General features: G+C 38.9%; 1 protein-coding gene across 1 annotated transcript; it reads right to left on the bottom strand.

The window, feature by feature from the left end:
• Positions 1 to 13,935: 13,935 nt before the first annotated feature.
• Positions 13,936 to 37,288, bottom strand: LOC107825715 (conserved oligomeric Golgi complex subunit 1). Its single transcript, XM_016652610.2, has 6 exons — positions 34,394 to 37,288; positions 33,111 to 33,305; positions 30,682 to 30,962; positions 29,814 to 29,993; positions 29,351 to 29,528; positions 13,936 to 14,322 (listed from the first exon to the last, which is right to left on the bottom strand). Exons 1-6 carry the CDS (start codon positions 36,617 to 36,619, stop codon positions 14,185 to 14,187), a joined length of 3,198 nt encoding a protein of 1,065 aa, XP_016508096.1. The 5' UTR covers positions 36,620 to 37,288; the 3' UTR covers positions 13,936 to 14,184.
• Positions 37,289 to 72,089: the final 34,801 nt, after the last annotated feature.

Genomic DNA, 72,089 nt, shown 5'->3' on the forward strand with positions numbered 1-72,089 from the left:
ATTCTTCTCATGGATTATCAACATGAGGCTTATAAAAGAGGGCCCTTTTATTTTATCGACACTTAATGAAGAAGACGTCTCAACTTCATAATGGTGTTATAATACGATGAAAGAAATAGGAAAACACACGTTTTGTATGAAACAACTTTGGTAAGTTTTTATTCATAAACTTTAACAAGTGTTTGACTGTTACATGTATTGCAATACATCTACAACTTTCTCGTAACTGTTTTTCTTGTAACAGATTTGTACATAACATAGAATAAACAAGGTTTTTCTTCATAACCTGTTTCAGTACATAGTCATGACTCTATCTTTATATATTAAGAAGGGTTTGAGAGATGACTTTGCTTATGAGTTTTGAGAGATGACTCTATTATTCTCATAACCACTGAAGACTTCGTAACTTTTACTCAACACTTGACTCTGTTGTTCGATATTCGTATCTGCATTTCTACACGTATCTGTGTACAGTATTGTAGTCCCCCAAGTGTTTGAGCGGTGAAGTATGAAGCCTCGAGCACTTGTTTATTTCTTTTACTTTGGCCCTTTTTCCTGAAACAAAAAGATATACGGGACTCGAAGGTGCGATTATAGATGAATACTGCCTAACTCGTGTGTATTTCCATCAGATTAATTGTAACCCTGGGCTAGAAATTTAAGAATACTTCATTTTGCCTTGCAGGTTGTGACTCATCATTTGGCACGAGTTAGGGTATTTTGCCTAGCATCTAAAATCGTTAGTAAAATATTAATAATCCAAGAGAGAAATTTTAACATGATGATACCTGACCGTAGGTACTTTCTCAAAAGTAATATCTTTTAAAGTGGACGGCATTCCAATGTGAGGGTAAAACTTTACCGTCCATTGTCTCCAACTGGTATGCTCCTTTTCTCGCAATGCCACGGACTTTGTACGGTCCTTCCCATGTTGGACTTAGCTTTCCTGAGTTAGCAGCCTTTGCAGATTGGAACACCTTTTTAAGCACGAAGTCCCCAATTTTGAAAAATCTGAGGCGTGCTTTCCTATTGTAATATCGTTCTATTACTTGCTTTTGTGCTGCCATCCTTATTAATGCAGCTTCTCTTCTCCCTTCAAGTAAATCTAGGCTAACCCGCATCTCTTCATCATTAGATTCCTCCGTTGCCTGATCGTACCGTGTGCTTGGCTCACCTATTTCAACTGGAATTAAGGCTTCCGCACCATAAACCATTGAAAATGGTGTTTCTCCAGTGCCTGTTTTGATGCCCCTGCTTCTACCCATTTAGTGAAATAATCTGTAAGTACAAGTAGAAACTTTACCTGACCTTTTGCTTGTGGAAGTGGACCTACGATATCCATTCCCCATTTCATAAAGGGCCATGGGGCTATAACAGGATGTAGTAACTCAGCTGGTCTGTGCATATTATTGTCGTACCTTTGACATTTATCACATTTGGACACGAAACTGGTTGCCTCTTCTTCCATCTTAGGCCAATAATATCCTGTGCGAATTAATGTTCTTACCAGTGACCGTCCCAATGCGTGATTCCCACAATGTCCTTCGTGTACTTCTCTCATCACATATTCTGTTTGAGAGGGTCCGAGACACCTTGCTAGTGGTCCACCGAACATCTTTCGATAAAGATTTCCTTGATATAAACAATATTGTGCAGCTTTTTGCGAAGCGCGTGAGCCTTTCCTTTGTCATTAGGCACGGTACCGTGCTGTAAAAAGGCAACAATTTCGTTTCTCCAATCCCATGTTAGATGATTAAAATTTACCTCGTTTTTATCAGATTCGAGAATGGAATGAAATAGATGTATGACTGAAGCATTTGTATTGTTAACTACGTCTGCTGCAAATGCGAGATTTGCTAAAGCATCTGCCTCTACATTCTCATCTCTTGGGATATGCACTACTTTCCAAGTTTGGAATTACTTTATTAACTCCCGTACCTTTGCAAGGTATTCTTTCATTCGTGTCTCTCTGGCTGTATAAGCCCCCAGTATATGATTAACCACGAGTTGAGAATCATTCTTGATTATAATCTGTGTTATGCCGAGTTCTCGTGCCAATTCTAAACCTGCAATTACAGCCTCATACTCTGCTTCATTGTTAGTTATAGAATGACATTTTATAGCCTGTCTAATAGTCTCACCCGCAGGTGGTACGAGGACTATTCCTAGGCCTGCCCCTTTTACATTAGATGAATCGTCAGTGAATAAAACCCAAGTCCCCGGGTTCGCACCATTAAAAACTAGTAATTCTTTTTCTGCTTCTAAATGCATCCCCTGGCTAAATCAGCCACGAAATCAGCTAGTACTTGAGACTTTATAGCGGTTCTGGGTTGATAAACAACTTCATATTCACTTAGTTCTATAGCCCATTTTGCTAATCTTCCTGAAAGTTCGTGTTTATGCAAAATATTTCGAAGCGGAAAAGCAGTAACTACATTGATGGGATAACATTGAAAATAAGGTCTTAATTTTCTAGATGCCATGATCAAAGCTAATGCTAATTTTTCTAGCTGTAGATATCGTGTCTCATCTTCCAATAAGGACTTACTTACATAATAAATAGGAGATTGTTTACCTTGGTCCTCGCGGACTAAAACAGCACTCACTGCGACTTCAGATACGGCCAGATAAATGAGAAGTTTTTCCCCCACCTTTGGTTTTGCCAACAACGGTGGTTTTGACAAATAAGCTTTCAAATTTTTAAGGGCTTGTTGACAATCTTCATTCCATTCAAAATGATCTTGCTTTTTAAGTGCAGAGAAAAACTTAAAACACCTTTTTGAGGATTTGGAAATAAATCTCCCCAAAGCTGCAATTCTTCCCGTTAATCTTTGTACTTCCTTTTTATTAGTAAGGATATCAGGGATTTCTTCTATTGCTTTGATCTGAGAAGGATTTACTTCAATACCACGATTAGAAACAAGAAAACCCAAAAACTTACCTGATGCAACTCCAAATGCACATTTTTCTGGGTTGAGTTTCATATTAAATTTTCGCAAAATTTCAAACGTAACAGATAGATGAGAAATATGATCATGAGATTGCTGGGTTTTGACGAGCATATCGTCTATATATACCTCCATGGTTTTCCCTAAATGTTCTTGGAACATTTTGATGACCAATCTTTGATAGGTTGCCCCAGCATTTTTGAGACCAAAGGGCATTACTTTATAACAGTAAGTCCCCCTGTTTGTGATGAAAAAAGTTTTTTCTTCATCACCAGGATCCATTTTAATTTGATTATATCCCGAGTATGCATCTAAAAAACTTAAAAGTTCATGACCTACAGTTGCATCAATTAGTTGGTCTATATGCGGTAAGGGAAAGGAATCTTTTGGACAGGCTTTATTTAAATCGGTATAATCCACACAAACACGCCACTTACCATTTTTCTTGGGTACGACCACCGTGTTAGCTAACCAAGTAGGATACTTTACCTCACGGATTGATCTGATTTTTAATAATTTTTGGACTTCATCCTGAATCACCTGGTTCTTGAAAGCACCTTGCTTTCGTTTCTTTTGCTTTATTGGTGTGAAAGAAGGGTCCTCATTGAGTTTGTGAGTCATCACATTCGGTGGTATCCCTGTCATATCAGCGTGGGACCAAGCAAAGCAGTCTAAGTTACCTTTTAAAAATTCGATTATCATACCTCGCATGTTTAAGCTTAAATTGGCCTCGACGTAAACCTTCCGTTCAGGCCATTGATCAAATAACATCACTGCCTCAAGCTCTTCAATTGTCGTTTTGATGCTTTCATTTTCTTCAGGTTCCTGAATTGTGTCAGGCCTTGAGTCCAAATCTGTCTTTTCTTGTTCAGTTGAAGTTTGATCTTTTTTACCTTCAACTGTTTCCTGTAATTGCTATTTTTCTTTATTTACGGCGCTCGTACTTGTTACAGCGTTGACACTTCTAGCCATCTGCTGATCCCCACGAATTTGGCAAATTCCCCATGGTGATGGGAATTTAATAACCTGATGTAGAGTTGATGGGACAGCATCCATATCGTGTATCCATGGTCTCCCCATGATCATATTGTAGGCCATTTCCATATCAACTACTTGAAATTTAGTTTCCTTCACAATACCCATAGCAAAAGTTGTTAGAATTACCTCACCTTTTGTTACTACACTTGAATTGTCGAAGCCTGACAAGGTATGCACCTTGGGTATCATTTTATCTTCAGCTTGCATTTCCCGTAGTACCCTTAGTAATATAATATTTACAGAGCTCCATGGATCAATCAAAACTTGTTTTACATTAGTATCATGTACAAGTAAAGATATTACCAGTGCGTCATTATGTGGAGTTGTCACTCCTTTGGTATCTGCGTCATCGAACGAAATACTTTCATTTTCAAGGACCTGCCGCACCCGTTTCCCGTGTGTAATTGTTACCTTAGAAACCTTGTTGGAGGCTGTGTAGGTTATGCCGTGAATATCTTCTCCCCCGCTTATGACATTCACTGTCCTCTTGGGTGAAGGAGGTTGTGGTGTCTCTTGCCTGTTTTTCATATAAGCTTGTTTTTCTTTCTCACTAAATAACTCAGTGAGGTACCCTTGCTTCAATAGATGATCCACTTCACTCTGCAGGAATCTACATTCTGAAGTTTTGTGCCCGTGATCATTGTGGAATTCGCACCAATGATCTGGATTGCGTCTATTTGGATTTGACCGCATCTCTTTTGGCCACCGTACCTTATCTCCCATGCTTCTTAAAACAGCTACGAGCTCGGAGGTAGAGACATTAAAATTATATCCGCCGAATCATGCCTTTAAACTTCTGTCATCATCTCGTGATTCTTGTCTGTTTCGATCATTCCTAAACTTTGAAGAAGAGCCAGAATCCCGGTTCCTCGATTTTTGATCATATTGTTGGCTATCTTGTTTCGACCGTGGGTCTTTTCCTGCAGGTCCCATATATGGATCGTACCTGTTTTTACCTGATATTTTTTCGGTTTCTGATCTTCGGGGACCGCCCCTTTCTTCATGATGAAACTTAGGTACGGTATCTTCTTCAATTCGCAGCTTCGTACTATACCTGTTGTAAACATCATTTCACGTGGTTGCAGGAAATTCTTGAAGGCTTTCTTTGAGTCGCCTCGTGGCTTCAGAACTTTTGTCATTTAAATTACTTGCAAAGGCTATTGCAGCCCAATTGTCAGGCACACGAGGTAGAGTCATTCTTTCACGCTGGAATCTATCAACAAAGTTTCTAAGCAGCTCTGAATCCCCTTGTTTGATTTTGAAAATATCTTCCATTCTTTTCTCAACCTTTTGTGCTCCCGAATGTGCTTTAATAAAAGAATCTGCAAGCTCAGCAAAAGAATTAATATAATTTTCAGATAAAAGAGAATACCATGTTAATGCACCCTTGGTGAGTGTTTCTCCAAATTTCTTGACCAATACTGATTCAATTTCTTGTTTGCTCAAGTCGTTGCATTTTACGCCTGTTGTAAATGCAGTCACGTGGTCACGTGGGTCTATAGTACCATCATATTTCGGGATGTCAGGCATTTTGAACTTTTTCAGAATTGGAAGGGGAGCAGCACTAGGCTTCCATGGTTGTTGTGAGTATTTGTCCATGTCTACTTCTTTTATTACAGGCGGAACTCCAGGTATTTGTTCAATACGCTCATTTTGTTCCTTAATCTGTTTCTGCAAGGTTAGTACTAATTTTTGCAAATATGAATTATTTGAATTACCTGGTCCCCCTTCATGTGGTTCACTGGGGGTTGCTCCATTTCCAGAATTATCAAGACCAGAACGAGGATTCTCCAATGTATTATTATTAGGAGTTGGTGTGGGTGGTGCAGCAGGCAATCAACTAACAAGTGCATGAAGAGCTTTGCCGACCTGTGCATCAATTAGCTTTTGTAAAGTTTCAGTTGTAACTCCTTCAAAATGTTCAGATTGCTCTTGTTGATCAGCACGAGATTCAGTAACAAGAGTGCCTTCACGAGATTGACGTGGTGAATTTAGAGGAGAGGGAACCACGTCATCTTGATTTTGATGTATTTGATTCTCATGGTTTCCCAATGTGTTATTACTGTTGTTGTCGGTGTTGTTGTTTGACATGGTGACGACAATAGATAAGAAATAGCTTAAAAGAAAAGATTATCAAATTCCCGGTAACGGAACCAATTCGTTTAACCAAAAATCTGAGTCTTTGGTCAAAGCTAAAAAGAAATTCGGGTTACTGATAATCAAGAGACAAAAATAAAATACTTTTGAGAATGATGGTAAAACAGTAAATAGTTTTGTATTTCAATGAATTCTCAATAGTATTCTGTGTCCTTACAAATGATGATACTTCTTCCTTTTATAGATAATTCTAGGTAAAGGAATGAAGTCTCAGCTTTAATGATATAATTATGAGTAATAAATGACATTAAATAAGTCGTTATACAATCATTCCTGTTAAATACCAATTTTCTAACGTATCAAGTATTTAATAATGAATTTGGACTCCTTTCTGTCATCAGATTTTTATCTTTAATGCCTTCTAATCCGTTGGCTGTAAATAATTTAAATTGGTACGAGACTCGTATCTATACTTCGTCTCGTGCCTATTTAAATTCTTCTTCCCGTGGTTGTCTCCATCCGTGCCTCTTAGTCAATTGTTGCGCTTTGACCATTTAACTAAACCACGTGTCATGCCACATCATCTTTAATATAAACTCAGTTTTTTCCCAATACAAGAAGTATCAAACAGTCTGTAATGAACGGAAAAATCAGATGGTCTTCTTAAGTCCTAACCATGTCTTATTACTAATCGAAAAGGTTGTATTTCATCTTCTCAAAGTTTCATTTAAGTAAGCTTTCATCTTCTCGGTATATAATTAATAAAAATAAAAAATAAAAACTTATAAGGTTTATTAAATTGCATTGAATCTTTCTAAATTAATTAAGCTTTAGTCGTAATATATTAGTATATATTATAATTTATATTGAAGTATATGTTCTAACTAAACCAAAATTATGAATGAATCCAAAAGTATGTTATTTATACTCCAAGTATTCTCTTTTTTCATACAAGGAGATATAGTACATAAATTTGTTATACTCATACTAATCTTTTCTATAAATTTATCTGTGAGCGCGAAGCGCGGATACATTGACTAGCGTATAATAAAATTTTACTGCATGTAAGGACCTTTGAATTCTAAATAATTGTTTATATGTAAGCTTTTAGGCTTTGAAGATGAATAATTTAATTATGATTGGTTTAGTCAAATGTTTAAGCTTTTTATTTAGGTTTTTTCCTTCTTAATTCAGCACATAATGGCTCATTTTTTGTCCGATCACAACAAAATCATACAAGAAAATAAAACAAATCACAAAATACAAAAAAAAAAAAGGTTAAAGCTCCATGTGTGCAATTTCATTATATGCTAGGAATCTTACGTAAATAAGGAAAGAAAGAGGAAATTATAGACAGACCTTTCTAATCCAAGTAGAATCAACTTTGTAGGGTCATCGTATATAGTTTAAATCGAAAAAGAATTCCATCATTATATCATTACTATTAGATCCTTAAATTATACAAATATTTAAGGGCATAAAAGTCAATCAATATTTTAAGGATATTTTAGTCGTTCAACATTTAGCATGTAACATTCGTACAGGAAATATATCTTTCAAAGATATTCTACCCATAAAGACAGTTCTCTTATATGGCAATACTAGATTGGCGAGACAAGAGAGAAAGCTTAGAAAGTAGTAAGGTGCCTATGGGGCTTGCCTTACAGGTAGTGACTATACCACTTACATATCGAACAGAGTTTACTCTCAATGGAGTCAGTAGGGACAGTCGCAGTACCACTGAAAGTGCGATAATCCTTCAAGCAAGGGACTTGGACAAACAAAGTCCTTACTCGTATTCCACCAACAACTCGTGTATCGTATAGAGCTTTTTCCTATCCTTTCCGCATAGACTTGCTTCGTACCTGTGTCAAAAGCTAGTTTAGTTTTACTCAAGAGTAAGAATGATAAAGCATTTTGCAAGCTTGAATCCCTATAAAAAGCATGTCCCAACAATTTAGTCTGAAAAGAAAAAAAGTGGGGTAGAAGTTAAGTTTCTATTGAATTGAGTAAGATCCTTTTGAATAGAAGATGCCCATGGAAAAAAAAAATAGAGGAAGATAAAGAAAATGCGGATTTCCCTATTGATTAACCTCTGAAGCGGATAAGATCCAAAGAAGTCTATACCTGCAGATGAAAGAGGAGCTTCTACATGAACATTTCTACAATGGTTTCTCCTCCAACAGTCAAGTAACTAGCACTTGTTATTCCAGCAACAGCTCTTACTGTAACAAAACTAGGACCGTCAACTCCAATTGTAGCAGCGGAAATGTCTTCACCACCAGATATTGCATTAAGAGCTTCTATTGCATCAATGGTGGAAATGGAGAGCAGGCTCGGAATATAATAGCTTGACCGCTTAGGCTCTTTGCACCTAAATAAATAGTAGACACGCAAAAAAGTAAGACGCGAAACTTATAGAGTCATAGCCTTCTAAGACTTTCTTCTCCAACTCACTCAATCGATAGGTTGAGGCAATCAACTGGAAATCAACCAAAGGACCTGTCAAGCCTTAGAAGTCAAAGCATGCATCACATATCATCATGCATAGCTTATTAGCTATAGTAGCTGCAAAGGAAACATAAAGCATATACTACTTTTCTCCATTGTCATGCATCAAATGGATGTCTCTCCTCTCTCAAAGCAGGCGAGCTTCAAGCTTGGAAGATCAAGAAAAGCGAGAACGGGAACTCCTAGAGCTGCTGGAGCGCCTAACCCAGCTCTTGCCTCCTTCTACCATTGCCCGCCTCTGATCAGCATTTCAATACTCCGAAGCACACATCAGATACGCGGAGTAGTAATTGCCATATCCATTCTCTCTCCACAATGGAAAGCTCCTGGTTCACACCTAGATCTGGCCGGAGAATAGCAAAAGAAAGATCTCAAGGCTCTGGAAATATACCACTCCCGTTACTCTTCCTCAGTCACCTTTATCTCCAAATCAACTGTTTGATATGCTGAATTTAATATCATTACCAATGATTACAATTTAATCAATATATACTAAAATTAAAAAAATAGAATAGTTTCCACATCGACGAGTAAAAAGGGACTGCCTGGGATTGAAGAACACCCGCATCCAATAAAGCAGAAGAAAATTTTTCAAAACCATTTCGGGGTGCTTGTTTAAGTCCATAAAGGGACTGATTCAGGCGGCAAACTGAGTTCTTCCCCTGTGGAGAATATCCATGAGGGAAAGACATGTGTACTTCCTTTTTCGGAATATGTTAAGGCTTTACGCTCTAACTTACTGTAACGACTTTATGTGTCGTCGCGCCTAAGTTATCATTTTTTTCCACTGTCTGATTGCAGTAGGGGTTCGCGTAGGATGGTTACGCTAGGAGCAGGACCGAGACTTTGCCTAGCCAACACATTTTCACATTGCCATCCCTCCAAATATGTCTCAATTCACTGCTCCAATCCCTTCTTTTATGTGTGTTCCCTTGAAATTTTTATCTATAAGTTGAGTTCTTTTAATTTATTATAGATTTTTTCTGCATTTATGATTCAACGTTACTAATTAAAATAATAACTACTAAACAATTTGTGAATTCTTCAAATAAGATTAATTAATTTGTAAAAAATGAATTGCCAGCATATCATGATTTAAATTCATTAGTATTTATTACATTAGAGTAGGCATGTAAAAAAATTAGTTAGAGACGGAGGGAGTACACATTGGTGTGATAATAGTAATGAAAATATTTGGAGTTTGATTTATAAAAAGTACTTGCCATCATTACTTTTTATTTGTTAGCTATAATAGGCAACACAAGACTAGAGAGAAGATAGGTCTCTCGGTGTGACCACGTGTCCACTATAAAAAGCAAATTCAGAATGAGATATGAATGAAAGTTCAGATGCGGTCCACATATTTAGGGCTAAAATATCCGTACAGTAAAAGAAAAGCAAAATAGCTACAGCAATACCCTATATGGACCAATGAAAATAACGAATGCAGTTTGAAAAAAGTTGTAATTTCAAAAATACCTTTTGCCAGGCAGGCATGTTGACGGAGAGGTGCATGTATTCCCTCTTTTAATAAGTAGTAACATAGACATAGATATAGGGTGTGTTTGGTATAACGAAAAATATTTTCCGTGGAAAATATTTTCCAAGAAAATATTTTTTTAGAAAACAAGTAGTAATTTTATTCATTTTCCGGTATTTGGTACGCAAATTAAGGAAAATGACTTCTCAAGAGTATTCATAAATAATTTAAATATAATAAACATGAAGCCATAAACTTTCAAACCAACAACCTTCCGAACCCACAAATTTCATAAACTTTTGAACCGCTAAACTTTCAAAACCGCAAAATTTCGAACCCGTAAACTTTATAATTTCTAAACCCGTAAATTTCCAAATACATAAAGCTCCGAACTCATAATTTTGGAACTTGTAAACTTTTGAACCTTTAAACCGATAAATAAAAAATTAAAACTGGAAAATATATTTAAAAAATATTTTTTTCGGGGGAGGGGGGTGACAGTAAAACGAAAAAAAAAAATTTAAAATTACAATTTTTTTCGTGTGGGTGGTGGGGGAGAGGGTTGGGGTGGGTGGTGCAGAAAAACGAAAAAATAGAAATTGCAAAAAAAAAATTAGGTAAAAAAATAATTTTTTTTGTGGGAGGAGGGTAGGTAGTAACGGAAAAACTGAAATTTGAAAGAAAAAAAAAAGAAGCATTTTTTGAAGAGAGGGGGTAGGGTGGGTTGGTGAGGGTGGGAAAGGTTGAGAAGGAGTTATGGAACATGTTTTTCCTTCTCTTGATAAGGAAAATATTTTCCTCCAATTGTAGGAAAATGAGTTCATAAGAAAAATATTTTTCAAAACATTTAAGCCAACCAAACATGAAAAAATTAAAAAATATTTTCCAGAAAATATTTTCCTCGTACCAAACACACTCATAGATAAATGTTTTCCTTTTCTTATTCTCTCCTTGATTGCATTCAACGCGATTAATTCTCTTAAGACTTCATGATAAATAATAACTTAAGAATTTAGAGATTGGTTATTCATTGCTTTTAATTGTGATTTATCTTAATTTTGAACTGCAACTATAAATTTATTTGTAAATCATTTATGTGACCATAAAATCTATTCTAAGTTGCACAAAAAGACTTTCTTGATTATTTTTTCTTTCAATCAAATTATTGCTTAATCGTATTGTTATTCCAATTAAGTTATCAAACTCTTATCTCCAATTTTTTTTAGAATGAAATATAGTTCTCTTCTTTTGGTAAGCTCTTATATAAAAAATTAGTCATATGCTCTAAGGCTTTTTACATTTCGTGCTTCTCTTTTTTCCTAAAACTTGTACAAGTGTTCAATTCTTATGGCATTAACTTGTAATTTGTATTCTATTTTTCCTTCTTTTTTGTGAATTTTTGTGGTAAAAACTAAATAGATTCAAGACAATATTATTCAATAATTATACAGATTATAATTGATAATATTAACGAAAAACACAAATTTAAATTAACAAGATTATATTTATCGCTTTGGAAAATATTGTGCAAAATTAATAATAACTCATAAAATATCATTTTTTTTACATCATTTGATATTATGACACACATCTTTGTTACGTTAAATCTAGTGACACACCCATAATCTTATAATCTTAAATCGAGAATTCGCCTTGGACCGCCTACGCATATAACTTAAACTCTTCCAAATTCTTATGAAATTATGAGTGTTAAACTTATCATCAAAATAGTTACAATCACCGGTACTGGGAATTACAATAATTGTTTATGTTAGAGTTGTTACCTCTCGCATTTAACTGGGCAGTTTCATAGGGGAGAAATACAAAAATAGCCAGATTTACAATTGGTCGTTCAAAAATAATCCAATTTCAAAAGTAATCGAAATTTAACCACTTTTCATGTAAAGATAAATCTGAACGAAAACACTGTTCAAAACCCAAAAAATACGCCAGTATATTACACTGGAGTTCCAGCATAAGTATGTTTGAACTCCAGCATATTATACTGGAGTTCCAGGATAAGTATGTTGGAACTCCAGCATAATATGATAGAGTTCCAGCATAAGTACACTAGAACACCAGCATAATATACTGGAGTTCCAGCAAGTATAATTGTCCAGTATAATATACTAGAGTTTGGAGCACCGGTGCTCCAGTCTCCAGTATATTATACTGGAGTCAGCAAAGTATACCGGTCCAGCATAATATGCTAAAGTTCATACACATGTGCACCGAACTCCAGTATATTATGATGGATCGGTCGCTGTTGCAGCAAAATAATGGCTATTTTTCATTGACTTCGTAAACGCTGGCTATTTTTGAATGACCAGTCCGAAAACTGACTATACCGTGCTATTTTTACGTTTCATAGATACCTACTTTTGGAGTCGCCCTTACACATTGCTCAAAACTTTGCAAAATTTACCTACCACGGTCTGAAAATTTTCAATCTCTTGAATGCAACTTCAGAATCAGCTTTGAAGTTCTTCTATTTTCCAATGCAACAACAACCCAGTAAAATCCCATAAGTGGGGTCTCAGGAGGGTAGTGTGTACGCAAACCTTACCTCTACCCTGAGGGGTAGAGAGGCTATTTCCGTTTATCTTTCCAATGCAACTTAAAAAAAAATCTGATCTTAAGTAGTTCTATCTCTTCAATGCAACTTAATAAATCAAATTTTAAGTTCTAAAACATAAATCTGTTCTATGAATTTCAACAATCCAATACATGATTCAATGACCAAATCTACTCCAAATGAGGTCAAATTTGAAATATAACTTTCGCATATAATAAAGAACAAACTCAATCATCAAGTTGTGAAAACAACAACAAATCCAACAAACTTATTTTGCATCTAAGAAGAAGATGAAGAACACTAAACACCTACCATTTGCAACTAAGAAGAAGAAGAAGAAGAAACCAAACGGCTCCTGAATACAGGGGACATGTATACAAAGAAGAAGAAAGCAGAAGTATAGCTCTTAAATACATGGATGAATACAGAGAAGAAGAAAGCAGCAGTGAATTAGAGACACGTGAAACTGTAGTTACCCAAAAATTGGATATCAATTAAACTTTTTAAAAAAGTTGGTACAAGTTAAATGAGGGTGACCAACTAAGACATCACCATAAAATTTTACCATTTAACTTGAAAGTTTCACATCCAAGAAAGCCAAAAATTGGTTCACTTTAAAATCCAGAACCCAGGGGACAAAACAAAGGCAGGCCCAAGTGCTGTAGGAGGACTACAATAGCTCCCACAAGAAGCTCAAAACAACTGTATAACAACAACAACGACCCAGTATAATCCCACAAATGGGGTCTGGGGAGGGTAATATTTACGCAGACCTTACCCCTACCCTGAAGGGTAGAGAGGCTGTCTCCAGGAGACCCTCGGCTCAAAAAAAAAGCAACAGGAGCCGATATATTAGTACCATAAAAATGCATAATACAATAACAGCAATATAAGAGATATGAAATACAGAATACAAAATACGAAATAAATGGCTTGTATAGTAAAACTAGCACGTAAAGCCCTGCATCAATAGACGACCAATGACATTCTTAGTCTAACTCCTAACTAGCTAGGTCTCACTCTATTGTGCTGTAGAAATATTCACAACTTTCCCCTAACCTACAACCTTAATGCTCGACCTCCATAATTCTCTGTCAAGGACCATGTCCTCAGTAATCCTAGGTCGCGCCATGTCCTGTCTGATCACCTCTCCCCAATACTTCTTAGGTCGCCCTCTACCTCTCCGCGTGCCCACTACAGCCAGTCGCTCACACTTCCTCACCGGTGCATCAGTGCTCCTCCTCTGTATAATATATATGGGAAATGTAATTAAAAGAATAACATCATTTACATCCGCTGCGACATCTTTTGATTGATGACTTATTTATACAAGCAGATTAAGCTCATCGACTGCTGGTTCCAATCATATCATAAATTACAGAGTAAAATTCTTCTTTTCGTGACTGCAAAAGTATAAAAAGTAAAAATGAAAAAAGGCTATGCTACCTTCCTCACAAAAAAGAATATTCATCTCTCATCTCTGCTGAACTTCAAGGTTGTTTCTAGAGTAAAGCTCATTATATATTCCTCGGTAGTTACTCTGATCTGGCAGCTGTGAAGAAGGAATGAAAGCCTGCAGCTTGAACAGGTAATATGTCACCAAACCTGCCCACTTGTCCATCGGTTAGTATTGATCCCAGTTTCAGTGTGCTCTCTCCAAATTTGCTGCCAACCTGGATATTGTTGGTAGAAAATTCAGCCTTACGTGAGGAAATAGAAGCTTATTCAGTCAAATCAATAAGTCATCCCATGATTCACAGTTTAAAATAGCAGCTCCAGTAACTGGACCATTTCCCTGAAACTACATGCTCCAAATGGCAAAGACCCGGACTTTCTTTATGTGATAATGAGCTACAATATCAGATTCACTTCATGTAAAGTAGCACTTTACATTCTATATTAAAAAAGTATCACTTTACATTATCATCATTAACTGGAAGATGTTATGGTAGCACCAGTTTTCAAAATGAGGAAATTGGTGGTGACTTCAATACCACAAGGTTTCCTTGTGAGAGAATACATTGTTCAAGGTTTGACAGAGGCATGAAGGAATTCTCAGATTTCATCGAGGACTTGAATTTGATAGATCCCCCTTTATTTGGGGGAAAGTATATTTGGTCTAAAGATAACTCCTGCAGAGTGGCTCCTAGGATCGACAGATTCTTGTTTTCTGCCGAGCGGGATGATCTATTCGGTGTAATCCAACAATCTACTCTTCCTCGTATGGTCTCGGATCACAGTCCATTATTTCTCGAGTGCGGGCACTGGTCTAATAATGTCTCTTATTTTAAGTTCGAAAATATGTGGTTGGAACATCCTGAGTTTGAGGAAATAGTCAGAAACTGCTGGAGTTCTTTCAACATTCTTGGCAGACTAGATTTTATTTTTGCAAAGAAACTTAAGTTGCTGAAACTCGAGTTGAAGGAATGAAACAAGGCCTCTTTTGGACATTTGAAGAATAGGAAATCGTGTATTCTGAATAGGATTCTGGAAATTGACCAGTATGCTGAAGAAACACCTCTGCCAGATGATCTACTTCTTTCCAAACCAAGCTTACAAATGGAGCTTGAGGAGATTTTTAGATTGGAAGAAGTCTCATGGAGGCAGAAGTCTAGATGCCTCTGGTTGAAGCAAGGAGATAACAACACTGGTTTTTTCCACAAAATGGCTAATTCCCACAGGAAGTTCAATCAAATTGACAAGCTGGAAGTTGGGGGTAACACTACTGATAACATGGAAATCATCTCTAATGAGATTCTTAGTTTTTATGAGTCCTTATACAGAGAGAATGAGTCTTGGAGGCCAGAATGGGAGTTTGCAAATGCTCCCTGTATCTCTAATGAGGAAAAAGAATGGCTACATCATCCATTCCTGGAAGAGGAGATTCTGGAGGTAATCAAAAGTTGTGAAAGTGACAAAGCTCCTGGTCCGGATGGTTTCTCCATGGGATTTTACAATAAGTGTTGTGGAGTAATAAAAGTTGATTTGTTGAATGCTCTCAACCACTTTCACAATCTTGAATTTTTTGAGAGAAGCTTAAATGCTTCTTATATTGCTCTCATTCCCAAGAAAACTGGTGCAAAGGAACTTAAAGATTTCAGACCTATCAGTTTGATAGGCAGTTTCTACAAGATTCTATCAAAAACTTTGGCGGATAGACTTAAAAAAGTGCTTCCTAGTCTAGTCAGCCCCTCTCAAATGGCTTTTCTTAGCGATAGAAACATCACAGATGCGGCCTTGATTGCTAATGAATGCTTGGATTCAAGAATGAAGTTAGGAAAGCTGGGAATCCTTTGTAAGTTAGACATCGAAAAAGCTTTTGATCATGTCAATTGGGGTTTTCTGCTGAATTTATTAAGGCAAATGGGCTTCAGCCGCAAATGGATTAGTTGGATCAGATTCTGTATTTCCTCAGTAAAATTCTCTATTCTCATAAATGGCAATCCTCATGGTTTCTTTTCTTCGCAAAGAGAACTAAGACAAGGCGATCCTCTTTCTCCTTTTCTCTTTATTCTTGTCATGGAGGGCCTTAGTAAGATGTTATACAGTGCAGTACAGGCAAACTGGATCTTGGGTTTTCATGCGGACTGTAGAGGATCTGGGAATCTCCAAATCACTCACATTTTATATGCAGACGACACTCTGATCATGTGTGATGCAGAGGAACACCAAGTCTTGATTTTGAGGATGGTTCTAACTTTTTTGGAAGTAGTCTCGGGGTTACACACCAACCTCACGAAAAGTTCTCTCTTCCCAGTAAATGATGTGCAAAATATCAGTCAACTTGCCAACATTTTGCAGTGCAACATTGGAACTCTTCCTACAAAGTACTTGGGCTTACCTTTGGGAGACAAATATAAATCAGTGACAATATGGAATGAGGTGATTGAGAAGACGGAGATGAAGTTGGCTAACTGAAAGAGACAATATCTTTCTTTAGGGGGCAGAGTCACTTTGCTCAACAGTGTGCTCAGCGCACTCCCTACCTACACCATGTCTCTCTTCCCGGCTCCTGCCTCAGTTTTGAAAAGATTGGACAGATTGAGACGAAACTTCCTTTGGCAAGGAAAGAAACAATCCAATGCTTTCTGCCTAGTGAATTGGAAATCAGTCACTAGAGATAGAAGGAAAGGCGGTCTTGGTATTAAGAACCTAAAAGGTCACAATGAATGAAATGGCATTGGAGATTCAACAAGGAGGTAGAGGCACTATGGAGGAGGGTGTTGGTGGAAAAATTCACAATTGAGAACCCCTGGAGTACAAAAATATCTACAGCCTCTCATGGTACCGGAGTATGGAAAAATATCAGAGGTTATTGGAACAAATTCAAGTCAAATATAAGCTTTATTCTTGGTGATGGGAGGAAAATCAGATTTTGGGAAGATGCATGGTTGGGTCACACCCCACTAAAAGACCAATTCACCGACATTTTCAGCTTATCTTCTCAACAAAAAGGAGAAATTGCAGTATTCTTTTCAACACAAGGGTGGAATCTTTTCCCAAGAAGCGATTTTAATGATTGGGAAGTGGAAAGACTATGTATTCTGCTTCGAGGTTAAACAACATAACCTTGGATCACAACAGAACATACTCCATAGGTTGGAAAAGCGATCAACAGGGTCTTTTTTCAGTCAAAAGTTGTTACCACATGCTGGATTCTAGCAGCGACGGGGTATTATGTCCTTGGGAAAAGGTTTGGAGAAGCAAGGCTCCTTTAAAGGTTGCTTGTTTCTCTTAGATTGTTGCTCGGGAGGCTTGTCTTACACAATCAAACCTCCAAAAGAGGGGGTTTCAACTGTGCAGTAGATGTCCATTGTGTGGAGAGCATCCGGATAAGTTGGCCATCTCTTCTTGCATTGTAGGGTCACTAGGCAGCTGTGGAATATGTTTCTGGTAATTTTGGGCATGAGTTGGGCCATGCCAAAATCAATTGTTGAGCTCTTGCAAGGTTGGAGCAGAGAGGGGATTAGTAAGAAATCTCTAAGAACTTGGAATACCATACCACAAGCCATCTGGTGGACTGTCTGACTTGAAAGAAACAATAGAATTTTTGAAGGCACATCGAGCAATATTCACAGCCTTAAACAGAGATGTATTTTTTTGTTAGCTTTTTGGTGCAATCTGGTAATTGAACATGATGTAGATGGAATGCCAGATACAATAGAGGGTTTGCACAACCTGTAATTATGCCTGATGCACTGGCTTAGTGCATAAATTTTATAATATCTTTAATTACTTATCAAAAAAAAACAAGACATGTCCGGTCTTGAGAATCATGGAGAAAATGTTTCAGAAAGAACCAAAAAAGGAAAAGCAACTCTCAGATCTGTTTCTCCCTATCGTCATGTATTCACTTGGTACGAAAGTGGGCAGCTTAAAGTAAACAGACCAGCTGATCATTCTAATGTGGCATTTTGTAAAGCTTTATCCGTTATTCCACGTTCTATGCTCCGGAGGTACCATGCCGACAGGTCCCATGTGTTAGATTATAGCACAGTTCAACTAGATAAGAGCTTGGGTTATGAGGAGGAGCCAGTTGCCATTGTTGATAGGCAGGTCCGCAAGTTGAGGTCTAATAAGATTTTAGCGGTGAAGGATCAGTGGGCGGCTCAACAAGTCGAGGAGGCGACTTGAGAGACCGATGAGGACATACGAATCAGATATCCACACTTATTCCGCGCTCCAAGTATGATTCTAAATCCGTTTGAGGACGAATATTTGTTTAAGAAGTGGGGAATGTAACGACCCGACCGGTCGTTTTGCTTTCTAGATTCTTGTTCCTCTATCTAAGACTTCCTGTATGTGCTTTTACTATTTTACGACTTGTAGGGACGGTTGGTTTCGATTTGGAAAGATTCAGCTTGAATTTGGAACACTTAGTTCCATAATAATGGCATAAAGTGGCCAAGTTTGACTTGAGTCAACACTTTGAGTAAATGACCTCGGAATCGGGATTTGAAGGTTCCAATAGATTCTTATGATGATTTTGGAATTGGGCATGTGTTCGGATCGAGTTTTGGGTGGACCGGTAGCATTCAAGATGCATATTTTTTCTTGAATATACATTAATTAGTAATCATATATTTATAACTAATATTGTAAAAATAATTAATATATATTTTCTAAATTAATGGAGTAATATCTAGTTTAGTTGATTATAAAAACTAAAAACATACATTTTGTAAGAACATCATGGAATGCATGTTTGATAAAATAAATTAAAATTTATAAATATAATATCATAATATTATTCAAATATTTGACAAAACTAATCTATCAATTTTAACTGAAAAATGAACAACATGCAATGTGAAATAATAAAATCACAGTTTCAAAATAATAAAAAAAAATAGTTTAACATATGTCAAATTCCAACATAATAAAAATAAGTTCCAATACAACTTAAGATTAAGAAACATAATAGGTTTATCATATCATTCAACAACGGAATTCTACTTTAAGGACATTACTCATTATATGCCAAGTTTGAATGACTTATTATTTCTAATATTAGGAGGTGTAGTTTCAAAAACTAGAATAATAACGCAAAATGAAGAAAATAAAACATATAAGAAATAAAATATACGAGCAATTACATGGAATCATAAGAAATAAAGGTAGAGAAATAAAAGATAAATAATGTACAAAGAAAAATATATTAAAATTAATAAAGAAATTAAAAAGTAATAAAATAAAAAGAAATTAAAATAATGGAAATAAAAAGTTATAAAGAAAATAAATTACAATAAAAACAAAAAGGAAAGAATTTCAAAAGTAACCTTGTAATTACATAGTGTAATTACCACCAATTCTCACATCCCCTTAAGAATTGGAGAATATAATTAACCTCTCTAGTTACACTCAATTTCATGCGGACCAAGTAATTATTTTGGCCAAACAAACATGTCAAACTGTGTAATTACACCTAATTACACCCAAATCCAATTCGTAAGTGAATTTCCAAACAAGCTTTTAGTGTTTTTGATGTCCGTTTGGGACTCCGAGCCTTAGAATAGGCTTGTATTGTGATTTGTTTTGTTCGTAAGATTTGGCGTCATTCCGATTGTCTAAGTATGGCTCGTCCCGTTTGGAGTTACTTGGAAGAAGTTTAAAGTTAAAATGTTGGTTAATTTGGCTTTGAGGTGCAATTCTTGGTTTCGAGTAGGTCCGGATTATGTTTATAGACTTGTTGGTACATTTGACTGGGGTCAAGGGTGGCATGGGTGTGTCTCCAACCACCCGGAGCAATGTTTAAGTTGGCTGATTTCCTGGTGCTGGTTTTGTTCTTCGCGAATGTGGAGAGAGTCTCGTGTTTGCGATGAAGGATTTGGGTTGGAGGCATTTTTGTGCTTCGCATTTGCGTTGGTGGGGTCGCGTTCGCGAAGGCTTAGGTCAGTAAAGCTATGCGTTCGCGAGAGGGATGACACAATCGCGAAGGAGTTGGGGCTAGGGATGGCATGTCGTTGGCCTTCGCGTTCGTGAAGGATCGTCCGTGTTCGCGAAGGGTAAGCTAGGTTAGCCATGGCGCGCGGAGCCCCGATCGCATTCGCGATGAGTATTTTTGGGGCGATGGCAGCTTTGCCTTCGCGATCGCGAGGAGGCTTCCGCGATCGCGAAGAAGGAATGCTTGGGCAGAACATCATTTTAGCAACGGAACTTAGGCTCGTTTTTCCCATTTCTCACTTGGCTTAGCCGATTTTGGAGCTTCTTGGAGGGGGATTTTCATCAAGCACTATAAAGTGAGTGATTTCTACCTAATGTGAATTAAATATATGGGTTATGGGTAGATTTTAACTTGAAAATTAGTAGAATTATGAAATTTTGTTGAAAAATCTAGGATTTAGTAAAAATGAGGTTTGACCAGGAAAATGATGATGGAATTGGGTATAATTTATATATTTGAGTTTGTAAGGTCATGGGTAACATTTATCTACAAAATATTCCGGAATCCGGGCACATGAGCCCGGGGGTGACTTTTATGGACTTCCCTAGCGAGGTTGAGAAATTACTCTAATAGTTAAATTATAAACTTTTGAACATATATTAATTGATTTATGCGTCATTTGATTAGTTTCGGGTTGCTCGACGTTGTTTTGAGGCGACTAGTGAGGTTTGAGAGCCGAATAGAGGACTTGGAAGCAAGGTAAGTCTCTTGCTTAATCTTGTAAGAGGGAAATTATCCATGTAGGTATTCTAATTGTTGTGAGCTATTTTTTATGGGTGCTACGTACATATGAGGTGATGAGAGTTCATACGTATAGCTAATATAATGATTATGTCCAGGTACAGTTAGGACTTTACCATGCAATATTTGTATTACTTGAACTCAACTTTTTAGTTTAATTACTTAAATTTATAATTGAGATTTGATCAGAGATTTTGTTAGGCCGAACCTCTTTACCTTGAGTTTTTGGCGGGATACTTGATTGCCGGTAAAAATCATGCTTTCTTTATGTTCCTATCCTTGTATTGTATTTATGTGACCCGTAGTTCGGAAAGTCCCTCTATTCCTATGGATTGGGCCGTACGACCTCGACAGTATATTTGAGATGAGTCTGGATCGGGCCGTATGACCTCGGCAGTGTACACTATTATTAGGGATCGGGCCGTACGACCTCGGCATAATCCGTGCATAATATGACTAGGAGTCAGACTATATATGAAATTTCCTTCTTGACTTTAGACTTGACATTTACTTGATGTTCCTTATCTGTTCGAGAAAGCACATGGTATTTGAGGATTTCTTATTATTATTATTATGTCAAAGGATCATGTTAGTTACAGTTACTTACTCCATCACTACTTATTGTGCATGCATGCCTATGTTTCATGCACTTTATTTATTGTACCACTAGTAAGTGTCGATGTCGGCCCCTCGTCACTATTTCTTCGAGGTTAGACTAGATACTTACTGGGAACGCGTTGATTTACGTATTTATACCACATTTCTGCATTAATTGTGCAGGTAGTACTGAGGTAGGTACTCCAGGCGGTCATACGAGCGCGCATACGCACTATCTGGAGACTTAGTGGTGAGCTGCTCTCCATGCTCCGATCTGCAGCACCCGGAGTCTCTTCATGTTATATTTATCATCTATCTATTTTGATCCAGACAGTAGCTATAGTGGTTTGTATATTCTACTAGATTGCTCGTGCACTTGTGACACCGGGTTTTGGAAATTCCTAGTAGAAAATTATGGTTTTTCCAAATATTATCATCATTTCGTTTGATGTTTCGTTTATACTTTAAGGCTTAGTAAGAATGTAAGTATATCTCTATGGTTCATTCACTTAACTTCATTCACTTAATGAATCACAAGATTTTAAGAGTATAAAAATGGATAATTAAGTTGATGGTTCGTCGTTGGCTTGCCTAACGCCGATGTTGGGCGCCATCACGGCCTATAGTGGGAATTGGGTCGTGACATAACCTAAAGACTTTTTATGAATAAAATCAAAAATCATACTCTCCGACAAAACTATCTCTGTTTTTCTAGCCATCTATCAATTAAATTTTGATATATCTTCCTTTCGAAATTTAATTGCTCCAATAGATTATGTGGGAAGCAACATTCTTTGCTCAAATTTATCTTTTTCATGGACATAATGAATTACTCTTCCTAGTAACGATGGTCTTAACAGCAGAAAACTAAAAGGTATTAAGTCCTAGTTTTAGACATTCTGACTCATCTCTATTGCCAATAGATAAAATAAAAGCTAAGATATCATTTGATACACCCAAAATATCATTTGCCATTGGAAAAACAACTAAGTACACCCAGTACATATTGGATATACATACATTCTAATAAGTTGTTAATTCTTCTGTTTTAAGAATAACATATTATTACTTCTTGGCACGCAGAACTTGTGTGAGGCCAATTTGTCTTGTATAATCTATATATCTTCAGGAGGAACACCTTAACAAAGAATTTACATTTGCTCTTTTCTGATTTACTTCAATACATTATATATTTATCAAGATCGATTCTGAACATCAATTCATGATACCAGCAAGCGAAGTCTAGTTAAGAACGGAGATAGGAGTTCCCTAAAACCTTGGTCGACTAAACCAGTTCTCGGTGAGAGATCTTATCACTTTACTCTTTGAGGCTCTCTCTCAATTAGTGGAACCTAATTTTCTGACAAGAATAGTTTTGTATTCTCTTGCTATTAACAGAGGAAGCTGACCAATCACAAGGATTTGTTACCTTCTCTCTAACTGAATTAGTCGCATATTCTACTCTGTGGTAATTTGCAAATTGCTGATGCGAACAAGCAATTAGATTTCCTTGTACGATGATCCCGTTGTATAAGAACAAGGGGAATATCCAAAATTGCAATAACTATCGGGGTATCAAGCTACTGAGCCATACTATGGAAATATGGGAGAGGGTGGTGGAGCTGAGGGTGAGGAGGATTGTGTCAATTTCAGAGAACCAATTCGGATTTATGCCAGGGAGTTCGACTACAGAAGCTATTCACCTTGTTAGGAGGTTGATGGAACAATATAGAAAGAGGAAGAGGGATTAACATATGGCGTTCATCGACTTAGAGAGGGCTTACGATAAAGTACAGAGGGGGGTGCTGTGGAGATGTTTGGAGGCTAGAGGTGTTCCTGTTGCATACATTAGGGCTATTCAAGAATGTACGAGGGTGGCTAAGACTCGGGTAATGACAGTGGGAGGGGACTCGGATCACTTCCCGGTTGTGATGGGGTTACATCAAGGGTCAGTCCTCAGCCCATTTCTGTTTGCCCTGGAGATCGATGCGCTGACGTGTCACATTCAAGGGGAAGTGTCGTGGTGCATGTTGTTTGCAGATGACATTGTACTGATTGATGAGAAGCGTTGTGGTGTTAAGAGAGGTTAGAGGTTTGGAGGCATACTTTGGAGTCTAAAGGTAAGTTGAGCAGGAACAAAATAGAATACTTGGAGTGCAAGTTCAGTGGCGCGACTTAGGAGAGGACGAAGACGTGAGGCTTGATTTTGGGTCTATTATACAAGGGTATGGGGAGGTTGACGAGGATGTCACACACCATATTGGGCGGGATGGATGAAATGACGGCTCGCTTCCGATGTTTTGTGTGATAAGAATGTGTCACCAAAAGTTAAAGGTAAGTTAGAGCGGTGGTTAGACCGACATTGTTGTATGGGGCGGAGTCTTTTTTTTTTTTGATGAAGTAAGTTGTTTCATTAACAAAAGGCATCAAGAAGATGCACGATTACAGAAAATTGAAAAGCATAAATAATACTAAATGTTAGTCCCTTTACATCTTGTCATTCTAAGACAAAGGAGCTAACAAAATACATTAATTGGTCAAGACATCCCATGGCCAGAAGATGAAGATGGCGGAGATGAGAATGTTAGAGGTGGATGTGCGGTCATACTAGGTTAGATAAAATTAGAAATGAAGTTATTCGGGACAAGGTGGATGTGGCCCCTGTGAAGGACAAGATGCGGGAGGCGAGACTTAGATGGTTCGGACATGTGAAGAGGAGAGGCATTGATGCTCCGGTGAGGAGGTGTGAGAGGTTGGCATAGGAGGGCCAATGGAGAGGTAGCAATCCGAAGAACTATTGAGGAGAGATGAGTAGGCAAGATATGACATTGCTCCAGCTCACTAAGGACATGACCATAGATAGGAATGTGTGGAGGTTGAGAAATAAGGTAAAGGGTTAGGTGGTCGAGTGTTGTCCTTGATTGTAGCAGTAGCTTTGATACACCACTTGGTGCCTTCCGTGTTTTTTCAATTGCTCAAGAAATTGAAATTTGGTAAAATCAATCAGATAAAACTAGTGTGTGATAATCAAGTTGGCATACATATTCTCAAAAGATATTGTTACAAAGTTTATAAAGTCAAATGATCAGCTTACAGATATTTCCATCAAGTCTCCCATCCACATCCGATGTCGGAGACAACCCCCCCCCCTCCAAATTCACGCCCTAGCCACCTGGAGCGTTGACAATATAATATGTGGGCTTAACATCAGTGAAACAAAAAATTAGGATGGTCTGCCTCAGATATCATGATAAAGAAATGAACCTTGGGACTAACTTAATCTCAAAAGCTAGCTCATAAAGTTAGGATTCCCCAAACCATACAAGGGACCAAGTCCCCCATTCCCATCTGATGTGGGAGACTCAACAGGGTTCAGGAGAAAATCACTAAAGTGGATATTCTTTTGTACAAGTACAATCAGTTTTTCTATTTTGGTGAATGGAATTCCAGGAGCTAATCCTCCCATAAGGGGCTTGAAGCAAGGGGATCCGCTGCCCCTTTTCTGTTCATCATAACAATGGAGGGACAACATGATGAAAAGAGCCACTATGAATGAATGGCTAAAGGGGTTCCAAGTTAATAACAGGGTACCACATGGTTTGGAAATCTCACATTTACTTTATGCTGATGACACATTGGTGTTATGTGAAGCCAATCTAGAGCAGGTGAGACAGTTGAAAATGATCCTGGTCATATAATTAGGCTATTTCTAGACTGCACATTAATTGGAGAAAGAGCATTTATTCCCAGTAAATAAGGTGGAAAGAGTTTCAAGTTCTTGCAGGGTTTTGGGATGTGAAGTGCGACACTTGCCAACAACCTATTTGGGGCCGTCTCTTGGAGCAAAAGCCAAGGCAATGGAGATCTGGAACAGGTTGGTTGAAAAATGTGAGAAACGATTGGCAATATGGAAGACCTAGTACCTATTTTTTAGGTGGCAGAATTACTCTTGTCAATAGTGCGCTAGATTCTTTGCCCACTTATGTAATGTCTTTTTCCCCAACCTGTGAAGGTGGAAAAGAGACGGGATGCCCTAAGAAGGAATATTTTGTGGGAAGGGAACAGAGACAGTAGATGCTATCACTTGGTTAAATGGACAAGGTGGGATGTAGCACATAAAGCATACAAAATGTGGATAAGGTGGATCCATACGTACTCCATCAAAGGGCAGATCATTCATGAAATGAACATACCAAACCAGGCAAGCTGGATGGTGAAGAAGATACTAGGGACAAGGGATGTTGTCAGTCATATACAAAGAGATGTTATACAGAAGAAATCTATCATCAGGTATATCTACAATCAGCTACTGGGGGATCATCCTAAAGTTGAATGGAGGAACTTGATATTCCAGAACAGAGCCGGACCTAAAGCTGTGTTTACATTATGGTTGTACTGTCATGGGAAGCTATTAACAACTGACAGACTCCTCAAATAGGATATCAGTGTACAACTAATATGTGTACTGTGCCAGGTATCGGATGAAAGCAGGGATCACCTCTTTGGAGAATGCAATTTTTCAAAGGAATTGTGGAACTATTGAAGTGGCTGCAAATACAAGCTCAGATAGGACATACATGGACTCAATTCTTCAGGTGGATAATACACAAAGCTAAAGGGAGAACATCAACAGCAAAGATCATAAGAGTGACATGTAGAATTCATCCATGCAGTATGGAAAGAAAGAAATAGCAGAATCTTCAAGGAAGAAGCCAGAAATCAAGAAAGCATAGCCAGAGAAATAGCATGTGTGTGTAATATTAGAGGCACTAGTGACATACAGAAGCTGAACTTTAAATTTGGCAATCCATAGACCAGCTATATGTATAGGACTTAGACTGCTGGAAAGTAGAACTAAATAGGAGGTCGTTTGTTTGCTTTGTTCAGAGTAGCTAGCTGAGAATAGCTATGCTTGTTTTGTAACTTCCCTACTTGGTGATTAATTAAAAAGGGCAGCCCGGTGCACTAAGCTCCCGCTATGCACGGGGTCCGGGGAAGGGCAGGACCACAAAGGTCTATTGTACGCAGCCTTACTTGGTGATTAATATAAAATTTTAATTACAAAAAAAAAGACTCGGTTAAATGGAGCTTAGTCATCACTAGCAAAAAAGAGGGTGGTTTAGGTATCAGGAATTTTAGAATATAAAACAAGAGCTTACTAATGAATTGGTTGTGGAGGCATAACACAGAAGAACAGGCAATATGGAGAAATGTGATCACTGAGAAATATGGACAGCAGGATAATTGGTGCTCAAAACCAGTACAATAGACCCTTGTGGTCCGGCCCTTCCCTGGACCCCGCGCATAACAGGACCTTAGTGCATCAGGCTGCCCTTTTTAAAACCAGTAAGGGCAGCTTTTGGTGTAAGCAATTGGAGGGCAATCAGGAACCATTGGGAGGAGTTTGCTGCTAACACTGGATTCACAACTGGAGATGGCAGAAAGATATCTTTTCGGAATGATAATTGGTTGGGCATGGGCCACTTAGAGAAAGCTTCCCTGAATTATATAATCTGGCATCAGTAAAGATTCATCAATAGGGGGACTATGGAGTCAACAAGGATCGAATATAAACTTCAGAAGATCTTCGAATGATTGAGAGATTGGTAGAGTTGCTGAATTTTTGAAGGCCCTAGAACCCTCCAAAGGCACAACTGAAATAGCAGATTCTCTCACCTGGAAAGAGGAAGTAGAAAGGGCTTCACGGTCAAAGGAGCATACAATTTGCTAAATAATGCTGGACAGCAACATGCGTATTGACCTTGTTGGAAAGTTACAGTTCATTTCAGTGTATCCTGTTTTGTTGGGTTTAGTAGCTAAAAAAGCTTGTCTAACCAATGAGAAGCTACAGAGAAGAGGAGTACAGCTGACCTCTAGATGTTTCCTGTGCAAGCAGATCAAGAAGAGAACAGCCATCTTATTTTGCACTGCGGTGTCAGTACACAGTAGTGACAGCTGTTCTTTGCTTTAGCAAACATTAAATGGATTAAGCCCAGGAATACTTGTAATCTGCTGAAGTGCTAGAACAGTGTAGGTGGCAATTTAAGGAACAGGAGATGGTGAAGAGCTATAGAAGCATGCATATGGTGGATGTATGGAAAGAGAGGAATGCTAGATGTTTTGAAGATAAGCACAACTCCTTACAGAAAGTTAAACTGAACTATATTTTGTCTTTTCATTTTTGGCTTACAGAATCTTCTGTAGAGGATACAGAAACATTATTTACAGTTTTCAGAATCCTTGTAAGAAGAACAAGGACTGACTGTAACTTTTGGAATTGTAAATTTGGCTGCCAGGTGAGTCTTTGTGTTGATGAGTACAATGTTACCTTTCTCAAAATAAAAAAACGATTGTTTTGCTATTCACCTAAAATTCCGAGGTTACAAAGTAAAATCTTAAGAAAACATAAAATGCATCTTATGAAATTCATAAACTGAAATGTGAGACAAGCTCAATCTGCAATTTTTGAGATTTAATTTTCTATTTTTTTTAAAATTGTTTTTTGTGATTGAGCTCAATCTGCAATTCTGAGAAGATACATATAATATCAATTTTTCTTAATACGTAGATTATACTTTGAAATAAGTTGAAATATAAAATAAAGTAAATAAATTTACTTAAGATATTAAAATTTGATGATTTTAAAAATTAAAATAATTTCAATACCAAAATAAGATATTAAATAAAATATCTATATTATAGAGGTAATGCGAGAATATTTTAATATTACTAAAAAAATATATTGATAAATTTAAGTAATACCCGAATATTTTGGCAAAACAATCAAAGTGAATAAATTAGATTTTCAGGAGTAGGAAAAATCTATATTATACTTTTTATGTTAAGAAAGGATATTTCATCAAATAGTGAACTAATAAAAAGTCATATGAAAATGTAAAAATACTAAATAATGAATAGTGCAATAATGAGAAGTAATAATGAACAAAAAATAGAAAAAAAATATTTATATTTTATCAAGAAAGTAATGATTTCTATATATTAGAAATTAATTATTCTGAGACTTATTATATTTTAAATTGGGAAGTTATCAACACGTAATATAACTGAATGTGCGTGTTTGCCGTAAAAAATATCAAACCTAATATATAGTTATTTGCTCATTGATATTAGGCCATAGGTCATTGATTACAAAGTTATAAACTATATCTTTATTATATTAAAAGAAGAGTATTTAAATATTATTAAAAGGAGAATCTATTTGTTGGATTCTATTTGCTTAAATTTTAATATATATTATTAATTGATATTTCTATATCTAATTTATGGTCCAGAATACTATTTTAAATGGTAGGATATAATATTATATGATAGAATTCTCCAAAAAAACTTTAAAAGAGTATTGAGAAAAGTCACTTGGCACTTTTAGGATAAAATTTAATTTATTTTAATAAATTCAATGTTTATATCTATTTATCTATATCTATAGATAGACCTAGTCATCAATGTTTCTTCTATATTCACTAGAAATATGGATGTGACATATTAAATAAAAAATTATAATTATAATATGAAGAAAAATAAAAATTGGAGAAAGGCGTAGATTGAGATAACTTATGAATATTTAATTTTTTGGATGCGGTCGCTAAATTTAGTGTGTAATATATATATATATATATTCCTCCGCTCTTTTTTACATTGAAACGATCCGCTATACTAGTTACAAATAAAAACAAAACGGCAGCTATCAAATCAAGATCCACAAAGTAAGACGTAAAATTTATTAGATTTCTCCTTTCTTTCTGCACGAGTCTGATTACTCCTGCATATTTTCAGATCTAAGAAATTAAGGAAAATTCACCTCCTTTGGTTTAAAACGGAAAGAGTATGCGAGGAACTGGCATTAAAAAAATATTACAAAGGAGATTCTACAGAGACTAGGCAAAGAGGAAATGGTTTACCTGCATAAATGATTTCAAAAAAGGCGATGTTATCCCAGAAGCTGAATTTTCATCGATGTCAACCTTTCGAGACAGCTCGTCATTCGTGTAACCTTTCCAGGGACTTCTCGATGAAACATCATCAATAGATGCTGAGATTGATGCCTTGGTTGTCCCCCTCGAAGACAATGCTGGGGCACTGGATACAAGCATAAATTTACGCATTCATGGAAGGATACATGACAAATTGTAGTAAACCCATTCCACATGAGAAACATTAAAGGATGATTACTTTCAGAGAACAAAATCATAGATCCAACAGAAAGAATGCAGTGCGATTTATACAAATGTGTGAAATGTAATCAATCCGTCGAGACAATCAAGGAGGAGGGAAAATCCTGGTAGAAGTTAAAGAGTACCACTAACGGAGCAGAAAATGAACTGAGCGGAGAAGTGAACTTATAAAATTTACAACAATATCAACCTGATGGGGAGATATTTGAAGCGAGGTACTGTGGAGCAGCGCAAGATGTTTGATTCTGAATTGGTTGGCAGTTTCTGGGCAGTGTCTGTGTACATCCGGTTAAGCTGTACAAAGAACCCAAGGAGCACAGCATGCCTCAGGTATGACTGCCTCTCATTCTCCCAGAGATATGGCTCATAGCTGGAAATGAATCGGATAAAAGTGTCAACTAACAAGATCAAGAAGGCACAATATATCAATCTACTATCCACCCAATGGCACTACAACAAACCCAGACCCCACTTGTTGGACTTCACTAGGTCTATTGTTATTGATGTTGTTGTTGTTGTTGCCATTGTTCCGTTATTTTTGTTTCTCCATTTACAAGGTAGGCACCCAGAGAGAAAAAGAGCATAGAAAAGACAAACATTTCTTAATAAATGAAAATTCTAATAATTAAAATTTTGAACAATAATTCAATTATAAAAGTTACAAATCTTAATAAATGAAAACTCTAATAACTAAAATTGTAAACAATTTTTCAATTATAAACTAGCACATTAGCTGCAAAGATAAGGACAAAAATAAAAAAGGTAGAGAGAAAATGAGGTGATTGTAATCTTTTTGTCCATTTAGAGAGATGCTAAACACTTTAACATGACATTCATAAGTTTCAAGAATCCAAATATGGTTCGACCTTGATGTTTTCAAAAGTACTTCATCATTTCATTTTGTGCAGGTTAAATTAACCTACTACTATTCATGCCTAGTCAGAAAAGCCCCATAAAATGGGAAAGAGGGGGTAGCAGTTTGAAGTTAAGATACGAAAGCAAATTTACATAGCAGCATGAATATTTTCATAGAGTTTATCTGATTTGGAAAAGCTTACGTGAGCCAGTCAATAGGATCCAGTCTCTGTGCAAAGCTACTTATCAAGCCATTGACACGCTCTTCAGTTACTGATTTACTTAGTTGTACATCATGCTTTCTTCTAAAAGGATGCTTCATTTTAGGCATTTTCAGTGACTCTTCATTTGCATTAGAATCACCACCAGCGAGAATATCTGAAGCAAATCTTAGATCCAATAAAACTTGCAATAGTCCTTTTTCTGAAATCTGTGATCCCTGAGTTTCTTGACTGGAAAGGAAGTCTCCATAAATATGAATCACCTATCAATATGCCACAGTCATCAGTATACAGAAGCATTAATTGCCAGAAAGCTTTTCTAGGGTGAAATTGTTAGAAAGCTTAAGAAACAAAAGTACTCACTCAAAGCAAATCAAATTCAAATCCCTTTCAAAAGGAAAAAACAAGCCAAATAGAAATCAGTGTTATCAAAGGCAAAAAGTGCATAAAAGCTCTAAGGTTCATTGGGGCTTGAAGCACAAATAAAGTATGGGCTTTATGAAAAAATGCGTGAAGGGAGAAAAATTACAAATATGTATGTGTAGTACTAAACTAATAACTATAAGCATAAATAACATATGGACCAGTGTTGTCAAAGGAGCGCTGAAGCCCTGGAGCAACGCACAAAACATGTTGAGCGCTTTGCGTCGCTTAACGGGCGCTTTAGTGTCGTCATTAAGGTTAAGGCATACTCTTCCTTGCCAATAAGCATAACCCTGAAGAGGTGACACAAACAATTGATATTTAACTTTATCGTAATTGTTTTTCAATTTTTTTGTTCATATATTTGTTAATCATACTTATACTTATTAGTCTTGGACTACACCTATATATTTGTAGTTATTCTCCTTTTCTGACTTTCATCATTAAAGCCCATACTTTATTTGCACTTAAATATCCGAAGGACCTTAGAGCTTTTTTGCTTTTTCCCTTTGATAGCACTAATATGGACAAAAAAACTGGAAAAAAACATTACGATAAATTGAAATATCAATTGTTTAGCGTCACCTCTTCAGGATTACTCTCATTGGCAAGGAAAAGTATGTTTTAAGGCCTTGGTGATGACACTAAAGCGCCTACTAAGCGAGGGGAAGCGCTCAACATGTTTTGCGCCTCGCCTCAGGGCTTAAGCGTGCCTTTGACAACACTGATAGAAATAGTAGCAGAGAACGAGAATATTAAAAACTCTGAATTGTTAAAAGTACTTTACAAACTTTTTTTTTATAAGGTAAATTGTATTAATCAAAATGGAGAGAACTCCCGTATACAGGAAGTATACCAAAAAGTAGAGAATTTACATCATAACATGATTCTCTACAAAAGACGCCCAATCTTCTATACAAATAGGGGCTATATGAGTACACCAAAAAGTTAAAAGTACTTTACAGACTTGTCTAGCAGACGGTAGGCAACCCCAGTTATCAGCTAACCTAGTCATGTCTTTTGAATGGTTTAGACAAGTGAAGAACTTAGTGGTAAGGGCCCTCCACCTCTTAATAAATATTTATTTTCTGCAGACGTCATGCTCCTGAAAACTAGTGAAAACCTTGATTTCTAACTACAGAATTGCGTAATTGATCTACAAAAAGTCTCAGACTTTGTTACTATTCTCAAAAAAAAGTCTCTGTCTTAATAACTGTTCAACCAATGAATTCTGAGACACAAAATCAAAAGACTAGGTTGTCAGATGCGCCCAACTTGAAATGATGTATTCAGCTACAGCATATTACAATCAATAAAAAAACCTGTTTCCTTACTGCTTGATAGAGGTTAACGTGACTAGAACAATCCAACCTTATAACTAGTTCAAGCTTTGAGGAGCAGATATTCAGTAAATCCATCAGGACAAGATAATCAGATATGCAAGAGAAACTTGACTGAATATAGCAGCTTCTTCCTTTTTTCAGTAAAGGCTCCAGAGAGCCATGTCAAAACAGGCAACACTATGAGATCAGCTGCTAAAATAATTTAGTAGATATTCGAAACAGCTGACGATTTAAATAAAATAGAACATAAGTTTCCAACTATAGAGACATAAATAAAATCCTTATGAAGTGAATAAGATCGCCAATGCTGGTGAGTCATATTTTCAGGTTTTTATCAACAAGAGATGAATGTATCATGAACCAAATTCAAATATTCAATAATAGAGATCTCTAAGAGGATGAGATCAGCAACAAGACATGAAAGGATGATTAATAAGAGGTTGATGTTCGCAATAAGAAAAACAAAACATTGAATTCAAGGTCAGTTTCAGACAGATAGTCATTTCAATGAGGAACCTTTCAGGGTCCATTAATTCCAGCAGAAAATAATTCCAGAAAAGGGCATTCAGTCCTTTCTTGCTTTCCATACCTTTCCACAATTAAAAGAGGCATATAGGAAAAGGTGAAGCTTAAATTTTTCAATACCTTATCTAACAGTCTTGAGGCAAAGTTTTTCAGAATAGGTTTATCAAGCACATGTCCACCTACTCGCTGAATTTCTTCACAAGCTTGGAATAGAAACGAGGTTATGTACAAAGAAGGCATAGAAGGAAGCAATATCTTCATCTCTGACTGGCCTTCATTTGACTGATCTTGCTTAACAATGGTCTCCTCCCAACCCTGCCAAAAAGTCAAAAATTTAAGATGAAGAAGCTTGTGTAACCAATTTACAGCAATCAATTAGCAATTAAGAGGAGATGATATCAACTTGATAAACTAATTTAGAGTGACCAAAGAAGAAATTTGCATATTATTTGAGCATGACTGACTTGTGATAGTTCACTTGTTTTTTTAGACAGACTTGGGATGGTGTTCACTTATCAATAAGAAATGCAAGTTTTATTCATGACGTAAAAGAACGATGAAAGAGGACCACGTAAACCAGAGCACACACACAGGTGCCTTACACCCCGTGCAGGACACAAAACCCGCTCTACACAAAAGAAAACCAAAACCTTCTTCTTGTTTTGGGAATAGGCATGTTTTCTTTTCTTTTTCCTTTTTACTATAACTGTAGTGCATGCGCCAACTTGCGTGCACCCTCGACCTATCCACCGGCACATACTACTTCCACCAACAAAAATATCAGGTTACTATACCCACCAAACTTATGACATGGAAGAAATCACCTAATTTGAATCCTTATCCCCCCCCCCCACCCCCTTTTTTCTTTCCTCTGTTTTGAGTAGGCATGTTCAGAAGCGAAAATCTTCTCATGATATAGCATGGCCAAGTACACTATACACCATCAAGTGAGGCACCTATCAATATTACCATTCTCTCTTTAAAACTGGCCTTCAAGCGTACAAAGTGTTAAGAAAGATTGGATGTTTCTTAGTCGCTGCTCACGCGCGGAGCGGCATTAAATGTGCTTCTATTTAGCAAACAGAGTTTGACTGAGATAAAGCAGAATCAAAAGGAGCCCTGGCCCGCAACGAAACTATCTATCCAAAAATTAAACTGAATTTACCAACAGCATTACACCTGACAGAACACTGAAAAGGAGGAAGAAAGTAAGAAAAGAAAAGGGTGATGAATACTGCCAGACTTTGTGAAAGTTAATTTTTTTTTTTTCTTTTCCTGATAAAATTGTGAGACTTACTTTATGTGCAGCTTAAGAAGTCATAAAAAAATAATTGAGAATCACATATTGTTTTAAAAGAAATCAAGAATTGCATCAGTATATGTAATAGGAAAATGGCACTTACTCTCAAGGCTGTTGTTACAAATAAGGCATCATCCTGTTTGAGATTTTGGGATAAGATAACTGAAAGTTCATCAGAAACCCAAGATATCCACATATTATAAGCTCTGATGCAAAGATCTTGGGTCATTTTACTTAGCTCTTCAAGTTGTGGGCTAGAAGTGTCATCCACCCCGAACAAAGCAGCAGATGCCGTCGAACTTTGTCTTCTAGGTGAATCAAACATTGTCTTTCCAGGACCTTCAGAGGTTGGGGAGTCCATGGGTGGCATAGAGTACCTTTGTAGAGCTGGGGTCCTAAGCGAGCCAGCCCTTCTAGTTTCACTCACCCATGACCTTGGTGAACCAAGTATGACAGGAATGTGTCTGGAATGCTTTTGGAATGCAAACAAAAGCCGCCCTATAAATAGTGACCTCTCAACAAGTATAGCAGGCGATGGCACTGACTCATCTTTTGGGTTTTTGTTTTGAAGGTTAGCAGACAATGCATCCAACTCGCTCTTCAGTTCCATTAGTATAGCAGACATACTTAGGTAACATTTATTTTGTAAATGTGGGGCCATATCTTTCAGTCTCAAGGATGCCTTGGGAGACTCCAAGAAGCTTAGTAGGTCTTTTAGAACACTCTCACAGCAGCTGTCCACGGCATCTCTTATCCTGCTGACTTCATCCCCAAAGTAAGCAGTGAGACAACTGCGAAAATCATTCTCCTCAGGCTGCTGTGACTTCGCACCAGGAATGGCGGTAACCTTTTTACCATTTGGCTCCATGAACCAAACACCTCCACCATTTAAAGATCTATTCAAGTACGCCTGGAAATTGACCTGCTCGCCAGGAGTTCCTGATATGACCCCCACTGACACTACAACATCAACTAATCCACTCAACTCATCAAATCCTTTATCAATAATTGCTTTCATCCTTCTAACGAAAGCAACTTCAAATATCTCATCCCATAGGTCTGAATCACCTCCCAGGACTATCTCGTGTATTCTCTTCCACGGCAACTCAATTTCAGACCCAAAAACACTCTTAAGCCACTCCAAGCTCCCTTCCAAAACCTGTTTATTTTCCATAGTTTCCCGTATCAATGTCTCAGCAGATGCAAGATCTTTCCCGCTGCTGATAACATCAATCAAGTATTTACCATTGATCTTGTTCATGATGTCCTTGGCACAATTCCTCAGCCAATCTGAACATACCTTGGAAACGAAATCCCTATCCAACATTACCATTTGCGATTCCAAATCATCTCTAAAAGAGTTCCACAACCTCACTTCCTCATCCGGATTAGGTATTCCACCAAACAATTGAGAGGCAGGAGGTGAACCCAAGACAGTCTTATAAAACAAAGGCATATCATTCAATACTTGCAAGAATAATTCTCCTACTTGTCCCACTGTAACCTGAATAATTTTTAACGCTTCACAATAAACTAAAATCACATCAGAACTAGTAGCATTAACATTGGAACATGCATTTAGTTTCTGAGAAATACAAGATTTCCGCGAATCAAGGAACAATGTTAGAACCTGTTTGGGATCAAGCTCATCAATGACAGCAACTGCAGCTAGAGCATCCGCATAAGCTTTTATCCCGAGGCCAAGTTCCTGATCCAACAATCTCTCTCTGCTTCTCTGGGAGATCTGAAATTTAAAACTCTCCACGACCTGCCATTGATGCTGAAGCAAAGGAAATTTCGAAAGCACACTTCTGTGATCCTTATTTTCATTCAAGCTATGGTGAACGTGTTTAGCACGAGCATAGCGAGCAGAAGATTCTAGAAACATTGATTCATCGAGACAGCCCCAGATATTCTCCGGCGTATCAACAAGATACTTAACCCGACAGGCAATCCCGTAAATTCGAGCTTTTGCAGGGTCAGAAGAGACAATGGACTTAGGGGAACCGGCAGCGACGGTGGAAGAAAGAGAATGAAGAATGCCCTGGTGTATCGCGGCAATATTGGCAGAAATAGACTCGCACGAGGATTTCATTAGAACAATGGAATCGGCGGAATCTATTAGATCGCGATAACGATTGCCGACGAGTTGACGGAGCTCTTCGCTCTTGTCTTGGATCTGTTTTCTGGTGGCGGCTTCCACATTTCGGATTTCGGCAATTGGCTTTGTGCGGAAGAGTAATTCAGCATCTTGGTTTCTGGCGACGGGGGTAGAGCTAAGGCGGTTTTGATCGGCGGGTGATGGGGATGTAGGTGTCACTACCCTCATTTTCGACAAGAATTTGCAATTGGAGTGATAGTTAGAGATAACAGGTTGGCAAAATAACTTCCATTTTTCGTGTATGTATATGCTTGAGTAGAGATATTACATTATCAAACACTGTGCTTCAACTTCTTCCTCTGCGAGACTGACCGGCTCCGGATACACCTGAGTTTTGGGTTTCTTTCTCGGGTCCCCGAAGTGGGTCCGGAACAGAAAACGGGTGTTAGTTGGGGTCGATCCGGGTCTTTTTTATTGGAATTTGGGGTTGTTCAAAACCGAACCAAAATCGAAGCTTAATAGTTTATTGGTATTGGGTTAACGGTTCAACGGATGGGAAACAGATTGAATTTTTTTTATTAACGGCTTATCGATTTGGGGCTGGATTATTCAATTTTCCTAACGGATAATCCGTTAACGCGTTAAGAATATATATATATATATCCATATATATATATTAAATATCAAAAACCTTTCCACTTTCGGTACTCTATCTCTAATGCCTAATTCCTAAATACGTATACTTGGACAGAACCAGCACCTGATCATGTGAATAAATCTGATGAGGTCACTTAGACAGAACCTGCACCTGATCATGTGAACATAAGCCTCGAGCTTGATCATAATAATGGCTCCAACACGAATGGCAACAGGGAAGAGTTGATAAAGACCCTCGTCATTGGTATAGTGATGGTGTGTATACTTATTGCTGTGATTGTGGCAATGCATTATCCAGAAAGATTGCCTCTTTTGCATTCGCTTGGCCAATAAATTTTCTGCTTCCTACGGTAAGTTGTGAGTGGAGACTTGCGTGAAACCAATATAGATTGAATTAGACCGATAAACCGTCCGATAAGAGCTAAATCGATACTAATCCATCCGATATCTTATCGGGTGGCTAGCGAATTAATACATTTAAAAGCCGATAACTAATAAGTCAAACTGTTAAGAATAAATAACCGCTCAATCCGCTCGATATGCAGCCCTAGTTGTTGGAATTGCCTTTGGAAGTGTACCAAAGGGAGATAAGCAAAAGAAACGAATGTAATTGCTGCTCTTACTTTAACTAGTTGCCGAACCCAAGTGAAAATGTCGAAATCGTTCATTGCATTTTTTGACTTGTGGATGAAGAGTACAAAATAGACAAAACAATGTAGTGTATTTACCCGTAAAATGGTACAGTTGAATTTATAACGTGATTTATGCATACGTAAATTAACTGATCCAAACATATGAAATAAATAAGAATAGAGTCAAGATTATAAAAGAAATACAAGCCTGGTTATATGGTGAGCCTCTCCGAAAGAAATAATATGATAGTGTTAATGTTTACCGGTAAAACAGTACAGTTGAATTTATTTGTGGTTTCTAGACAAGTGAAATAATTCGATCCTGAAATAATAAAATTGAAGAAGTATGTAACATTTAGCCTTGATATGAAAACGAAATAATAGACAATAATGATTCTGGTAGCAAGGCCTCCGGGCGTAACAATAATAAGAGCAAAAAGTAAGAAGATAAAATTATATAGAGCTTTGAATAGATTACAGTATTAAACTGCCAAAAAATTCGTCCCTTTACACTGATAGTAGAGCTCACTATTTATAATAACATCTAGGGAATAAGAACCTAAGATCAAGCCCCTCTTCAATGGCACCACGCCAATTATGAGTGTCATTGAAGAACATGTAACGGCAGGCATAAATATCATATCCTTTCGTAACAGACGGTATACTAAATGTTGTGGAAATTAAATGCTACCGGACGGAGGGTATTTATTGCCTCTTTATGAGTGTCATTCCTTCCGGTAACAAAGGAGATAATTCCCTTCGGTTCTGACTATCCCTCGCCTTAGGTTCCACGCGTCATTCTTTTAAGCGTCCACCTACATAACATATTTTACCGTATACAGATAGTCCCCCTGCTTTCCGGTGGCATAACTTTGTGTCACTGGAAAGTTGGTAGAAACACTATTTTTTGCGGGAACTACTATGATTCCTTCTGAAAAGCTTCTGACGGTTGATTAGACGCATGTCTCTCTACATTTAATACTCCGAACACGCGTCATCCCACAATTCATCATAGCTTTCGCCGATTATCAAGGTAATCATAGTCACGAATTTAGACGCCTAAATCTTTACTTATACGCATCAATCTTTTTTACTCATACTTCATAATTCTCCAAACTTCCCAAAACCTTCTTTATTGTTCTTCAACTTTTCTTTAACTTCCTTCAAACGAAAAAGTTTTTCCTTCATCTGAAACATATAATGGCTTCGTCTTCAAAGAACACCAGTGCTTCAAAGAGCAAAAGCAAAGCTGAGGACGCTGCTACTCCAACAATAGGTTCCATCATCCCTAGAAGTCTTGTTACAACAAAAGAATTCGAAGAGAAATTCCCTTCGGCTAACCCTCACACATGGGCGGTTGGCAAATGTCTTTCTTCCATCAATCCTTCCAGTATTTCTATTGTGAAAGAAGATTGCCACTGTCATGATCTAGATATTGTTACTCCTGATATAACAGAGCGAGTAACCCTACCCAATGAGGGTTTTAACATACTTTTACACGTATCCTTTTACTTTGGGAGCTTTTTCTTTGAATGGAGAGGCTTGACTCTGTTATTGCAGTGTTCTGCCTCCGCTACCAAGTGTGTTTGGCACAAGTATGTCCTTCTGTGTGGAGGACAATTGCTTGTCTTCGGCGTTTGTGCCAAGAGACGGGAGAGGAGCTATCTTTAGTTCATATGATAAATCTCTATTCCCCCAAAGTCTTCCGCGGGGAAATGATAAACTTCAGTAAACGTGGCTACTATGTTTTTTAATCAAGCATGGGTGATGACAATGACCGTGGGTAGATGAAATGGTTCGTTGCAGTTTCCACCGATGATATCATTTCGGCAACGGCTTCATCCTTTCCCGGATCGTGGAACCGAACTCGTAAGTTCCTTGTTTAATATTCCTTTCATAAGAAATTTTTTCATATCCGTATTGATCCTCCGTGCGTCGCCTGTTTCAGCAACGCTATGGGTTCCACCTAGGGTTGAAGGCTTGGACAAGTGGGTCTAAAAAATCTTGGACGTCACTACGCCCAAAACCCGTACGTGGAAAGAACTGGCCCTCAAATACGGGTAGAAGGCCAAAAATCATGGTAATTTAGACTCATCTTATTTCTGCTTTTTATGTGATGAAATTGATTGATCTTTCTTTTCTCCCCTTTATGGAATCAAGTCTACCCGCGGGCTCGGTTATCATCCCCGAGGAGGATGTTTTGGCTGATCATGCTGACGCGACGAGGCTGCTTTAGGAGTCACTTACTCGAACAGGTGTCTCCAGGCCTACTTCGGGTACAAGTGTTGTGTCACAGAGTCCCTGACCGGAGAAAAAACAACCAAAAAGAAAGAGTTCCTCCACTGTTGGGGAAAGAATAAGAGGGCAAAGAATGCTGCCCCCGAGTCATCTCCGAAAGTCGTGATGATGAGCCCTCCACCTGAGCCGGTCATAGATACCATGATGATCGACAATGATGGAGAAGCTAGTGATGATGGAGCTTCTCTACATAGAAGACGATGATCTTTATCATCTCAACAAGATGCTCAACCTATTGAGTTAGTTACATCAACTAAGGATGATGTCTCGGCACTCTAGGGAGTTTGAAATGGTGGAAAATGCCAACTCTTGTTGCCCAATCCCAGTCGTGGCGCCTGGTACCATGAGGTTGAGTACTGGGCCCCTGCCGTCTTCGGTTGATGAGCAACCAACAACCAGTACTGTGTTTGCCGCAACTGCCTCGCATCCTTCATTGCCATCAGCTTCATCACCTTCTTCACCAACTCTTCTCCAAAAATTACCACATCATCTCTACCGGCTGCGTCCATCCGAAAAGAAGATGTTCCTCTTCCCAGTCCCCAGTTTATGGGAATTTGGGGCAAAGTTATATTGCCCCCTCAGAAGATCCACAAAGGAGGAGGAACGTTACTCTCTCGATCTCCACCGGATGCAATTTGCTATCCCGACCGGTGGAACTTGCTAACTATCTGAAGCCTTTGGCTTCAGAGAAAGATTGGGAAAGATACAAGCTCTCTCTGGAGAGTGCTTGTTGAACAACTCTATGCACAATGCCGCAGCGGTACATTCTTTACTTCTTTTTGTTATTTCTTCTATTTTTCCCGAAAATATCCTAAATTTTCCCCTCTTGTTTCGTAGGCCAACTTTCTTGCTTCTGGGGGCCTTCAAAGGTTGATCCGGGAGAAAAAGGGACTTACTTCCGAGCGGGATCAACTTTTGGTTGAACGAGATCAAGTCGTTATTAGTCTCTCGGAGCTAGAAACCAAAGCTGCTGAAGTTGTTGTGCTAGAAACTCATTCGCAGCAAAGCGAGCACGAAATGGAGACTCTTATCCAAGAGACCACCCCGTTGAGGATTCAATTTGAAGAGGCTAAGGCCAAATGGGTTGAAGTTCATAATGTCATTCTTGATACATCTGATCGTGAGGCTGCCTCCGCTGAAAGATTGATCAATTTAAAGGTAGCCTTGAATTCCAAGACTGAAAAGCTTGTTGTTGTGGGGATGAAATGCGCTCAATTGGAGGAGAAGTATAAGAAGACCATTTAGCATAACAGAATTTTCAGCTCTACTGTCCGCGATCTTAATGTTAGCTTTAAGTCCATTAGATCCACCCGGGAAAAACTTTCTGCCGAGGTAACCCAACTCAAAGAAGAACTTAAGCGCCGAGTGGCTTCCCTCATTGTTGAGAAAACTTACGTTATGTACAGCATGATTAAAAAAACCTATGAAAAGGCCAAAGCTGGTATTACTGACTTTGATGCTGAAATTACTAAGGCCCGTGAGCTTGAGTTAGGTGCTAAAAGTGGTCTCCCGGTAGGGCCTGATGCTTTTGTTTCTTTTGGTTCCGGTTCTGAGTTCTCGGGAACTGAAGAGGAACTGGAAGATGATGATGCTGAGGGCCCAAATAATGAAGGAAAATATATCGAACCGGCGACAGATCTATCCACTTCCCCCGGGAGTGCGGATGCTTCTCTTCCTCCAGGCTCCAAAGATGCAGCAATTTAGCTTTTCCTTTCTTTTCCCAAATTTTGTATCTATGCTGTTTTGGCACGTTTATTATAAACACATCTTTTGCTCAAGTATTGCACGAGTCTTTCTGTGTTCTTTCGTTTGGACATTTATGCACGTTTTAACCTTTACATTCTTTTTTGCTTAAGTGTTTTGCGCAAGTTTTACTATTTACATCTGATTATGTAAGGCTTGTGTGAGTTTTTCCCCAAAGGCATTTTGATTCTGGGCAAAGGTTTTTCCGAAATCAACCCTTTAACATGAGGTTTTTCATAAGTATTTGCACAAGTTTGCTTTTCGCATCTTTTTGTGCAAGGCTTCGGGTGCATTTTGCCTGAAGGTATTTTGATTTCAGGCATAAGTTCTTCCAAAATCAACCCTTTAACGTGAAGGTTTTCATAAGAGAGGGCCCTCTTATGTTTATGGTGCTCTTGAAGAGGGCGTCTCATGTTCATTATGGCACTAGTATTTGAAGTGCTTATTTAACTTTCAAATGACAAAGTTAATTCATCGTTCAGATAAGAAACAAGATAGAAATAAAAGGACTTCATTTTATCCCTTCCATTTTCAAAAAATGCATAAGCATTTGTTATGCTAAAAAAATTGCCAATATTTGTGGCTAACTTGTACAACTTATTTCTACGAGGCTGGCCACATTGTCCCCTGTCCCGATGATACAACTATGTTTCCGATTTTTGTTTACCGGTCGAGGTGGCAGTCATTGTTGTCGTATCCTCATATCATTCCCCTCCCCCCAGTGTTTGAATGCGAATAATGCGAATAGGAATACTAGAAGTTTTGCACTAATGAATTTCTAGACAATCTTGTGCTTGGTAACGAACTTCTCTTCTCCTTAGGAATTTATGCTATCTAGCAAAAGACTATCTAACAATTCTTTAGTGGTTTGCACTTGTGAACAGTCGGGTAACCTTTGTCCGATAGAAAACTTAATTTCCCAATAGAAATTTCGCTATCGAGCGAAAGATTATCTAACCATCCACATGGTTCTTCGCTTGTGTGCCTTGTTATTAAAGGTCTTATTGTTGTCGTTGAAACTTTCTTCGTAGTATGCTTTTCATTATTGCCTCGTTAAAAACCTTTCCAGAAAAACCCAATTGCGATAAAAACTGGACGAAGGAAAAAATAGTGCACCACATACTCTCAGTACAAGTGATGTTCATCAGCAATAATATCTTTTGAGGTATGCCACATTCCAGTTGTTGGGCAACTTTTCTCCATCTTGATTCTCCAACTCATACGAACCTTTCCCGGTGACAAATGAAACTCGATAGAGGCCTTCCCATGTGGGACAAAAACCTTGCCAGAAAAACCCATTCTCTGCTTTTTGGAAGCCATTCTTATATGTACCAAGTCCCTGCACTCACCGAGTAGCTTCAAGTTGACTAACATTGCTTTGTTGTTTGACTTTTCATTTGCTTGGAAATATCTCAAAGTGGGTTCCCCTACTTCTACCGGAATTAAAGCTTCTGCTCCGTACACAAAGGAAAAAGGAGTTTCTCCTGTGCTTGATTTGGTCGTTGTTCGGTACGCCCATAAAACTCCAGCTAGTTCCTCGGACCATTTACCTTTAGCCGCTTCCAACCTTTTCTTGAGGTTTTGTATAATCACTTTGTTCGTTGACTTCTCTTGACCATTTGCGCTCGGATGGTAGGGTAAAGATGTGATCCTTTGTTTTAAAAAACTTCGAGGAACTTTGTGATTTTTGCGCCAATAAATTGTGGTCTGTTATCGCATGCAATTTATTTTGGTATTCCGAACCTACAAATTATATTTTCCCACAAGAAATCTACCACCTCGCGTTCGCCGATCTTTTGATAAGGACCTGCTTCCACCCACTTAGAAAAGTAGTCAGTCAAAATCAAAAGAAATCTTGCCTTACCGGGAGCCGGCAGCACTATCCGATGATGTCCATCCCCATTTCATGAACGGCCACGGAGACAGAACCAAATGCAGTAGTTCTGCCGGTTGATGTACCAGTGATGCGTAGCGTTAGCACTTATCACATTTTTGTGCGAAGGCTTTGGAACTAAGGAATCTGTGCCCGAATGGTTTTCGCATATCCCTTCGTGGACTTCTTGCACAACATAATTAGCTTCGGATGCCCCCAAGTATTAGGCTAGCGGGCCTTGGAAAGATTTTCTGTACAGTTGTGCTCCTTTAAAGCTATATCGTGTTTCTTTGGCTCACAGCGCCCGTGACGTCTTAGAGTCTTCGGGCAACTTCCCGTTCTTGAGATAATCGATGATTTCATTCCTCTAGTCCCAGACCAAATTAGTCGTATTTACCTCATAGTAGTTGTCTGCATCCAGGACCGATTGCATCAGTTGTACTACTATCTCGGACTTTAATTCCTTCATTTCCATTGTTGAACAGAGGTTAGCTAGTGTGTCTGCTTCTACATTTTCTTCCCTCGGGATATGAGTAATCGACCACTCCTGAAATCAAGCCAGCAGAGCCTGGACCTTTACCACGTATTATTGCATGTGCTCCTCTTTGGTTTCAAAGATCTCGTAGACCTAATTTACCACCACCTATGAGTCGCACTTGATTTTTATGACCTCAGAATCTAGTCCCAAGCTAGTTTGAGTCTTGCAATCACAGCCTCATACTCTACTTCATTGTGAGTGTTGATACCCAATTTTTCCCTGTATATCTTTATATGCAAATTACCTTTCAAATAGAATATGTATGCATATATAAGTATGTCCAAGGGTTTTCTTATTTTTCATTAATTTTTAAAAAAAATTAGATCAATTTATTGCCCTATTTTATCAAGAAAACCCCAATAATTATTCTCAAAATTGTCATTTTGGCAATACACTTATTAGATTCTCATATTTATACTAAAATATAGCTAAAATAATTTTTGCATAAGTTTACAAATTTATTTAGTATTTTTAAAAAGTTAAATTGCATATAATTGCAATATTAGCCTATTTTAAGATTAATTGTGTTTATAATTATAAAATTGACTCCAGTATTTTTATTATTATAATTATATATTATTAATTATTTTAGTACCTTTAAATTATTTTCAGAAATTATTTTACTACTTTTTATAAAATAAATAAGGAAAAATGGCTATTTAAATGATAGCTCATTTGTATTTCAATTTTGGCCAGATTGGGCACCCCTAATTGAACCCAATTTCAGATCCCATTACTCGGCCCAAATCTTAAATTTACCCGACCCACGACCCTCTTAATAACCCACCTGGATCCCCCTTTCAATCCCATTTATTGATCATTTAGATCAACGGCTCATACTCACCCTTTCCTTTTTAATTTCCCAATATCCCCCAAACCCTAATCATTTCTCACCGATAGCCACCCCCAGATTCCCCTTCTCCCAAATCTCTCTCAGGAACCCTAGCTGCCTCCCTCCACTTCCACCCTAAAACCACTGGAATCCATGGCTTTCAAGGCCATAGAAGTCCTATACCGGCCTCCTATAACTCCTACACCTTTGGTTACTGAAGTTTCAAGGTCTGACCATGAAGAAGCTTGGCCTAGAGCTTGTTTGATTTGAGTTCTATGGCCACCTCCAGCCTTGCTCCAGCAAGCCATGGCTATTTGAGCCTGATCTCGACTTCTCCTGCTCAGATCAACGACTCTCCAAGCCTTTCTCACCATCTGGCTTCTTCTGAAACCCTAACTTTTGAGGTTCTTTTGATTTCTTTAGATCTCTTCTAGGTCCGTGTTTTCCCTAAACTTTTAAACAGTTTCTCGAGATTTCTTTCAACAAACTATGCTTTCAAAACCTTTATCTTTCCGATTTAGGGTTTTTGTTAAGTTATTTAGATGCTTCTCTGATTTTCTTTTTCTCTTGTGTGTTTCTTCTACTATGTTTCTTATTAGTTTCTTCTACTCTGATTTTTATGTGTCTCTCCTAGTGTGTTCTTACGAGTTCTTCTACTGTGTCTTCCTATGTGTTTCTTCTACTATGTTCTTATGAGTTCTTCTACTGTGTTTCGCATATTGTTCTTTTACTATGTTTCTCATGAGTTTCTTCTACTGAAAGATGCATGTTAAAGGTCTCAGTTCCTTTCTGAAATCTCTGCACTTGTTTCGTTAGTATCTTTTCCTTGATTACTTGTCCTTTCATCTCTACACTCGATTGATGGCAAGAACCCTAGAATTTGGGGATTCATTCGAGTTTTGAGACCATTGGCTATGTGATTTGTTTGCTCTTCATCTCTGAACTTGTTTGACTTCAAAAGAAAAAAAGCCCTAACTTCTTTGAACCTATTTCGAGTTTCTGAAGTTATCTCATCTACTACTCGATTAGGCTTCCAAAGCTTTGTCTCATTGAGGCTCTTAGGGAACTTTGACACTCTCAAATGGGAGAAAGGCTTTGGATCATGATCTCTTGGAGTTGGTTTACCTCATAACTCAGTGAGGAAGTCAGAATCAGGCTTCCTCTAGTTGTACTTTTATTTATATTTTTCTAATGTATTCTTATTTTATCCCGGGCTGTAATAATTTGTAATAAACTCTTGGGGATGTTTAGTGAAAATTGTGGGTAACTATGTATGCAAAGGGTAGATACCATAGGTATTTTGAATTCTGCATATTCAAATGCATATAGAAATCATTTCTATAGGTCATATTGAATTCTGCATATCCCAATTCTTACATAGATACCATGTCTATAGGTATTTTGAATTCTGCATACTCAAATGCATATAGACTTCATGCCTATAGGTCGTTCTGAATATCCAATTCTCATATAGAAATCATGTGTATAGGTATTTTGAATTCTGCATATTCAAATACATGTAAAAGTCATGCCTATAGGATTGTTCAATTCTGCATATTCCATTACATCTAGATACCATGCTCATAGGTTTAAAACAAATTTTGTATCTAGATACTATGTCTATAAGGTTTGAAAAAAAAATCAGCAATGTATAGAAAGCATGCCTATAGGGGTTTCTAATAAAAAATCTGATTCACCCAGTAATAATGGCTACTATCAGTCGCAGAACTTTTAATCAATTCAGTAAATCTCGCCTCTCTTTTAACAATCTGATTCTATTACTTAGCAAGTATAACGAGTATGCATTCAAAACAATTTACTTCGAGCCTGGTTGTTTCCTTGTTTTTTGAATTCAGTAGATACCATGCCTATAGGATCCTTGTCCAACACTTAAGCAAGCCTTAGAGTAATAATTATAAACTGAATCTGCTTCTATTAATAATTACAACCAGCAGGCAGGCCTGATTCGAACTTCTTATCTGAGTTATGTGATAAGCTGAAACTGTCTCAACAATTTCCTCTCACTCGTCTTTAATACCTTTTAAAATCAGACTTAAAACAGTATGTGTAAGTCATTCTAATTACGTGCTTCTTTGTTTAAGGAGGTATATCTGAGCCTCTGTTTGTTATATGTTTTCCCCAATTTGCAATATGTATTTTTGTATGTCGCCTTAGAGTTTTTACCTTTGAAACTACAAATAAGCCCAATATCCCTCCCTTTAGGATTAGTAGTCCTAAATGCCTCCGGGACTGATAGGATTGGGACGGGTAATAGCATGCAATAAGTAAATGAGACCAACCTGCGCTTTAAATACCTTAACGGGGTGGGAAGGGTAGATATGGATATGATGACCACGCGATAACGTCACGTGTAGCCCCTCATTGAGGAGTGATTACCGTACGTTGTGTGGAATGATCCATATTTTTAGTAAACTTAGGACCCTCCTTTCCTTTACTCTTATTTCTTTAACATTTTCATTCTAGAATCCGCTTCCTCAAATTGCTCTTTTAAACTTTGTCTATTTTCAAACCTTTATATGTGAAATCCCCTCCTATTTGAGTTTTATTTGTCTACATATTAATTGTACCCTAAACTCACAATAATTGTTTGGCCGGGAGCCACATTAGCGGGTTCTGAGGGGTGCCTAACACCTTCCCCTTGGAATAATTTTAAGCCCTTACCCAATCTCTGGTTACTCAAATCAAACCCTCTTGGTGTCCTAATGCACCCTAATCATTAGGTGGCGACTCTTCAAATCAGACCCAATTCCCAAAAGGAATGAGTTGTCCCTCCAAATGTCATAAACCCGATTTCGCGAGGAAAAAGGGGGCGCGACAGCGTGGCGACTCTACTGGGGACTTTTAGGCTTTTACCATTTCAAATTATTATTGTGAATTTATGCTTCTTTATGCGCAATTATTTGTTTATTTCTTTCAAGCATTCAATTTTCTTTTCGATTGCAAAACTGACTTGTCTTTTGTTTCTTTCCTTTATTACTTTCCTTTATTGCTTTCCCTTACTACTGCTTTAAATTATGAAGAACTGTTGTATTTACTGCTTTCATAACGTGCAAATACGTGACAACCTGCTTTAATTATTGCATAATCATGCTCAACATCATATTCCACTCGTGTCAAACAAAATACCATAGCAACGCTTATAATGAGTGGTTGCGCTCTTCCGATATTATCACCCCCTAAATTTGGAAAAGGCATATTTACGGTAAAACCATTCGATCAACGGTGTAGTCGTCGGTTTCGTGCCTTTCCCCCTTGAGTTGTCCGCTCAAGGGTACCGGTCTAAAACCCCATAGAAACCTTACTCTATTTAACTGTGCATGCATCATGGTCAAACCTAGCCGAGTCAGTTATGTTGTCCGCATAATGACTCTTTAAGATAGCCTTGTCCAAAGTCCACTAGGTTTCCCCAAAACCCAAACGGACACTACCACGTTCTGTGCATTAATTTGGAGAACTAAATGTTTTTATGCCAATTATTGATATTAAATAGTCGAGTCCGGTGGGGGTAAAGGTCTAACCCTTTTATTTTGCAGAAAATGAGGCACAAAGTCCCCAGATTCGGCATGGTCACCAACATCCACCCAAAATTGTTAAGCCGATGGGAGGATCTTCACTCTAGTGATCAAACTCTTGTCCGGAAATATCTGGGCAATCTACCTTCTCTTCTGGAGATTCAACCCAACAGCAAGATCATAGAAGATGCTACTTTGTTCTAGGACTGTGAGAGGGTTGTATTCCGCTTCGGGGACATTGAAATGACACCCTTGCTAGAAGAAATAGGAGGATTGACCGGTATACCATGGGAAACACCGAGATTGTTAATGCCTGAGAACCGCAAGGGTAGGGGTTTTCTCAAAATGATGGGTTTGAAGAAGAATCCAGAACTGACATGTCTGAAGAAATCTTATATCCCCTTCGACTACTTGTATGAGAGGTACAGTCACAACAAATCCTACCGTACCTATCCTGACGAATTTGCCATCACATCATTAGGACATATTCACCGAAGGGTCTTTATATTTATGTTTTGTTTCCTGGGGTTGATAGTGTTTCCAATGAAGAAAGCAAGGATCCATACCAGGCTGACTATGGTAATTAAAACTCTGATCGAGGACATTGGTGGGCAACCTTTCAGCATTGTGCCCATGATTGCGGAGATATACCGAGCCTTGGAGAAGTGTCAACGAGGAGCCAAACACTTCGAGGGCTGCAATTTGCTACTCCAGCTCTGGCTCATAGAGAATCTCCAAAGGGGTGAATACCGGCAAGAGATTCAGCGAAGGGACTAGGATGATCATATAGCTTTTCATCATCCAAGGCGGATGAATTACATGCCCAACATGTTCGCCCAACCAGAAGACGCCAAGGGATGGTTAGAGATGTTTGAAAACCTAATTGAGGATCAAATACAATGGATGTTCGAATGGTTCCCTACCGAGGAGTTTATCGCCCGATCCAGGGATGCACCGTTTCTGATATTAATCGGTCTGAGAGGAACTTACCTTTATGTCCCTCTCCGAGTTATGAGACAGGCTGGTAGGAAGCAGGTTATACCAAGGGTCGACAAGATGAGTCACTTCTGGGCTGACTTCCAAGCTGATGACAGTCCTTATAAGTGTCAAGCTCAGCATATGTGGCATTGCAAGATTAGGGAAGAGATACTATCGAGCCAGATAGATACCACGATGGTTGTGCTCCCTACTATTCAGGCTGGATAGAATCTAATCACGATGGTCTGGGTCAGCTAGGACTTGCTAGGGGCCACAGGATCATAGATGAGAGGGCCTAGGCACATGTCAAATACAATCAACTGCGCAAGAGGATTTGGGAATGCGAAAGCGAACACCGTGAGATACAAGAAGCCAATCAAAAGCTGATTGAAGAGTGGAAAGACATGGCTATTGGTGCCAACAAGCGACTGGGATACTTGGAGCGGTGCATAGTATAGCTAGAAAGGAAATTTCTCAAAAGGATCGAGGATTGCCATAATGCTGAGGGAAATGAGGGCGAACATCTAGCCAGAGCCTACCTATTGTTGGGACTTCGAGAGTTGGGAAAGCTGTTTAACGAAGCCAAAGATGCCAAGTCTGGGGAAGGTCCTTCTGGGACCAAATAGATAGGAATTTTCTTTTGCTTTATACAATGTATAAGGCCAACGACCACTAGTGATATCTTATTTCCTGTTATTTAGTGCCGATTTGGGATTCGTCTACTTTTTATCAATAAAATGAGGCATTTAGCATTCTAAGTTCTCCAAATCAACTTGTCGATAAGCCTACATCGGGCACAAAGAGATTCCCAAATAGGACACGATTTACATTCTCACTATGTATTTAAATATCGCAACATTTTCTTATAATCCTCACTAACTTGTTACCTTTTTGTTTATTTATTCCCCTCCCTAAAGGTTAGTTTGTGTACTCTAACAACATCATCTTATTCCACGAGATCCAGGGGCCCTCCACCCACTCCTCCTCTTAGTCCTGTCAGAAACAAGAACAAAGGGAAGATGGAAGATCCGAACAACACCAGAAAGGAGAACTCAACTGAACGGGTAGAGGTCACTCATGCCCATGGTACTCAGGTTTCCAAAGAAAATGCATCCCAATTGGAACAAAAGCTGCTGAAGTTCCAAGAGGAACTTGATCAGGTTCGGAATCTGGCAAATCTGTCATTTTCCCTCACCACTCCGGATGTCAACTTCCCAAATGCTCAAAATCCCACACCTCCACAAAATATCCCAAAGCAACAAAACCATCCCGCTCTTCACCACCACTGCAACACTTGCCATACTGCAAACAACGCTTCACTGCTCATCCCAGAACCCTTGAACTCCACAAATGACCACTTCCACACCCATCATAATACCCCCATCTATGTGGAGACTATGTCACACTCTACCTAACCCGTCTCAAACACACCCGAGTCTGATGATAAAGACTCGTTCATCAGGAACCTGGATAAAGAACTTAAGAAATTGACTATCCGAATTCAAGGTGTTGAAGGAGGTAAGGGAATTGAAGGGCTAAACTATGAAGATCTTTGCATACAACCCGATGTCGAACTGCCCGAGGGGTACAAACCTCCAAAGTTCGAAATGTTTGATGGTACAGGGGATCCAAGGGTCCTTTTGAGAACTTACTGTGACAAGCTAGTTGGAGTAGGGAAAGACGAGAGAATCCGCATGAAGCTGTTCATGAGGAGTTTGAAGGGAGATGCTCTGTCTTGGTATATTAGTCAAGATCCGAAGAAGTGGTCAAATTGGGTAAGCATGGCGTCCAACTTCATGGACAAGTTCAGGTTCAACACCGAGAATATGCCGGATGTGTTTTATATTCAGAATCTAAAGAAGAAACCTACAGAAATATTTCGCGAGTATGCTACTCGCTGGAGGTCCGAAGCTGCTAAGGTCAGACCTGCCTTAGAGGAGGAACAGATGAACAAATTCTTTGTTCGGGCTCAAGACCCGCAATATTATGAACGACTAATGTTGATTGAGAGCCATAAATTTTCTGACATTATCAAGTTGGTTGAAAGGATCGAAGAGGGCATCAAAAGCGGTATGGTTACGAACTTCGAGGCCTTGCAAGCTACAAATAAGGCTTTGCAGTCTAGTGGCGTGTCCAAGAAAAAGGACGTAGGGTCCGTAATGGTTGCACAGAGAACCAAATCTTCTATCAAATACCAAACTTACCCAATACCTCCACTCACATATCAACCAACTCCGAACTACCAAGCACCATCGCATACCAAGCTCTACCACCCACTAATCAATCACCTCCACCTCCCACATATCAGCCTACTTCACCCAGATATTCCCAACCCGCACATGTTTACCAAGCCTACAATACTCAACCATCCCGTTATCAATCACCTCCTACATGCCAAAACTTTCCTAGAGCTCCACCAAATTTCGATCATAGACCTCCTAAACAATACACAGACATTGTTGAACCTATTGACCAGTTGTACGAAAGACTCAAAGCTACTGGTTACGTCACCCCTATCCCTGCGGTAACCCCTGAGAACCCTTCTCAGTGGGTTAATCCAAACAAATTCTGTGCATACCATTCCGGCATGAAATGACACACCATCGACAAATGTCTCTCCTTGAAAGACAAAATCCAGGCTTTGATTGACAACAAGATTATTATGACAAAGGAACACGCTCCGAATATCTGCAATAACCCGCTGCCATACCACAAGGGTGGAGGCATTCACATGATTGAAATAGAGGATGATTGGGATCCCGAGGGATTGATCGGTTTGATCACAGAAGGTGATGACCCAAAGAAACCAATAGTTACTCTTAACCCGATCGTGATCCAGATTCAGCCCTCTGGGGATGCTGAGGTAAATATGTCAGTACCACTGGAATTTGAAACAACATCATTTGCAAAGACACCAGCGCCAATTGAGGTTGAATTCGTGTCTCTAGCAAATACACCTGTACCATTCGAAGTTGCAGTTTTACCACCCAAGGAACATGCTCCGTTCGGAGTGAAGATAGCCACGCCGATCCCAGTGGTGATGTCGACCACGATACCATTCCACACAAAGGCTATACCATGGGACTATACAGTTGAGGCAAGGAGGAAAGGCAAGGTTAGGATCGAAGAAACTGTTGTCGCATAGGGTATGACGAGAATTGGTAGGATCTATACCCCGGAACACCTAGCTGAGTCAAGAAAGCAGCTTCCAATCGGTCATCCATAATTGAGACAGGTCCAGACGATCTTTGGAGAAATATACAGGTCAAGGAATACTCGGTCATCTACCAGTTGAACAAAACACCGGCGCAGATCTCCATACTTGCTTTGCTACAAAATTCTAAGGCACACAAGAATGCTCTGTTGAAGGTGCTGAGTGAAGCATACGTGCCAAACAACATTACTGGCGGAGAAATGGCTAACATGGTCGGACAGTATTGGAGAGTCACAAAATTACTTTTCATGAGGATAAGCCACCGCCTGAAGGGTTGGGGCACAACAATGCACTGCACATCACTGTGCAATGCGAGGATTACTTTATCACCAGGATCCTGATTGATGGGGGTTCTAGCCTCAGCATTTTTCCACTGGTAACACTCAAGAAATTGGGCAAAGGATTGCACGAAATAAAGGACAGAGCTATCAACGTGAAAGCCTTCGACGACTCCCAAAGATCCACCATTGGGGAGACTAGTCTGTGTTTGCAAATGGGGCAAACTTGGTTTGATGTTGACTTCCAAGTGATAGACGTACCGACATCTTACAATCTGCTGCTAGGATGACCATGGATTCATGCTGCTGGGGCTGTGGCATTGACACTGCATCAGGCAGTGAAATTCGAATGGAACCATTAAGGGTAATCATTCACGGCGACGGAAGCAATCCTATATACAGTTGCCAGACCATTTCGTTAATCGAAGGAAGAAGGAAGCTAGGAGGAGAAACTTACCATCACATCGAAAGGGTAAATGCTGTTGACAAAGACAAATGGTGGGATAACAAGATCGAGAGTATATTGAATTGGTGTGGGTACGAACCTGGCAAAGGGCTCGGTAAAAGCCTCCAAGGAATCGTTAAGCCCATAAAACTCAAGAAGCATAGCACCACCTTCAGTCTGGGATATGAGTGCACCTGGGAGGAATTCAACCACTGGTCGCCACCATGGCGCGGTCCTTACTATCCACTAGAGCATCCAGTACCACACTTGGAGCGGACTTTCCAACCGGCCAGAGTTATCTATGGGTTAGAAGAAGAAGAAGCACTTGCAACGGTGAGGAATTTGTTCCTAGAAGACAATGACATGGACTGTTATGTTGTTCTCGAGGAGAAGGGGAAGGAAGGCCCTTCCATACAAGCCATAAGTAGAAGGGCCCGCCTCAATAACTAGACCATCAAGACAACCAGAGCCCGACGAGCCTTGGGGTAGCTAGGCTAAAACATGCACTGTTTTAATTTACTGAAAGATTTTATTTTCCCATGTTTTCAATTCCTGCAATAAGATCTCCAATGTTTAAAACAATTATGCAATTTATCAAAGAATTTTGATTTTTCTTATGAATTAACACTTATTACTATTGTTTTCTCTCATTACTTTACTTATACAACATTACTATTACTTATCTTGATGAATCGATAACTGTGACATGCAACGAGACAACGCAACAAACAGACATAGATTCAGATGAAGATGATATACCAGAAGAGATTGTTAAAGAAATCGAAAGTTTTGAGAACAGACCTAAGTCCAACTTGGATGAGACTAAGGTCGTTAACCTGGGAGATGCAGAGAATGTCAAAGAAACACGAATCAGCGTCCATTTGTCACCATCAGAAAAGGAAGAGTACACAAAATTTCTAAGGGAATATGAGGACATATTCGCCTGGTCATATGACGACATGACTGGTCTGATTACATCTATTGTGACTCATAAACTGCCAACCAATCCAACATGTCCACCAGTAAAGCAAAAGCTCAGAAAGTTCAATCCTGATATGAGTCTGAAAATCAAAGAAGAAGTCACTAAGCAGGTCAAAGCTAAAGTTCTCAAGGTAGTAGAATATTCAACATGGTTAGCCAACATCGTGCCAGTACCAAAGAAGGACGGGAAGGTCAGAGTCTGTGTCGACTACCAGGATCTCAACCGGGCTAGTCCGAAAGACGACTTCCCTTTGCCGAATATACACATCCTGATCGACAATTGTGCCAAGCATGAGCTGCAGTCATTTGTAGATTGTTTTGCTGGGTATCATCAGATCTGGATGGATGAAGAAGATGTTGAGAAAATGGCTTTCATTACACCATAGGGGATATACTATTACAAGATGATGCCGTTTGGATTAAAGAATGCTGGGGCCACCTACATGAGGACCATGGCTACCATTTTCCATGATATGATACACAAGGAGATAGAGGTATACATAGACGATGTTATCATCAAGTCCAAAAAGGCCACTAATCACATGGAAGATTTGAGGAAGTTCTTCAATAGATTGAGAAGGTACAACCTGAAACTGAATCCCGCAAAGTGTGCATTCGGGGTTCCTGTTGGGAAACTACTTGGTTCATTGTGAGTCGCTGAGGAATAGAAATGGATCCATCAAAGGTCAAAGCTATTCAAGAGTTGCCGCCGCCAAAGAACAAGAAGGACGTGATGAGTTTCTTGGGGAGACTTAACTACATCAGCCGGTTCATAGCACAATCTACGATTATCTGTGAGCCAATCTTTAAGATGTTGAAGAAGGACACCGCTACCAAATGGATTGATGACTGCCAAAAAGCTTTCAACAGAATCAAGGAGTACTTGTCAACACCATCTGTCTTGGTCCCGCCAGAGCCAGGTAGACCTCTATTACTTTACCTTGCAGTATTGGATGGAGATTTCGGTTGCGTTCTGGGGTAGCATGACGAAACAGGGAGGAAGGAATAGGTCATCTATTACCTCAGTAAGAAGTTTACCCCGTATGAGGCCCGGTATTCTCTGTTAGAGCGCACTTGCTATGCTTTGACTTGGGTAGCTCAGAAGTTGAGGCACTACTTCTGTGCCTATACTACATATCTCATATCAAGGATGGATGATTTAAAGTACATCTTCTAGAAGCCCATGCCCACTGGCAAGCTAGCCAAGTGGCAAATCCTGTTGAGCAAATTTGACATTGTTTACGTCATTCAGGAGGCAATCAAGGGACATGCACTAGCAGATCACCTTGCTGAAAACCCCATGGACGGAGAATACGAACCCCTAAAAACGTATTTTCCTGATGAAGAGGTATCGTTCATAGGAGAAGACATTGCGAAATCCTATGACGGCTGGAGAATGTTTTTCGATGGAGCAGCAAATTTCAAAGGAGTTAGCATAGGAGCAGTCCTAGTATCAGAAACCGGTCAGCATTATCCGGTGTCCGCCAAGCTCAGGTTTTCCTGCACCAACAATATTGCCAAGTATGAAGCCTGCATCCTAGGGCTCAAAATGGCCACTGACATGAGCATTCAAGATTTGCTAGTGATCGGAGATTCAGACCTACTTATACATTAGGTCCGGGAAGAATGGGTAACCAAGAACTCCAAGATACTCTCGTATCTGTACTATGTACAAGAATTGAGAAAGAGGTTCACAAAGATGGAATTCCAATATGTTCCCAGAGTCCAGAATGAGTTCGCCGATGCATTGGCAACCCTGCCCTCTATGATACAACATCCAGATAAAAACTTCATTGATCATATTCTGGTAAAGGTCCATGATCAGCAAGCCTATTGTGCTCAGGTTGAAGAAGAAGCAGACGAAAAGCCTTGGTTTCATGATATCAAAGAATACTTGGCGAAAGGAGAATACCCGGAACTTGCAAATCCCACCCAGAAGCGCACACTTCAGAGGTTATCCAATAATTTCTTTCACAGTGGAGGAATCCTGTATAGGAGGACTCCTGATTTGGGATTACTAAGGTGTGTCGACGCAAAAGAAGCATCCAAGCTATTAGAGGAGATTCATGCAGGGACCTGCGATCTACATATGAACGGTTTTGTCTTAGCAAAGAAGATACTCCGTGCTGGTTACTTTTGGATGACTATAAAAACGGACTGCATCCAGTATGTCTGGAAATGCCACCGCTGTCAGATACATGCAGACATGATAAAGGTACCTCCAAATGAGCTTAATGCAACAAGCTCACCATGGTCGTTCGCCGCCTGGGGAATGGATGTTATTGGACCAATCGAACATGCCGCATCAAACGGGCTTAGGTTTATCTTGGTAACAATTGACTATTTTACCAAATGGGCTGAAGTAGCATCTTATAGAGCAGTAATCAAGAAGGTCGTGGCAGACTTTGTCCGCGACCGCATTGTTTGTCGATTCGGGATTCCAGAGTCAATCATTACCGACAACGGCTCCAACCTCAACAGTGACTTGATGAAAGCCATGTGTGACACTTTCAGAATCAGACACAGGAATTCTATAGCCTACAGACCCCAGATGAATGGAGCAGTAGCCGCCAATAAGAATATCAAGAAGATATTGAGGAAAATGATAGAGAAGCATAAACAATGGCACGAGAAGTTATCATTTGTTCTTCTAGGGTACCACACCACAGTCCGCATATCAACTAGGGCAACCCCCTATATGCTGGTTTATGGTACAGAAGTAGTCATTCCTGCCGAGGTAGAAATTCCCTCCCTGAGGATCATATAGGAAGCTAAGCTCAACAACGCAGAGTGGGTGAAAAAGTGTTATGAGCAGCTAGCACTCATAGACGGAAAGAGGATGAATGCAGTTTGTTATGGTCAACTTTATCAGAACAGAATGTCTAGAGCCTTCAACAAAAGAGTCAAGCTAAGACAGTTCACACCGGGGCAGCTGGTGTTAAAGAAAATCTTTCCACATCAAGATGAAGCTAAAGGGAAATTCTTTCCCAACTGGCAGGGTCTATACATGGTTCACCGGGTTTTGACAGGAGGAGCCCTAATACTTGCAGAAATGGACGGAGAAGTCTGGCCAAAGTCAATTAATTCGGATACAGTCAAGCATTACTATGTGTAATCTTTATGCTTTCCTATATGATGTAATTTGAACTACGCCTGACCTGATTCTCCTTTAAGAGGGGATACGTAGGCAGCCCTATGGGTTCGGTTACAATGCAATAAAATTTTTATTTCCCCCGAAATTGGAAACTGGGGCAGAATTTTGAGGAGGACCCTCAAAATTCCAAAGTAATTTCAGCCAATCGTCGCAAACAACAGTCAAAAACATCAACCCAGTAAACTGGGGCAGAATTTTGAGGAGGACCTTCAAAATTCCGTAACAAGAAGGGTTGCAATGTCTTGAACCACGTCGCAGTCGTTGGTTTATCAAAAGAAAACTATTCTTGATTATGTTTTTATGTATGCCTTTACTAAATCATGCATGTTTATTACCAAAATTGCCTTGTTTGGCAATGCTACCCCAATGATACATGCAATATCACCAGATTAAAGTCGAGCAGGTCAAGCAGAGCTAGCGGGAATACGAAATAACCTCCCCTCTTTACAAAACTCACCATTTTTCTTTGGATGCAGGAACTTGAGTTGCAAAATCATCGAATATACTATACACTCACGAGACTCACATTGCTCAGAAATACAACTCTCAGAACCGTGCACTTACTCACAACTGCTATCCGCACACAGTGTCCCCAGCTGACACAGTATCCCCATCACTCGCAATAACGCAATCCGCTATCAGCTAAGAAATTCTATTATCATTTTGCCCTTTTACTTCTTGCATAAGGCTACCATTCTGCCTTCCGAGGTTAAGCTCTACCTCCTTATGCACTCTTGCATTGCATAAGGCTACCATTCTACCTTCCGAGGTTAAGCTCTACCTCCATCTGCATGGCTGAAAGATCGCTACCTTTACATTTGCATGGCTGAAAGATCGCCGCCTTTACATTTACATGACTGAAAGATCGCTACCTTTACATTTGCATGGCTGAAAGATCACCACCTTATTTGCATGGCTGAAAGATCGCCACCTTTACATTTGCATGGCTGAAAGATCGCCACCTTTACATTTGCATGGCTGAAAGATCGCCACTTTTATATTTGCATAGCTGAAAGATCGCCGCCCTATTTATATTTGCATGGCTGAAAGATCGCCACCTTTACATTTGCATGGCTGAAAGATCACCACCTTATTTGCATGGCTGAAAGATCGCCACCTTGTTTGCATGGCTGAAAGATCGTCACCTTTACATTTGCATGGCTGAAAGATCGCCACCTTTATATTTGCGTAGCTGAAAGATCGCCACCTTATTTGCATGGCTGAAAGATCACCACCTTTTGCATTTGCATGACTAAAAGATCGCCACCTTTACATTTGTATGGCTGAAAGATCGCCGCCCTATTTACATTTGTATGGCTGAAAGATCGCCACCTTTACACTTGCATGGCTGAAAGATCACCACCCATTGCATCCCATCGGGTGAAAGATCATCACCTACTGCATCTCATGGGCTGAAAGATCGCCAAATCATCCGAAGGTGTCATTGTTCGGAGGCACCATTTTCATAGCCCGAGAACACCATATCATGGCCTGAGGACCCATTTTAATCTTTTGCATATCATTATTCAAAGGCATCATAGTTCGGAGGCATCATTCGCATAGCCCGAAAGCATCATTTCATGACCTACGAATCCTTTATTATACGCTTCATGGCCCAGGACATCATGGTCTGAGGACGTCATCCTAACCGTCCAAAGACAGCATTCATGGTCCGACGGGAACTTGCATCATGTTTAAATTTATGCACAATATACGCTCGCATTGCTCATTTGCAGGTAAACCGACGAGCAACGGCCATCTCAGCAGGAACGATCCCGCTCCAGTTCCCGCAGCCCTATTAGACTTTGACCACACACCCCATCCTCAATATCGCGTCCGTATTTGAAAAATCTCCATCGGCATACTCCGTCGGCGGATCCTGAACTACATATGACCCGATTCCTGTAAGACCAGGGATATGTAGGCAGCTCAGAAGCCAGAGTACGACCTAAGTCTCCTCGAACCATTTCGTTCGGTCAAAATTGGCCATCATATCTTTACCCGACAACTCTTTCATCATTCCCGCATAAAGAAAGATAGCTGTTGATACCCAATTTTTCTCTGTATATTTTTATATGCAAATTACCTTTCAAATAGCATATGTATGCATATATAAGTATGTCTAAGGGTTTTCTTATTTTTCATTAATTTTTTAAAAAAAATTAGATCAATTTATTGCCCTATTTTATCAAGCAATACCCAATAATTATTCCCAAAATTGTCATTTTGGCAATTCACTTGTTAGATTCTCATATTTATACTAAAATATAGCTAACATAATTTTTGCATAATTTTACAAATTCATTTAGTATTTTTAAGAAGCTAAATTGCATATAATTGCAATATTAGCCTATTTTAAGATTTAATTGTGTCTATAATTATAAAATTGACTCCAGTATTTTTATTTTTATAATTATATATTATTAATCATTTTAGTACCTTTAAATTATTTCCAAAAATTATTTTACTATTTTTTATAAAATAAATAAGGAAAAATGGCTATTTAAATGATAGCCCATTTGTATTTCAATTTTCGCCAGATTGGGCACCCCTAATTGAACCCAATTTCAGATCCCATTACCCGGCCCAAATCTTAAGTTTACCTGACCCACGACCCTCTTAATAACCCGCCCGGATCCCTCTTTCAATCCCAACCGTTGATCATTTAGATCAACAGATCATACTCACCCTTTCCTTTTTAATTTCCCAATACCCCCAAACCCTAATCATTTCTCACCGGTAGCCGGCCCCGGATTCCCCTTCTCCCAAAATTTCTCTCAGAAACACTAGTTGCCTCCCTCCACTTCCACCCTAAAACCACCGGAATCCATGGCTTCCAAGGCCATAGAAGTCCTATACCGGCCTCCTATAACTCCTACAAGTTTGGTTACTGAAGTTTCAAGGCCTGACCATGAAGAAGCTTGGCCCAGAGCTTGTTTGATTCGAGTTCTATGGCCACCTCCGGCCTTGCTCCGGCAAGCCATGGCTATTCGAGCCTAATCTCGACTTCTCCTGCTCAGATCAACGACTATCCAAGCCTTTCTCACCATCTGGCTTCTTCTGAAACCCTAACTTTTGAGGTTCTTCTGATTTCTTTAGATCTGTTCTAGACCCATATTTTCCCTAAACTTTTAAACGGTTTCTCGAGATTTCTTTCAACAAACTATGCTTTCAAAGCCTTTATCTTTCCGATTTAGGGTTTTTGTTAAGTTATATAGATGCTTCTCTGATTTTCTTTTTCGCTTGTGTGTTTCTTCTACTATGTTTCTTATTAGTTTCTTTTACTGTGATTTTTATGTGTCTCTCCTAGTGTGTTCTTACGAGTTCTTCTATTGTGTCTTCCTATGTGTTTCTTCTACTATGTTCTTTTGAGTTCTTCTACTGTGTTTCGCATATTGTTCTTTTACTATATTTCTCATGAGTTTCTTCTACTGAAAGATGCATGTTAAAGGTCTCAGTTCCTTTCTGAAATCTCTGAACTTGTTTCGTTAGTATCTTTTACTTGATTACTTGTCCTTTCATCTCTACACTCGATTGTTGGCAAGAATCCTAGAATTTGGGGATTCATTCGAGTTTTGAGACCATTGGCTATGTGATTTGTTTGTTCTTCATCTCTGAACTTGTTTGATTTCAAAAGAAAAAAGCCCTAATTTCTTTGAACCTATTTCGAGTTTCTGAAGTTATCTCATCTACTACTCGATTAGGCTTCCAAAGCTTTGTTTCAACCTTTGTTTCTTTATATGGTTTTGATTCCCTATTAAACTCTTCTAAGGTCTTTCTACTGGACCCTTTGTATGCTATTTGATACTCTCTCTTTTCTACATTGCTGAGTTACTAAGATTGACCTATGTGACTATCATGTTCCTATATTCTACTACTTACTGATTTTGCAATTGCATGACATTTTTCTTTGTCCTAAATTCAGCCTCGCATACTTGTGTGCTATTTATATGTGCTGAACTTCCCTCTAAAATGGCTTTCAATTTCTGATTAATTTCAGACTTCCTTTGTGTAAGCCTGATTGATTTCTTTCCTTGTTTGCTGATTTCCCTGTTACTTGGTCGAAAACTTTCCTTAGCCTTTCTGGCTTGGTTTATTCATGGACCAGTAATTACAAATCTCTGACTCCTTGATTTACTATGTACTAATTGATTTTTACCTTATTTATTTAATCATGTATTTCAAAATTCTTCCCTTAAGTAAACTCTTATGTATCTACCCCTAATTGCCTACTTTGCACAATGTACTTTTTTTATCCCTTTCCTTAAATAATTTTGTTCATTATCGTTTAAGTTTAAACTCCTTAATTAAAGGAAGTCTCATACTAATTGATTTTAATTGATTCTCAGTTCCTTAATTATTTTCTTGCCTTCTTTCCGCCTGTCTTCACACTATAAATACATGCTCTTCATTGACACCAACACTCGTAGTTTTCTGAACTCATACTCACACTTAAAAGTATTCTCTCTTGTTACTTTTGGCATGTTTGCAAATACTGCTGCCTGCTTCTCTCTCTATTTGCTTTCTTTGAACTGGTATGTTCTAATTAAGATCCAGCACCACAATAATGTGTTTGTTTAACATTTTTTCCTCCTGTCTGCCTACTGCTTGTGTTTAGTTCAATACTTATTTAGCATTCTCCTTCTGCCTGTTCTGCCTCTTTTGTGTATTCTAAGTGTGTTTGATAATGATGGTTGTTTGAGGCATGACAACATTAAAGTGTTGTTGTCTATGACTCAAATTTGATCCCCTGGATCATAACCTCATGCTACCATTGTATGTTGTATATTCTGTTGGTTTTGTGAGCATAACAACATTCCCTATTGCTGCGTATGCACAAAATCAATTAATGCCCAGGCACAAAGGCTCTCTGCAATTAGTACCCAACCCCTGAATCCCTTTTGTGTGAAGTTATTATTTCTGTAGCACCCCTTTCCCTTTTCCTTTACTCCCCTAGTTCTTCAAGTTCTGTTCTTCACTTGCACACTTTCTTAGTCTTTAAGTTCTGCTCCCCTCTTGTGAGCCTTGCCTTGGGACCCTTTGAGCTCCCTCTGAACTTGGACACTTGAGGGATGGCCCTTCCACACTACATTTATCCATGTTCTAATACATTTGGGTGTGAGCATTGCCTAGAGTCTCATTGACGTTCTTAGGGAACTTTGACACACTCAATCCTAGTTGTACTTTCATTTATATTTTTCTAATTTATTCCGGGATGTAATAATTTGTAATAAACTCTTGGGGATGGTTAGTGAAAAAGGTGGGTAACTAAGTATGCAAAGGGTAGATACCATAGGGATTTTGAATTCTGTATATTCAAATGCATATAGAAATCATGCCTATAGTTCGTTTTTAATTCTGCATATCCCAATTGTCACATAGATACCATGTCTATAGGTATTTTGAATTCTGCATACTCAAATGCATATAGACATCATGCCTATAGGTCGTTCTGAATATCCATTCTCATATAGAAATCATGTCTATAGGTATTTTGAATTATGCATATTCAAATACATGTAAAAGTCATGCCTATAAGATTGTTCAATTCTGCATATTCCATTACATCTAGATACCATGCTCATAGGTTTAAAACAAATTCTGCATCTAGATACTATGTCTATAAGGTTTAAAAAAAAAACAGCAATGTATAGAAAGCACGCCTATAGGGGTTTCTAATAAAAAATCTGATTCACCCAGTAATAATGTCTACTATCAGCCGCAGGACTTTTAATCAGTTTGTTAAATCCCGCCTCTCTTTTAACAATATGATTCTATCACTTAGCAAGTTTAACGAGTATGTATTCAAAACAGTTTACTTCGAGCCTGGTTGTTTCCTTGTTTTCTGAATCCAGTAGATACCATGCCTATAGGATCCTTGTCCAACACTTAGGCAAGTCTTAGGGTAATAATTATAAACTGAATCTGCTTCTGTTAATAATTACAACCAGCAGGCAGGCCTAATTCAGACTTCTTATCTGAATTATGTGATAAGCTGAAATTGTCTCAACAATTTCCTCTCACTCATCTTTAATACCTTTTAAAATTAGACCTAAAACAATATGTGTAAGTCATGCTAATTACGTGCTTCATTATTTAAGGAGGTATATCTGAGCCTCTGTTTGTTATATGCTTTCCCCCAATTTGCAATATGTGTTTTTATATGTCGTCTTAGAGTTTTTACCTTTGAAACTACAAATAAGCCCAATATCCCTCCCTTTAGGATTAGTAGTCCTAAATGCCTCTGGGACTGACAAGATAGGGACGGGTAATAACATGCAATAAGTAAACGAGACCAACCCGCGCTTTAAATATCTTAACGGGGTGGGAAGGGTAGATATGGATATGATGACCACGCGATAACGTCACGTGTAGCCCCTCATTGAGGAGTGATTACCGGACGTTGTGTGGGGTGATCCATATTTTTAGTAAACCTAGGACCTCCCCTTTCCATTACTCTTATTTCTTTAACATTTTCATTCTAGAATCCGCTTCCTAAAATTGCTCTTTTAAACTTTGTCTATTTTCAAACCTTTATATGTGAAATCCCTTCCTATTTGAGCTTTATTTGTCTACATGTTAATTGTACCCTAAACTCACAATAATTGTCTGGCCGGGAGCCACACTAGTGGATTCTGAGGGGTGCCTAACACCTTCCCCTTGAAATAATTTCAAGCCCTTACCCAATCTCTGGTTACTCAAATCAAACCCTCTTGGTGTCCTAATGCACCCTAATCATTAGGTGGCAACTCTTCAAATCAGACCCAATTCCCAAAAGGAATGAGTTGTCCCTCCAAATTTCATAAACTCGATTTCGCGAGGAAAAAGGGGGCGCGACAGTTAGTTAAAGGGGCCGTTCTGATGACTTGCCTTAGGGTTTCTCCCAAAGGTGTTAATAGCCCGGACCCTTTTACATTAGAGGCTCCGTTCGTAAATAAGGTCCAAACCCCCGATGTCGATTTTGACACCATTACTGCCACTTTGGTTGCTAGAGGTAGCAATCTCGGACTGAAGTCGGCCATATAGGCAGCTAAGACTTGTGACTTAATCGATGTCCTTGGTTTATATTCTATGTCGAACTGACTCATTTCGACGGCCCATTTAGCCGACCTATGCCAGAGTTTGGATTTGTGAAGGATGTTCCGCAGAGAAAATGTGGTCACCATAGCTATCGTTTAGCATTGGAAGTAGGGCCTTAGCTTTCGAGCGGCGACTACGAGAGCTAAGGCCAACTTATCCAAATGCGGGTAGCAAGTTTCTGCTCCCGTTTAAAGTTTTGCTAACGTAATAAATGGGAGATTGCGTACCTTCGTTCTCACGGAATAAAAGTGCACTTGCCGCTACTTCTGAGACTGCGAGGTAGACTAATAGTGTTTCGCCTTCCTTTGTTTCGAAAGTAAAGGAGAGCTTGACAAGTACCTTTTCAAATCTCTCAAGTCCTGCTGGCACTCCGGGGTCCATTCGAAGTTGTTGTTTTTTTGAGCAGTGCGAAGAAACGGTGACCTTTTTCTAACGACCGGGAAATGAACCTGCTTAAAACGGCCAATCTTCCCGTGAGCCATTGGACGTCCTTCACACTTGACAGCTAGACCGAAATGTCTTTGATGGCCTTGATCTTATCGGGGTTTACCTCAATCCCCCTTTGTGATACCAGGAATCCCACGAACTTTCCAAAACTGACCCCGAACGCGCATTTCTCAGGGTTAAGCTTCATGTTATGCTTCCTTAGGATGTCAAAGGTCTCTTGTAGATGCTTAAGGTGGTCACTAGTATTCAAAGACTTAACGAGCATATCGTCTATATAAACTTCCATAGTTTTCCCTATTTGTTTTTTTCAAACATTTTGTTTGTGAGCCACTGATAAGTGGCTTCGACGTTCTTCAACCCGAAAGGCATCATATTATAGCAATGTGCCGAAATTTGTTATGAACAAAGTCTTTTCCTGATCCTCCGGGTTCATCTAAATTTGATTGTACCTAGAATAAGCATCGATAAAACTCATTAACTCATGCTCGACCGTCGCATCGATCATTTGATTGATATTTGGCAGTGGGAGCGAGTCTTTTAGGCACGCCTTATTCAAGTCCTTATAATTTATGGACATGCAAAATTTATTGTTCTTCTCAAGAATTATGACTACATTAGCTAGCCAGTCTGGATACTTTACCTTTCAGATCAAACCGATATCAAGTAAGCGAGTTACCTCTTCTTTGACGAATTTATTCCTGACTTGCACAATAGGGCATTTCTTTTCTCTTACCGGAGGTATGTTGGGATCCAAACTTAACTTGTGTATGGCTACCTCCATCGGGATACCTGTCATATCTGCATGCGACCACACAAAACAAATCGACATTAGAAATTTAATAAAGCCAGACCTGAGCTCGGGGTGCAGTCGTGTCCTCAAGTAGAATTTCCTTTCTAAGAATTCATCAAACAAGGAAACTTGCTCGATCTCTTTTGCCATGGATTTTGTTGCATCTGTCTCTTCTGGTACCTAAAAATACCTTGGCACCTGATAAGATTCTGATGCTTTTACCCCCGGACTAACTTCATTCGATTCGAAGCGGGTGCCGGTTCCTATAGTTGCTATGCTGTGTGCTCCCTACCTTTGCTACCGGAGACTGAAATCCGCATTTATCTCTCTTGTAGCCAGTTGGTCACCCCTTACATGTTTAAATCCTTTGGGCATTAGAAATTTTAGCAACTGATGATATGTTGATGGTACAATCTCATCTCGTGCAACCATGGTCTTCCCAGAATAATATTATAACCCATATCACCATCTACCACTTCAAAAAGAGTCATTTTCCTCACTCATTCAGTGTTCGTGGGCAACAGAATCTCTCCTCAAGTTGTTACGCCCGCAAGGTTGAATCCGCTGATGAGTTTTGTGGCCGGAATAATGCTTCCGGTGAGTTTAGCTTGCTCCAATACTCTCCATTGTATGATATTGGCCAAACTTCCTGGATCCACTAGAACATGTTTGATTTTGAAGTCTAGCACATTTAAAGAAATTACTAGTATGTATTCTTCCGTGAAAGTGATATTGTCTTCGGCAACTTCCCGAAGTCTCTTGCAATGGGTTATTGATACTTTTGTCTTTTTGCTACCGAGAAGGTGACCCCGTTGATCTCGTTCCCCCCAAAGATCATGTTAATCATCTGACGCAGGGGATCTTTCCTTAATTTTGAGGGTTCCACATTATCCGGTTACGACCGTAGTAGTTCTTGTCCCGGTCACTTAAGAATTCTCTGAGATGACCATTCTTCAATAGCGTTTCCACTTCTTCCCGGAGATGTCGGTAGTCCCCAGTCCGGTGGCCATTTGTCCTGTGATATTCACACCACAAGTTGGGATCCCTCTGGCTGGGATCAGATCTCATCGGCTTCGGGAACTGTGCTTCTTTGACATAGCTGATACCAACTCTACTACATTGATGTTGAAATTATATTATGATAGCCTGGGGTAAGAAGGATCCCGCATACCTGACACTTCTTTGTCCTGCAATGATCTATAGTTCCGACCGCGATCAGTCCTTCTGTCGGTAGCGAATCTGCTTGCTGATTGGAAGCCTCTGCCACAGACTTCGGTCCGATCGTATGGCAAAAATCGGCCCCTCGAAGACCGTCTGTCCGTGTCAAAATCATCTTTTGATTTTTCTTTGTTCTTCTCCCATCTCTTTGCCGATGATGGGAAACCAACTTGATCATCTTCGATTCTTATCTTTTACTAGTACCGGTTGTGGACATCCACCCAAGTTGTTGCTTAGAACTCAAGCAATCTTTCCTTTAATTTTCTAGAAGCGTCCGAACTTCTCAGATTCAGACCCTTAGTGAATGCTTCAGCCGCACATTCATCCGTAATAGCCAAGAGCAACATCCTCTCCTTTTGGAACCGAGTAACAAACTCTCGCAGCAACTCGGATTCTCCTTGTGCAATTCTAAATATGTCGTCCTTTCAGGCTTGCACCTTTCTTGTCCCGGCATGAGCCTTAATTAAAGAATTCGCGAGCATCTCAAAGGAATCTATAGAATGCTCGGGTAATAATGAATACCACGTCAAAGCTCTCCTCATGAGATTCTCTCAAATTTCTTTAGCAAAACAGATTCAATCTCGTAAGAAGCTAAATCATTCCCCTTCACCGCCGTTGTATAGGTGATAAAATGCTCCTTTGGGTCTGAAGTTCCATCATACTTTGGCACGTCAGGCATTTTAAACCGCTTCGAGATTAAGCTTAGTGTCGCTTTTGGTTTGTACGGACACTGAGTATACTTCTTTGAGTCTGGTCCTTTCAGTACCGGTGGTGCACCCGAGATTTGGTCCGTGCGGGCATTCACCTCTCTTATAAACCGTAAAAGTTCATTCTTAAAATGATCATTTTCGTTATTGGGGCCAGATCCCTTCCCCCCAGCTCCATCAGAACCAACCTCACCCCTCGGGGTGTTGTTGTAGGAGCGCCGGGAAGAACTAGATATAGCCTATTTGCATTATTGGAAGCTCCCGATAATGCCCGGTTCAACTCCATCATAACCTTATCTTGCCATGTGAGGTGGTCTAGTATCATCACTTGTTCTTGTAGGACCCTTACCGCATCAACAACATGCTCTTCTTCAACATCATCGAGAGTTGCCTCTCGAACATGTCGTGGGTACCACCTGTCGTGGACCGACATGGCATCGTTCCCCTCATTGTGGGTGTCACTGATTGAACTCTTGAAATAAGGCTAGTTTCCTCGAACCTCAGTATTATGTGTGCTGTTAACACCGTTATCTGCCATTTCATATGATTTTTTCTAAGACAAACAATCAAAATACGTTAGTAATAAAGGCAAGGATCAACTTAATACACGAGTGTCTAGGCCCACGGTGGGTGCCAAACTGTTTGCTAGTAAAGCGGTACAGTTGAATTTATTTGTGGTTTCTAGACAAGTAAATTAATTTGATCCTAAAATAATAAAATAATTGAAGAAGTATGTAACACTTAGCCTTGATATGAAGACGAAATAATAGAAAATAATGATTCTGGTAGTGAGACCTACGGGCGTAACAATAATAAGAGCAAAAAGTAAGAAGACAAAATTGTATAGAGTTTTGAATAGATTATAGTATTTGTTTGCCAGAAAAGTTATCCCCTTAATATGGTAATAGAGCTCACTATTTATAGTTACATCTAGGGAATAAGAACCTAGGATCAAGCCCTCGTCAATGCCAATTATGAGTGCCATTGAATAACGTGTAACAACAAACATGAATGCCATATCCTTTTATAACTAATAGTATACTAGATGCTGTGGAATATTCTCCATTTAATGCTACTAGGCGGAGGGTATTTATTGCCTCTTTATGAGTGTCATTCCTTCCGGTAACAAACGAGATAATTGCCTTCGATTCTGATTATCCCTCGCCTTAGGTTCCACGTGTCATTCTTTCAAGTGGCCACCTAGCGTAACATATTTTACAGTTAAGAATAAAAGAAAGCAAGTAATTTTATAATATAAGAGCAAATTATATCCTTTGAGTACATATGGTTTCTCGTTTCCTATAACAAATACTAATTCTCTTGTTTATATCTTTATTTAGGGAGACAAGATCCCCAAATCAAGCTCCTCTTGAATAAGAATAAAACCCGGAACTAAGCTCTTTAACAAGTAAGGTAAGTATACTTCCCTCTTTCATCATTTTTTTTCTGCTGGAAAACTAGAGAAATTTGTTCCATAATAATAAGAACTCACGAGACGGTGATCGGAAGCTGTGAGTTCGAGTTGTTCAACTTGTAGTGAACTGTTTTGGATTGTTTTATGGGTTGTTTCGTGCTGTCATTGGGTTGTCTCTTGTTCTATTGTATATGTGGAGTTTGGGAGGAGAAAGGCGTAGAGAAACGCCACATAATAGTTGGGTGGTGGGCTGGTCGTTCGTCTTTACATTTTCAGGCTGTTTGACACTAGTATGGTTGTCGTTTTGTGTAGAGTAAACTTGTAGTTGCTGTTATTGTTGTGTTATTTTGGAGGACTTCTAATCAAGGTATGTAATGACTATCCCTTTTGACCCCTTTTGGCATGAATTCTCCTAAAAGACAATTTTTCTAAAAGAAAAGCTTAATGAAACTTCTCGTTGTAAACACTCCACTCATGATATCATCTAGGTTCATATGTTTACCTTTGATGATGTTTTGTTGGTTGATGTTCAATAGTATATGTAATGACCCCACTAGTTATTTTTAGCTTTAGCACTTCATTCGGCAATTTGAGACCTTGAGCAACTTCATATGATGTATTGTGACTTGCATATATGATTAGTTTGATGTTCGTAGGGTTCGGGATTGATTTGACAGAATGATTCTTAATTTAGAAGCTTTAAGTTGGAAGAGTTGATCAAGGTCCAACTTTTGAGTAAACGACCTTGGAATCAGGATTTGATGGTTTCAATAGGTTTATGGTGATTTTGGGCTTGAGCGTATATTTGGATTTGAATTTGGATGTTCTAGAAGGTCTTGGTTCTATGTTGAAAGTTGAAAATTTGAAGAATTTGAGAGCTCACAAATTCGGCAGGGAGTAGATTTTAAGGCTATCGGGCTCAGATTGTTGTTCCAAAACTAGAATAGGTCCATTTTGTCCTTTGCAAGTTTGAATTCATTTCGGATTGATTAGACTTGAATCAAACGCTTGGTTCGAAGATGGAAGTTTGGGAACTTAAGAGATTGATCTTGGTCGATGATTCTTAGTTTTGATGTTAATTGTGGTGTTTTAAGCCTTTGGATAAGTTTGGATAATTGTTTTGGACTTATTGGCCTGATTGGATGGGGTCCCGTGGGGCTTAGGTGTTATTCGAGGTGGTCTCGGACCATTTTGGTTGTGTTGCATTGCTGATTTTTTGTGTTGTTCTGATGTGCTTCACGTTCTCGATCAATATAGCGCATTCAGCGTAGAGTATTCTAGGATGCTGGTAATTTTTTCATCGCATTCGCAGAGTATTGTAGATGATGGCTATCGTGTTCGCATAGATAACTTCACATTCGCAAAGTGTTGGAGAAGGCTGGTCAACAGCCTTTCGCGTTCGCGACTGGTCATTTGGGGTTTTTGCCTACACTTTAAGAGAGTGTATTTTAGGTATTTGAGTACCTATTTGGACCCGATTTTGGAAAATAATTTCACATTTGGACTCGGTAGGTTATGGGTCATCAAATTTTGGTATTGGTTTCATATTTCGGGCACGTGGGCCAGGGCTGACTTTTGGAAATTTCTTTAAAGATTGAAACTTTATGGATTGGGATCACTTCCTATAGCATTGTGGACTTCCTTAGATGATGTTTGGCTTGGATTTGTGCGATTTGAGGGCTTGATCGAGGTTTTGATGCGATTCGAGGTTGAAGACAAGCCCGAATGAGGTGCATTGCCTAAGTTTGCTTTGAGGTCATTTTCCCGTTGGCTATGATATTTGTTATGTGTTTGGGGTAGCATATATGCGAGGTGATGAGTGTATATGCGTGCACCATGATTATTCATAATCCGGATAGATCTTAGGCTTTATATGCGTTGTATTGCTATCATGTTTCTTTGTATCATATTTTGTCCATTTGTATGACTACATGAGTTAATTTTCATGCGAGGAATCATGTCTAGGCTATTCTCTTATTTGTTTGAGACATGATAGGGTTGTTCTTACTATGTTGAACTATTTGCCTTAGCCATAGTCATACTGTTCAGTCATGATATTATATCTGCATGTTATATCTCTATCTTTATGCACTTTTTGTATGTTATCTCATATGCCCTTGGTGTCCTTGTGCATGACATGATTTTGAGTTGAATTGTGGCACATTGGTATATTCTGTGTGGTATATTGAATTATATTTGTGTAAGATATTATCATATGGAGACTTGAGCGGATTGGTGACTGATCTTGGCCATAGAGCCAATTTGATATTGACAATGAGGTGACGCATGCGCAAGACCCCATGTTGGGCTAAGTGGTATTGATTATGAGGTGACGCGTGCGCTAGGCCCCGTATTGTTTGACTTAGATCTGATCATCGCTTGGGCAAGGACCTGCCCCTCCAGAGTCAAATATTAACCGTGGGTGCAGGCATAGAGTCACATATGTGCTTGGACGAGGAACTTGTGTCAGGCACAAGTACAATATCGAGTATGTGTGTGTGCGTGCGCGTTGTGTTGATAATCTATTTTGTTGTCATGATCCCCATTTAGCTTTTGTGGGTTGGTATTTTATAACGTATTTTATATATATTGTTTACCGTGAAAATGGTAATAACAATTAGATTTGATTTTGTGGTTCTAAAAATATGTAATCTATTTTTATGCTAGTTGTTAGGCAATAGATGCTAAGTGAAAGATTAGAAACAATGAGATAATAACTTGCAGATAGTATAATAATCGAACCGAATGGCAGGAAATCGGAGCCTCGAGCTTGGGTACACGGGGCCTCGAGGTCGAGTTGAGTGCTCGGGCAGGGGCAGTCGATGAAGGATTAACAGTTATGATAAATTCGATGGCGGCTCTTTATGGTCAATAATGAGCAATAAA

The sequence above is a fragment of the Nicotiana tabacum genome, chromosome 6, assembly GCF_000715075.1.
Source record: "Nicotiana tabacum cultivar K326 chromosome 6, ASM71507v2, whole genome shotgun sequence".
Lineage (NCBI taxonomy): Eukaryota > Viridiplantae > Streptophyta > Magnoliopsida > Solanales > Solanaceae > Nicotiana > Nicotiana tabacum.

What these genes read in the sequence shown, in the direction of transcription:
- LOC107825715 (XM_016652610.2), bottom strand. Translation starts at nt 36,619, where the DNA reads ATGAGGGTAGTGACACCTACATCCCCATCACCCGCCGATCAAAACCGC. An exon ending in CCTCAAGACTGTTAGATAAG is followed by an intron (nt 30,963 to 33,110) that starts GTATTGAAAAAT and finishes GCATATTGATAG; the next exon opens with GTGATTCATATTTATGGAGA. An exon ending in GATCCTATTGACTGGCTCAC is followed by an intron (nt 29,994 to 30,681) that starts GTAAGCTTTTCC and finishes ATTCATTTCCAG; the next exon opens with CTATGAGCCATATCTCTGGG.